At 48.0% G+C, this 71,500-nt stretch overlaps 1 protein-coding gene across 2 annotated transcripts; it reads right to left on the bottom strand.

The window, feature by feature from the left end:
• Positions 1-1,893: 1,893 nt before the first annotated feature.
• RTN1 (reticulon 1) lies at positions 1,894-49,075 on the bottom strand. Of its 2 annotated transcripts, XM_088539310.1 has the most exons (8): positions 48,336-49,075; positions 43,931-44,716; positions 6,144-6,351; positions 4,894-5,032; positions 3,796-3,865; positions 3,371-3,417; positions 3,210-3,268; positions 1,894-2,712 (listed from the first exon to the last, which is right to left on the bottom strand). In XM_088539310.1, the coding sequence occupies exons 1-8, from the start codon at positions 49,072-49,074 to the stop codon at positions 2,670-2,672; spliced, it is 2,091 nt and encodes a 696-aa protein (XP_088395436.1). In that variant the 5' UTR covers position 49,075; the 3' UTR covers positions 1,894-2,669. The 2 variants fall into 2 exon arrangements, with proteins under 2 accessions (XP_088395436.1, XP_088395443.1); XM_088539317.1 differs by lacking the exons at positions 43,931-44,716; positions 48,336-49,075 and adding an exon at positions 17,810-17,963.
• Between the last annotated feature and the right edge of the window lie 22,425 nt (positions 49,076-71,500).

The raw sequence follows: 71,500 nt of genomic DNA on the forward strand, positions 1-71,500 counted from the left end.
CTCGTTTGGGGAGAGGGGTCCTCAAAAGATCCATTTCTTGGGAAAGCAGCCTTTGAACTCAGGGGACAAGCTGATTTCCTGGTGTGATACCCAGGGTCCCCCAGCAAGGCACATTGTGAGGATTGCAAACAGTTTGCAGTGTTTTAGCACCCCCAAGGCACACTCGTTTTGCCCGGGCAGTCTGAGCTGCTTCTCGGGCGCTCTGGGCTAGGAAGCCCTGGCACGTGAGCAGCATTTCCCAGCCAAGCTCGTGCGGGGCTGCTCCCCCTCTGAATGCAAATAAAGATGAGAAACGAGAGCCTTGCAGCCCGCGCAGCGCCCAGCTCAGCGCCAGGTGTGCGCCCCTGTGCTAAGTATCCTCAGCTGTATAGGGGTGTGCACACAGAATAAACAAATACATAAATAAATGTAGGCCTGTGTTGTTGTTTGTCCTGCCAGACTATTTTTTACCTGAGAAACAAATAAAAAAAGGCGTAAGCATAGCCCTGTCCTGCAGCACTGCCCTGTTTCTGCGTGCACAAGCGATGGTTTGGGAGCTGTGGGGCAGCCCCGCGCCACATTATGTAGCCCCGCTACATATTTAGGAGATGTAGCATTTAAATCCTGCTGAAGGTTCAGCATTATTGGAGGCTTCTGTAACTGCATCAAGGGAGCTGGGGCGGGGGAAATATATTTATGAGATCAGTGGGACAATGAATGTATTTGTTTTACAAATTAAGCTGTTGGGCCCACCAGCTAATCTTGCAAGTTATGAGTTTTGAAGGCCAATCTTTATTCTCCAGGACACTTATATGGTCTATACTGTCCTCCCAGGAGAGAGACTGGTAGGTGATATTTAAAAGACATTTAGTATTTTTAGGAGAGAGCAAACACAATGTTAAGAATATTTAAAAACAAATTCTAAATGAAAATAAGGACAACTGAGACTCATTGCAAGGATTAACTAGCCCAAAGGCTCTAACAACTCCTTGTTCCACTTGTGTTGTACATTTGTGCACAGCTACACAAACCTGTGGCTTGACTTATGATGGAAGGTCAGTATGTCCATGTATAACCGAGGTGAAGGTGAATTAAATGAATAAATAAAAGGAAAAAAATCAATTCAAAATTTCTAGATAGATGTTTAAGGATCTAGTTCTTTGTGGAAAAAATATTCTGCATGAAAACATCACTTTTGTGTTCGAAAAAGAGAAAACCTAAAAGCAGTTTGGCTGAAAATGTTTCAGTGTTCACATTTTTATATATATAAAAAAAAAACCCAAGATTTTTCCACAGCAAATTGATATATTCCACAAATAGACAAATCATTCACCAAACAACTAACTAGTTCATTTTGAAGCAATGTAGATAGTTGTTTGACATTTCTCTCAGTCTGAACATTCTCAAACCCCAAATGTTGACATTAAAACGCCTTTGTGAATCACTTTTGAATGAAAGCAAACATTTATTTTAGTTCCCAGACTCTGGATTCAGAGCATGGAGCCCACAGCGTAGAAAACATTTCAAAGAGTGATTTGGATAAGAGTAATGTGAACACAAGAAAACTGAAATGTTCTTTGCGTTGCGCTGACCCCTCTCATACTGGTTACTTATAATTTACACACCACGGAAACAGGGGGAGAGACAAATATTTCATGTTCCTAACACGCTAAGAACCAACACACTAGACAAACTACAGCACTAAGAACTTTCTTTTATTTCCATCTTTCGTCATCAGGATGTGCAAGTGGAGACAGGCTGGGCACTATGGAAAATCACCCTTTCGGAGCGGCAAGGCGTGCGTGGATCCCGACAGGAGACAGGGGGAGAAACCGACCTTCCACGTTTCCTTTTTCACCTTGTGCATCCAGTTTGCAATACCAAGATAATCCCAGTGGCAACAAGAGGGAGAACTTTTTACATTTAGTAACATTTATTTCTGCATTCGGTATCAAGTACATAAGTGCAAATATTCAGAGTCCATAATTAAGTCCATTAGGAACTACAGAGAATGTAATACAAATTGTAATAAATTTAACAAGCTGGAACTTTCCAGTTACCATACATGTAAATTAGCCTGTCAATCCCTTTACGACAAAAGTACTGGGTTTTGTTTTCTTTTTTTTTTTTCTTTTTCGAGTTATACAAAACTGATTACTTTAAGTACCGATTACTGTTTATTTTATCTGTGCTGGAAAACACTAAAACATCAGTCTACAATTCTATATAGTTAATAAAGATGAATCCAACCAGCAACCCAGTGACGTAGAAGCAATTTTAACTATTGCATCAGTGCGCTAAGCAGGAAAGCCCCTAGCCACATGTAACATTAAAAGTTATAGAAGCGATGCCAATAGAAGAAGGAAAAACACTAAAAAAATAAAATAAAAAAGGTCAATATTATTTAGGCTCTCACCATCATGCACTTTATAAGCAACACAAAAAAAAAACCACATCTAGTACACTTTTCTCTTTACTATACTTTAGTGCTTGACACAAGTGATTGCAAATATTCTAAGTGCAGAAGCAGCAGAGGAAAAGCACTGCTTCCGAGTTTTATGTTTCTAAGATTATGGTGTTGAGAAAAAAAAAGAACAATAAATTTGCAGTAAGGTGTAAGAACAGAGATGTTTCACTCCAGATTCCCCTATTATTCACTACGGTAGTTGATGATGTTCTTGATGTCTGCTTTACTCTGCCTTTCTCTTAGCACCTGGGATTTTAGCCTGAATCCTAGAAGAGAAAAAAGAAGAATTACAGAGTCAGGCAGCTATTCCATTTCAGTGCATCCCCACTGCAGTCTCAGCTGGGCTAGTCTTTGCTTTAGCTGCTTCCAGCGTCCAAAGGGAACCTCCGAAGTGGTTGCTCCTTGCTATAACATCTGCTGCTGCTCAGAAAAGTTTGGTTCCATCTTTGAAACCTCCCGGTGACGCAGGGAGCTGAGACCTTCTCTTTGGTCTGTGTGGTCAGGTGAAGCTATGGACATCAGTCCCTCGTAGGGCTGCTCTGTCCGTAGCTCCCCCAAAGGAGCGGAAAGGGAAGGATGCAGGGCCACAGCTCAGCCCCAGTCTATACTCGTGTGAGGAGGACTGCGTCCATCCAGAGACCTGCCCTCAGCAGGGGACACGTCATGCACGGGGCAGATCATTCCAGGACCACCAGCTTGTAGCCACCCGCAGTGCCCAGGACCCTCCCAGCAAGATTTGCGCTCAAGTCGCTGCTGAACTCACTTTGCCACAACAGTGTTTATGTGGGTCCGCACAAGTCCCAAGTATTGATCAATCTGTGCCTGCAAAGAGCACAAGGAGACAAGGTCAGCTGGGAGCCCACAGGGCAGAACCACCCCAGCAGCCAAGTGACGGGGCTCTCGTGACGCTGCTGCTGGACTTACCTGGTACTTGTCATATACAACGGGTAGAGTAAACATAGACACCACAGCTGCAGAGAAAAGAGCACACTGTTACACTCCTGCTCATCAGGTCCCTCCAGAGAGGAGACCTACTTTGAGCAGTGACAAACACGTATCATGCCACTTGGTCAGCTGATCCACCAGGGATCTTTGTATTAAAAATGAACATTGCTCAGGCCTCCCAAACACATCATTTCCCATTTCGTTGGACCCAGTACCTACAACCCCAATAAAAAAATTTGGTTATAGCAGGAGGGACAATGGAATGGGAGTAACAACTACTAGCTGGAAAGGGAAATAAAAGTTAATGTCTTATCTGTGAGGCAGACACACTATGTATTGTCTAAGTAGAAATTGCCAGGGAGTTAAACTTAAAAATAGATTTTAAAAGAAATGATCATTTTTACCCATTATCAGAAGAGTCAGGCCATTGAAGAGGGCTCCCACGTAAGTCAGCAGCCACATTAGTACTGCAAACTAAATTAAAGATGGATCGTTACATTACTTCCACTGTCAGCATAAGAAGAAAGGAGTTCACTTAACTAGCTAAGGTAATGGCACATTAGCCTTTTTAGTGTGTATGAGACTGTTAAATAAGGTACATTAGAACTAAGGACTTCTATCTGCAGGCCACTGTAATGCTTTAAAAATCAATGCAGGAAATCAAAGTTAAATATTCTGCAAGCTTTTCAGGGATATGAAAAGCCAAAAAAAGTAAACATAGGTACTTTTTTCTGTGTGTTTAACTCCATTTACCCTTCTGCAGTTCATTGCTTCACATCCTCCTTGCTCAGCTTTAATGTATATCTATGTCCTAACTGCGTATGTTCAGGAATCTGCATTGGGCATGGAATAGGCAGATTTCAACACCAATTTGGAAGAGGATGGGGGCCACCGGATCACTCCACACTGATTAATCACAGCCACTGTGATAATCCCACAGAGACTGATAATTCCTTAGGGTGGAGAGATGGCTGCATTTTCAAAACACTGTTAGTAACTCAGGAACCTGAGCCAGTGAGCTCTTACTGATCCAAAGATCTGAAGAACACCTACACAGCTATGCTAGAGAGAGCATAACTCAGAAGTGCTCCAAGGACTTCCGTAGAGCTAAGCTGGTCCTAAGAGTTTTTAAACTCATGCATTACAAAGTATTGGTGGAGTCACCGTCCCCGGCAGTGTTCCAGAAACGTGTAGTTGAGACACTTAGGGACATGGTTTAACAGCTATGGTGGTGCTGGGCTTATGGTTGGCCTTGATGATTTAAAGGTCTTTTCCAATCATAATGATTCTATGATTACAGATCACTACATTCAAGTGCAGATTGCCAAACCTCCAATCTGTGGAAAACAAATATTTTAAAATACAAAAAAGAGGGCATCCTTTATACTCTGTAGCTGCACATAGCTAGATTTTAAAAGGATATGGTCAACAAGAGAACCAATACTTTGAAATCTAAATTAGTTCCTCCAGAGAGGAGTTAAGAATGTCTAAAGCAATCCTACTTTTAAGGAATCCACGAGGTCCTGAACGAGGAAGAGTCTCCTCAGCTCTTTGACTGTGCTGTTGACGTATAGCTGGAGGCAGTCCGTGTATTTCTGAATCTGGTCCTGTGAAAGATTCATTTCCATCTCCAAGTAGGCTCTGCCAAAAACACAGCTTCAGTTACAGACCCAGGCAGGTTCACCGGCTGTTCACGCCTGGGCCTTCCTCCCCGTCGCTCCCTCCTCCCCAGATCCCGTTTTTTTGCAGTGGGAGCAGTACGTTCCTCCAAGGACAGGCAAAGCTCCCTGCACAAGCTGTCTGCACCTTGCACTGACCCATCTCCTTGGGTGACCATGGGCCAAGCTGGTCCAGTTTGCCAAGTCTCGTCGGCCTCTCTCTCTCTACATAAAAAGGGGGTGAAATCCTAACCTGGATATTTTCCCCATTGACTTCTGCTGCCACAGAAGGGGATGTCCCCTCCAGTTGGCAACCTCTGGAGGAACGAACGTCGCTCCGTGGCCACGTGCCACCTCCAGCGGCGATGCTGGCCTAGGGCCTTCTCACCCCACTTCTCACTTCTCCTGGGCACCGTGCCCGTGCCGTGAGTTAAATCACAGAGCAGACCCATGTTGAGAAGACAAGAGCCATCCAACAGCACCGCTTTCCAGGACTGTGTTTGCAAACCAGAGCAGATCCCTGACCTGCCTCATGGACTCGTTGGCACAACAAGGGAGCCGGGATCGCTGCTCTCCTGGAGCAGAGAGCCAGGACCCTGCAGGCCAAGGGGAGGGCAACCATCACCTGAGAAGATGCATCACCACAGCACGGCCTAGCAGGGCTGGGCAGAGAGAGAAGCAAGTTCCCTCTGCGCCCAACGATGTGTGCCCAGAACCAACACCCCTCCAGCTTGCAGAGGGGCTGTATTCCCGTTAGCTCTAGCCAAACTCTTTCCCTCCGTCTGCTCTTAATTTTCTAGATCTTTCCCTCTGTCTACTCTTAATTTTCTGGATCTTTTGATTTGCACAGTTGCGATTTTCCAGCTGCCTAGGCATTAAAGGATGATTGCTTTTGTGTGTTCTTCCCTAGAATCTGAGCCAATGAGATATGAGGGCTCTCAAGACACTAAGGGATAGAAAAAAAAATATTTCACTTGTTTGAAGCAAAAAAACCCAAATGTATCTGATATAACAGCAGCAGCTAGAGAAACCTGAATTGCCACCAAGAATTAATCCAGGAGCAACAGTGCCCGGCCACGTCTGCAAACACTCACTTGAAAGGATGGCCCTCATCTGTCTTCTGCACGGCCTGTAGGACCGATTTGTAGATTCTGAAGCTGATGGTGGCCGAGAGCCCGGCGAGGGCCAGGTAGGCCACGACGCTGACGACGCTGAACTGCGTCAGCGAGAAGAGCAGCAGCAGGAGGCTCCCGAACACGATCCCCGTCTGCTTGATGTCACGCCAGTACAACAGGTCGATAGCTGGGGAGAGAAGAGCGAGGTGTCAAACACGGAGCGGGGCTGCGGCTGCTCGCAGACGGAGGGATGCTCCCTCTCACGTCAACTTAAATGGGATTTTAAGCTGCCAAGACCAAAGGGGTTTCAGTGATACACCAAGACAAGATGGACAACCCATGTGAAATCCTTTCCTGCTTCTTATGTCTCACCAGCTCCCTCTCCACTCCTGCAGAAGATGGTTGAACATCCCGGGGGCAGCACGGTGGGTCTCCTGCAGCTGCAAGGCAGCCACGCTCTGGGCTTTGGTCTGTTCCAGGCTTTCATGGAAGTTTTCACCCTAACTTGCATTTATTCACTCTCCGATCAGAAAAGGTTTCTGCTTTACATTAAAATTTTGCATTTATTTTTGTCACAAATGCAAATCTCCAAGCATTTTCCACTTCTGGATCAAAACATTTTCAATGCTTGGTTGTAGATAACTGAGAAAGTCCGGGGTTAGCCACAATAAGCTGGTAACCCACTGAAAGTTTTGACAATAAAATTTAGTTATTTTTGAAGTTCTTAGGAAAAAAATGCTTGCTTTTTGTTTTTTATTTTTACTCCATAATGGTTATGTAGGTAGGAAATCATTTTACAGGTGGGATGTGCAAAAGAACATCTCTTTTGCTAATTCTCACCTTGAAATTCGATCATTTCAGACATATTTAAAAGATCTTTCTGCATCTTAGATAAATTTTGCTGCGTAGATACACGAGAGATGCTAATTAAAACAATACAAATTCTGAAAAGCATTTTCAGTAAATAGGTTTTACATTTGTAAACAAGTGCATTTTGACAGCCGATAGACTCTGTCCAGATAAAAGCAAAATTTCAAGAAATGATTGCTGAATATCCAGTCCGCAAAAGGGAATTTATTTTATTTATCTACAACCGATTTCTGAGAGGACTCAGCAGCATAGGCTTATGCTGATGCAAACACAACAGCTCTAATTTCACCCTGCTCACTGCACAAGGCTCCGTGAACAGCTTGAACACACCAGCAGCCAAACATTTTTCATAGATGCCGCTTGTCAAATCCTTCCGAACAAAGAGCAATTCAGGAAAACTGCAATCTGTCCAAAGAAAATTCACAAATACAAAAACAAGCACAATTAATACGCCGTAGTGGCTCTTATCATCCAGTCTCCCAAGAAGTGTGAGTCACCACTGCGTGTTTATCTGGAGTCAATGAGCTATTACTCATTACTCTTACACATATTGGCATCGCGCTGCAAAGCAGTGCAGTCGAGTGCAAGAAAATGCTCCTGCATTACTAAGGTCTAGTCCCTTTGTGCAACACTCGCCTACTGTATTCTCCATCAATATACAAAATATAATCACCCCTGCATGTTTCTCAGCAGCCTTTGGCACGAGCTCATGAGCAGAGGCATGGATTAGATCCAAGCCACGGGACCAGGGAGTCAGCAGCACGTGCTGGGGTCCTGGTGGTGACTGGGCAGACCAGAAACCAGGACAGTGTTTCTAGCTACGCATCCAGGTTTCCTTCCTGCAGGAAGCAAAGGGCATGGATGGAGGAATGCTCCAAAACACCATTAGGACACAGCCAGACTGCTTGCAGCTTTGCAGGGATGTGTGGGATTCATAAAAGATTTCTGCAAAGTACCCTCCAGAGCACAAGAGAATGGTTCTTCACCACTTTCCAAACTCTTTTTTTTTCATTAAATGCACTGAAAAATCTGAAAGCTACTTCTTTCACCGGGATGCATTCAAAGCCTGACCATTTTTTATACTTAAAAATCCCTTTATCTGAGGACACTGCTGGAAATGTAAGGAAATCTCACATGTTGGAGATACTCTACGTTTCATGTCCCACAATACACTCACAATAAATGAAACGAGCCCAGACGAGTTAGCTCAGGATGCTCCACAGGGAACGTAGCTGCCGATGAAACAGAAAGGCCAGGCAGCAAGGAAGAACATGGGGAAACAGGTAGTAGAGCCAGATCTGAGCCAAAAATAAGAAAACCCTTTTCAGGGGAGTTCACTGAGTTTATAGTAACCGAAGAGAAGACCCAACGGGAGCAAACAAGGCCCCTCTCTTCCTTTCTAGGATGGGAGTGGGCTGTAAACACATGGATTACAGTGGGCTGTAAATCACATGGATTTACCACGGTGCGTTTTCTCTTTCTCCTCAGTGAGAAGGATGCTGAGAGACTCAACCCACACCTGCTTGGGTACAGGTATATTCTGCAAGCTGCACCTTTCTGCCATGAAATCCCTGGAATATTTACCAAGCCGGATCAGCCAAAGAAACTCAAAGCAAGATGGAGAGGGGCCAGATGACACAGTTCTGGGGAGATACGTCTGCATGACAGAGGAGATGTAGACACAGTTGGCTCCTCTGCCAGCCAAGCAGGACCCAGCAGAGAGGTGTCCTGTGGCTTTGAGACCTGCCACATTCCCATGTCCATGGAAAAAGAGACATGCCGACTACTACTCGGAAAATCTCACCACAGACAGCACAGAGGAGGCAGATATGGGTTTAAATATGCTTATGAATATGTTCTGGTGCCCAGGGCCAACCTGGGGCCACTGCCCACCCATCAAGCACCCCCACTGAAATCAAGTTTTTGGGCCATGAGGCTGCAGAGATTTGAGTTGCATCATTTTCCCTGGAACTTAAACACTGCTTAAAACACCTGCCTGTCACACTATGCTTGCCCCTTCAGCTACATTCCCAGTCACTTCAAAGGCTTTTTGCTCTATGTTTGTACTCTGTTTCCTTAAATAAACAACATTGCTCTTTAAGGTACAGTGATCTCCCAGCCAGTGCCACCCACCGGGCACCAGAGCTCGGTGGAAAGAGCACAAAGAGCAGGGGCCGGAGCAGGGACTGCGCCGCCTCATCCTGGCTGTCCCATCCGAGAGCACAGACCCGGCTCTAACCACGGGAAAAGCCTTTCCCTGGGCTACGACTCCAGCGTGGAAGGGCAAGGAAAAGTGGGAAGGAGTCGGATGCGCCAGCCGGCTCCAGCGCTGCCTGCATCAAGCCACGCTGCAGCAGACACCTCAAATAACCTCATTAACACGGCCGAGAATTTCGGAGGTCCCATGGGCAGCAACCTGGCCACAGATGCAGCCGGTGTCTAGGATCCTTTGCCTCCTTCCTCGGGCTACCACCTCCTCTGACTGCTAGTGCCAGAGCAAAGCACCTGCCACAGCAGCCCTTGGCATCATACACAGATACTGTGGGGAGCAATGCAGAATTTCATTCCTCTTTAGATGAACCAAGGATCAACGCCCCCCTTGTAATCCTGAACAGAAGCCAAAAGGAACGATGAGGTTATCAGCCATGCATGCACGGCTGTTTTGAGGTCAATTTCATTCCGTACTCCTATAAAACCCATTTAGTCGGTCACAAAGGCTCTAACTGGCATCTCAGCACATGGGGACACCCTAATTACAAGCACGGCAGGGCCTGGCGCTGTGCTGGAGCTGCACAACCTTGCACGTCCTGCAGAGTGCCCTGTCCACGCGCACCGAGACAGGCTCCGAGGTGGGCTCTGGCATGGGCACCAAGTCCCCGATAAACCAGATGGAAGGAGAGGGGACCTTCCCAGCAAGGATGAACAGCAGAGTAATTCAATTCTCTGGCCAGGCCTCAGGAAAAAAAAAAAAAAAAAGATAAAAAAAAACATAGGGAAAGAATAAAAGGTCCCTGCGTAGGTAGGTGAGAGTCCTGCAAGGCCTAGGCGAGTTGCTGGCAGGATGTGTGCTGTTTGCACACATGTGCTTGCATGCATGTGCTGTTTGCACGTGTGTGTTGTTTGCACAGGTGTGCATGCATGCTGTTTGCACGTGTGTTGTTTGCACACGTGTGCTAGCATGCATGTGCTGTTTGCACGTGTGTGTTTGCAGATGTGTGTTTGCACGCGTGTGCTGTTTGCACGTGTGTTGTTTGCACAGGTGTGCTTGCATGCATGTGCTGTTTGCACACACGTGTGTCCGTGCCCAGCCCCAACTCCCGGGATTCTGCAGTGCTCCCACGGAACACGCGTGCAGCAAGAGGCCACGCGAGGCTCTCGATGTGTGACACGTGCGCGCAGGGCCGCGGCAGGTCAAGGCGCCCGGCTAAGCAGGACGTGTTTCAAACGGACAAACCGCCAGGCTTTAGAGCACCTCTGGGCTGCAGCGTGGATTTGCAGGCAGCCTTTAGCACGAGAGGCCCTGAAAGCAGCCCCAGTCCCACTGGGATTTGGGTACCTTCCTTCTCTTTTGAAAATCCCAGCTCTGGAATCCTGACCATGTCCATTAACATGCACGAGCTGTTCAGCCATAGCTTTCCATGATCTCCTTTTAACCTCCCGCGAGAAGGGTGTCACAGCCTTTCCTTTGGTCGCTTTGCACTCACCCCAGCACAATGCACCAGAGCCCTGGTTTGTTTGTGAACATACAAAAGGACTCCAGTTTTGGCCAGAACAACCTCAGACTCAAAGCTGCTTGTACTTATTAAGGGGGACCTGCCAACAATTGCTCAGACAGCAGTGCTGCAGACTGTAACAATTTTTTTTGAAGATTTCTTTCTGAAGAGACACTTCTTATGAGCTATTTACTTGAAAGCATCACCTGTCTATATATATATAGACAGACACCTATATATATATATATATATATATATTTTAACTAGACTGCAAAACTAGTAAAATGTTGCTCAAATAGCCTATAATTTGAAAGAAAAGGCTTTGAAGGGTGCCAGTTACTGTCTCAGCTGAGGTTTATAATGTCATCCCATCTCATGAGACTAATTTGCACTCTTCTACTCTGCTCGAGCTCTGCTCCTTGCTGGCGATTTGCACAGTGCCTGACAGACCTCCTGGCTCATGTCATGGCTCTCGGACAAAAACATTTCCACTCCCGGACATCTGGCATCACAGAAGTCAGGAGACGGACCTGGGACCTGGGAAGGGCAGGGCTGGAAGCAAGTGCTGCTTTCAGCTGGAGGCAGCCGCGGTGGATTAAGGAGCGCTGCTCCGGAATCAGAGGTTCTCAGGGCTCCAGTGGTCCCCAGATAGCGAGGGGCAGCTGCAGCCCAAGTCTTGTGGGCTCCCCCAGGAGGAAATTCCAGGGGGAGAATAGGAGACCTGAACTGACTTGTGGCCAATGTCCCAACTTCAGATTCCCGCATGATTAGTCTTCGAAAAATACTATTTTAAGAGAAGATCCTTCCATTTCCCTCTCTGAAAGTGAGCATTTTAGGATGAAAATGAATGAAGACTGACAACTTTACATCTTCCATAGCTTCTCTCATCCTTCCCCTCAAAATCTCTGCTCTTCTTCTGTCTTTGCAAGTTTTTCTCTACCGCACAAAACTGAGAAATAAACATGCAGGAGGGCAGCAATTAAAATGGGATTTGGTACAAAAAATGTGCACAAAAACCTTGCAAGCAACTTTCAAACATGGCCTGTGCTCCTTGAAGATGGAATAAAAGGTTACACTCTCTTCAATATATAACTAGGGCTTAGACATGATCAAACTGCCCTCCCTACAGTGGAGGCCCCTTTGGGACTCTGTAGGAAATAAAATCAATAGAGCTGTACAGTATTGTAGTGTTGTTAATGAGAAATGAGAAAAGGCTGCCTTTAATACGAGATACAAACTCTATGATTCATTTCTCAGGCCTCCTGGCAGCGAAAAGCTTAGGAATCTAATTGAACAAGGACAGTCTTGTTAGTTTATAGCATTTGTCACAACAAATATTTGACAACGAATGTTACTACTAAAGATGAGTCTTTGAATAGCAGCAAACACTATGCACACTCAAAGAAATTCCAATTTAGGATTTCATGAAGCTCCTGAAAGCCTCAAACTCTTCTTCTTACCAAAGCTGGACCTCTCAGTGCTAAAGCAAAGTGCATGATGAGACAGACCTCGATGCACCTCTTGGCTTTCTCACCACACATTAATAAAAAGGTGGAAGCATGCAATGAAAGCAACACATCTGCACACATGTATGTCTTTGTGAGGGTGGGGATATATTGCACATATGCACGTGTGTCAACAGGATCAGACAAGAGAGATGAAAGCATGTTCCCCCAGGAAGTCAACGGTATCTCCCCCACCAATTCCAATAAATCCACCATTTTACCTGTTGCATTATGAGGGGCAGATCCTCCACATCTACCTGGGCACAAGCACCAGGTGATGGGCTTGCCACGTCACGCAGGGGGAGCAAAATGCAGTTTTAGTGATGCCCTGGCACTGTATCAGGCTGCAGGACCAGGTTCTCTTCTCTGCAGCAGAGGATCCAATGTGGTGGCTGCCCCCTTGCCCTCAAGGGATCCGACTCAAACGTAACACAGACGGATACAACCTCTAATGAGGAGCCTGGTGCTTTCAGGAGACTGCTGTGATAAACAGCAGATATATCATCTGTTCTGCTTTATGAGAAAGCCCTCCTTATCCTTCAACTCCAGCCATGTGGGAGCTCTCCATCTTTCGTCCTGTTACACATTAAACAATGTCCACGAGCAACCTGTCCTCGGTCCAGCTTTATAACTTTACCTTCCACCTTCCCCAAGACTCAACCCTTTGCTCCTCGCACCTTGGTGCAAGGTGACCCAGAGCAGGGATAGGACCAGGGAATTGGGCAACTCAGAGGGCTTAAAGTCTCTTTCAGAACAACAGTTTTTGGTGCCTGGCTTGGCGTGTGATCTCAGTAACAGGTCTACCAAGACAAGAGGCAAACCCTCCCACATCAGCGAGTGCCACTGCTCAAGCAGGTGTTTCAGAGAGAGATGGTTCCACACAGGCTAAGGCCGTAGCTGCAGACACTACACACAGCGTGTTGACACAAAGCACCTGCAGAAGGTCTGATCTGGGAGGCCTTCCAGATCACACCTTCTCCTGCCTCCAAGACCCCCAAGATCCTTATCCTATCAGCGGTGCCCATATTGATCATTAAAAAATAAAAACAGAACACAAAAAGGTTTGCCTTAGGGACTAGAGAGGACTTGGGTAGACCAAGGAAAGCTCAGCAAACGTATCCCTGCCTGCCTTTGCCAAGAGGACGTTCTTGCTGTCCCCTGAACTCAGCAAACGGCGCCCCCGAGTGCAGCCCCTGAATACCTGCGATGCTATGGAAATGTGAATGGTCCTGAGCTGCTCCTGATCAGAAAACCAGGCCCACACCCTTCCTAACTCCATCCGACGTTTTTTAAAACACTGGAAATTTTCCGCATTAATGGCTCAGACCCTGTAGGTGTCAGAATTCAATACGACATGGGAAGAGCATCCCCTCTCCATGTCAAAGCAAACTCAAGAGTTAAATTCTCCAGAAATCCGATGAAAGCAAAAGGACCCCTGCAATGCTGTCTGCAGTTGTTAGTGCATCACCCTCATCATCCTCTTGCAGGACTTCAAATTACTTATCAAGTAACATCTTAAAACAATCTAATTTTTGAGAAATGTTCTCCTTTTTCTGTCAATGAAAAAATACATCTTTTTTTAAAGCAACAAAAGATTTACTTTCGGATATAACAGAGCAGGTGTACCAAGCACACTTTGGCAGAGCTATTAAAATCCCACTGATTTTTGATACCAGGCCAGGGTGTTTTGGGGGTGGTGGCAGCCCAACAACATGAGGGAGCTTGCCCCTGAATTTGAGCTCTTGGTCTGGCATCCTATGGCCATTCACGGCAATGTCCTTGATTGAATCTCTTGGCATTTTGAGAAACATCTCAGTGATAACAAGGAAGCATGATTTAGAGCCCTGCAGATACTAAAGAACACCTAGAAACGTGTGCTCTGAAGAATGAGCGTCCTCACTTCCACTGCCTGTCATCAGCGGCATGAGTATTAGCTCAGTTCTTGGCTCTAGTATTAATTTATTTATTAAATAAAAATTGATCATTCTAGAACAAAGAAGGGACATTCATCTTACAGATCTTCTTCTCTTTTTTTTAAAAAAATCATGTGGCTACAAATTATTAGGGTAAAAAAAGCAAATTTGAGATCTGAGCCCTGAATCTGCCTTCATTTTCCTCACTGAGGGAGGGAGTCATCTGAAGAGAAGTTTAACTAGAGTGCTTTGGAAGGCATCCTCCTTCCTCCACCTCCTCCTCCTTTTGGGATTCTGCCTATGCAAATGGAGGGGTATCAGCTCAGACATATTCATGTCTTCAATGTATCCATATTCATAACTGCCCAACTCCAGCCCCTTTGGGCCCCTTTTGCTAAAACCCACTCCCTGCAAAGCACCTGGCTGAGGGATTTGTTTCTGATGCGAGTGGCCCGATTTGTCCAGGCTCGGGAGCATCAGGGCCATCCCTCCTCTTCTGGTAACACCATGATAGCATCAAGCTGAGACAGAAGAACAAAAGTGTTGACATCAAAGTGCCATTCTAGCCAAAGTACTAATCCTCCATAACTTGAAGTGTAGCTTTGTGGAAATATTTGCTAACAAGTTGCTTGCGATGATGACTTTGTCCCAAGATTTTAGGTCTACTGAAGTCCAGCACAAGACCCAACTGCTGGGACAGATCCTTAGCTACTGCAGAGAGGGAGAGCTCATTTGAAGCAAGACAGTTTGATCCTAGCTCAATCCACAATATTTTCAGTACTGAAGGTACGGAGTGGCTGAAATTATGCTATCATGGTAACTGCCATCATTAGACAGATGTGTGAATTGCCAGGAAACCTATACGTTCACAGCACACGTCTGCATTTTTGCCATTGAACACCTCCATCAGTCAAAGTGGCCAAGAGCAAATCATTGCAATGGTTTCTCAGCACCCTTGAGAAAGCAGTTGCTACAATACTCAAGCTAGGAAGCCAGATTTCTGGATACAGCTGCCACCAGAAACACTTCTCCAGGGGAGTTATGTAAGCTGAGTGCATTCGATGACTTCCACAGCCCTTTCCCACACTAAATTGTAATTACAACATGGATAAGGGTGCCAAGACCTCCTTAACTAGTTCCTGTCCCCCAAGTCGCCCAAGCCCTGCGAGCTGGGTCCCCGTTGGGCAGGTGCCTCCGCACCCGCTCGTCGGCTCCGGCTACGTCGACGCATCACGTCCCCACGAGGGAAGACGTGAGCATGGAGCGTGGCTGCGATTCCCCAAGGCCCCTGTGAGAACGTTTTGAATGGAGCTTATGTCCAGCAAAGGAGAATCACCCTCCTGGTCTCCCTAAGGGGCGATATCAAAATCTACCATCAACCTAATCAGGCTATAGTTGCAGGACACGTCGGTAAAACGCACCCAGCAGTGTTTTTAAGTGAGATATAGCAGCAGAAATTGCTTCCTTGCAAAGGATTAGTTGGCAAAGCCAAAGCCCCACCCAAAGTCTCTGCAGTTTCTCAGCATCCTCACCCAGTTCTACCCCAACCATAAATACTGCAAGGGAAAAACAGCGATTTAATTCACTGCAACCTTTAGCGTTTCTTCATTGGAAGCTGTGCTAACATCAACCTTGTATTTCCACCTTTCCTGTTATTTTCAATATTTACTGAGATCAATATCCACATTTGTTAGACTCACAGCCTGACTGCAAGTTTCTAGAAGGGAATCAAGAATTCCACTGATAATTAACGAAGCTGACAAAATTATAAAGCTTCAGGTTCTCACAAAGCTGATATTCTGGGATGCCACAGAGACTGCATGAATAATAGATATTAAAAGAATCAATGAAAAAGTCTTTATTCTTCTGACTTTTAAATCCCTTTGCATTTTATCTGGGATTGATCAAAGAATTTTCCAGGCAGAAACAATATCCTGTGACGAGTCTGTGTTTTCTGCAGGACCATTTTGAAAGCAGAAAGCACCACCCAAGGAAAAGAGATATGCAAAGGAGTGGCAGCGAGGCAAGGGCTTTATTCCAGATGATTTTTTTTTCTGTTTTTTTTTTTGTTGTTGTTTCAGATCATCATTGGGTATCTTGTATCGTTCAATTTTCAGCAGATCTACTTCTTAGTATCCAAAAGGGGCACACAAAAGGAAAGAAAGCTCACTCTTGGTATTAATTATTAATTAAGAGCATCATGCCCTTTGTTGTCCTCTTGGTTTTATATTTATTAACAAATACAGCGTTTTCTGATAAAAATGGCAAAGACGCAGCCAGGAATAGGGGCAGGTTCAATCACTGACTCAGCACATTCATGATTTTACCAGAATCAGCCTTTTCCATCACCAGAAAAACAGACAAAAGGAGCAAAGCAGCAAACAAAACCCCACCTAACACGGGAGCTGATGTGCAAAGCTGCATGAAAAGACGCCCCTAACTTTGCTCGTGGCTCCTCCATGCCCAGGATGAATCGCGGGACCCTACGGAGATCCCTGGCCCCTGGTTTCGGCACGTGGAGCTGCTGGAGCCCAGCATTTAACAGGTGCCTCTGTTGGCTTCCCAGGGACTCGTCCTCATGAGAAGACCCTCTGCAACTCAGCCTGCAGAAACTGCAAGGTCAGCGGGGACCCCCGCGTCTGCCCGAAGGGTCCCCCTGAATCTCTCCCCAAAGCTGAGCAGGTCTCCGGCTGCTGCCGCGTCCGGCGGCGGTTACAGAGCTCCCGCCCAGGGAGCATCCGGAGCGGCAGCGAGATGCTGCCTCTCCCAGGGATGCTGCCCTGAGCAGCGCATCACGCACGGCCTCTCCGGAGTAAACAAGCACTTTAAAATTAAGCCGTGCCATCATGCTCAGCCTGAGGCAGACAGCAGGCTGTGCCACTATTTTCCCCCCACTATTTTTTTTTCCCTTCTCTTTCCCTGCAATCTGCCTCCCAGAGCAACATCGCAAGCACTGCCTTTCTCCCACCCCAGCTCCAAAAAAAAAAAAAAAGAAAAAAGAAAACCAACCCCACAAAGGCTGCCGCTCGCTGGGAAGCCTGAAACCGCCTTAAAAAAATGGCTGCAGAGCGGAGCGAGGCGCCGGGGAAGCGACACGGAGCCGCGCAAGGAGCGCGCAAAATGCGCACCAACCCCCCGCCCCGTATTTCCACGCGGAGCAGCTCGAAAGAGCAGCAGAGCGTTTTATTATTATCACTATTATCATTATTATTTAAAGGGCGCTGTCCTGCACAGCGCGGAGCGGGCGGCGATGCTGCGGCGGCTCCGCTTTCTTTGTGCGGGCCCTGGGTGTGTCCGGGGGGGGGGATGCGCCCCTCACCGCCGCCTCGGACCCTCGGCAGCCGCCGCCCCCTTCGCTAAGGGCCCCCGAAAGGCAGAAATGCGGGAAGGCGCCGCTGGCCGCAAGGGCGGATGCTCTTTGCGGCGCGGTGAGGGGCAGGGACCTGCAAGGCGGGATGCTCGGGGGGGGGATTTGGGGCTGAAACAGGTGCAGAAATCTGCTAAAAAAATAACAATTAAAGGGGTTCTCGTCTCCAACCCTCCCTCAAAAAAAAATAAAATGTGGCCGCGGCGGGCAGGGGAAGCAGCGCCCGCAGGTGAAGCGAGGCTGCAGCCCTCGCCCGTTCCCAGGGCAGGACACCTACCCTGGCCTTTCCAGCTGCTCCAGAGGCAATCCATGCTGGAGGAGTCGGCGCTCGCCTGCATGGCGGGGGGGCGCGGAGCGCTGCGGGCCGAGCGGGCACCCCCCGAGCAGGGCCGGGCGGGCAGCGCTGCCGCTCCGCGCTGCGGCTGCGGGAGGGAGGGAAAGGAGGGAAAGGAGGGAAGGGGGGGCCGGGCTGGAGGTGGAGAAGGGATGAGGGGGGAGAGGGAGGCAGGGCCCGTCCCCCCCGCGCGCTCTGCGGTCGCCACTGCAGCAAATGAGCGCGGCGGTTGCGCGCGCGCCCGCCCGGCCCTCCCGGGGCGACAGGAGACCTGGCCGGGAGGGGGGGACATGGGACAAACTGGGGGGGTGCTGGGGGAGGGGGCGTTTCTCCATGGTTGTGACTATTCCCGTTATCCCCCTTCCAGAAATTTCTTGGGAGGGTGATGAAATCTGGTGTTTTCTCTATTTTTTTTTTCTATTATTATTTTCACAAGGGGTTCGTCTCCTCCCTCACCCCCCCCCCCCCCGCTTTGATGCCCCCTAGAAAAGCCAGGGCACGACCTGGCTTTGGAGCTACACCTGCCTTGCTGGTTTTTCCCCCAAAACTACCCCGGAGACACAAGGAGAGGGCAGAGCAGGTGTCTGTGCAAGGCAGGACGAGTCCTGACGGCGGCTGCGCGCTCGGAGAGGCCACCGAAGGTTGGGTTCCTGCACCAGCAATCGGCCCTCGCGTTACGCGTGGCCCCTGCCTCAGTTTCCCCATCAAGAACCCACTAAAAGCCTCCTCCTCTGGTATCAGTATTAAGCACCGTCTACGTGGTACTTACTTGACAAATACTGGAGAAGAAGGTGCCCCAGATTCATGCAATCCTGTTGCCTTTTCTGGGTTTTTTTTCTGCCCATCACAAAAAGTCTCCCATAGAAGTCACCCCATTTCACAAAAAGTGACCGAAAATTCAGCATCTCAGCCCCAGCCAAGTCACCATCTGCCCCGTGACCACAACTGGGAGCTGTATTTAATCCTTTAGGTCATGTTATCACATTAAATATTTTCCCTTTAGCTACATTATATTGAGCCTAGTTGTATTTTATGAAAACGGACACAGGCAGCCACATACACATCAGCACGAGGAACTGAGTTTAAACCTCTTCTGCTCTTTTTGACCCCCAAATCAGAGGCATCTGATGCCTCCGTTAACAGAGATCTCCTCCACCTGGCAGCAGCAGGTCACTCATCCTTCCCTCAGGTAACTCATCTCATGGAACAAAGACAGAATTTAAGTTAGATCTTAACCTTTACCTAGGAAGCTTGGCTGGCAATGCTAAGACCAAAAGCCACTGTTGATGTTTCAAAACCATTTTGTGAAATTCCTCCGAAGACTCGCTCCATCTAGGCTCAGATCCACCATCTGCAGCCCTAACAGGGAAATAATTAACTAATTGGTGCATAAGTGGCTTCAACTGGCATTGCGTAGAGGAAGATTGAACAAGCTGCAAACAGTGTTATGAGTGTTGATGATTTGGGCAGCTTGCTGGCTTGATGAGAAAGGGAAGAGTGACCCGGCACGGGTTGGTTTCTCACTGAGGACTGACTGGTTTAGATGCTTTGCGAGAGCAGAAGGTGCCTTGATGCTTTGGGAAGGGAAACATTGATGCTTTTTGCCCTGCGTGCTGACTCCAGCTCCGATCCATCGAACAAGGAATTTCACAGGCAGTGCATATAAAGCAGCACGTTCCCACGAGGGAGCTGCTAAATCCTGGAGTCCCTGGAAAGAACCAAAGATGCCTCCAAATTGGCCCATCGGTGAGGCCCGCAGTGATGGCACATTGACCATTTTCCAGAAGTATCTCTTCAGGTCTGGCCCATGTATTTGGGTCCTCTCACACCACTTCAGAGCTATTTTAATGCAGAACTAAAACCCGTGGTTTTGTTGGTCCTAACAAGAACAGTACATTCACGCCAGAGCTGGAACAGAAGTGGAGCTAAGAGATGAACCTATTTATAAGGGGAGAATGGGGTAAGAACCTCTTCCAGCCTACAATAACTTATCTAGTGGAGCTTCCCAGAGCTGGGCCAGGCAATGGACACAGGCAGAGCCCAGCTTTAAGCTGCACAAAAACTTGAACAAAATCCCTGCCAGTAACACATGGATCCAGAGCTAGTATGATCATTGATAAGAAATGTTTTTCTACAAGCAAAATTAGCAATTAGTCAGAGGTAGCAGCATTTAAGGGTCTTTAGGTAAATGTACTTGAAACCACCTGACAGTCCGGAGGGGCTTCGAAGCATCCAGTACATCCCAGCACAAGAGGATCCCACACTGCCCTTAACTGCAGGGCTGTCATTGAACAGCCCTGCTGAAGGGCACGGGGAGAAACCATCATTCAAAGAATATTTAATGTCAAGAAGTTCAGAGATGGAGCTAAAATCATCGCCAGTTCTGCTCTGAGTGCAGAAGACCCTTCCAAATGATTATTTTCTTCAGAACGGAGCTCTACATCACTCCATGCCAACGCTGTGTGGGGCACACTGAGGACAGTGGAGTACTGTGTCCAGTTCTGGGCTCCACAGTACAAGAGGGATGTGGAGCTGCTGGAGAGAGTCCAGCGCAGGGCTACAAGGATGATCAGGGGCCTGGAACATCTGCCCTATGAGGAGAGGCTGAGGGAGCTGGGCCTGTTCAGCCTGGAGAAGAGAAGGCTGAGAGGGGATCTAATCAGTGTATATAAATACCTCAAGGGAGGGAGTGCAGAGGACGGGGATGGTCTCTTTTCAGTGCTGGCCACTGATAGGACTAGAGGAAATGGCCGGAAACTGAAACATCAAAAATTCCATAGGAACTTAAGGAAAAATTTCTTAACAGTGAGGGTGACAGAGCCCTGGAACAGGCTGCCCAGAGAGGTTGTGGAGTCTCCTTCTCTGGAGATCTTCAAAACCCGCTTGGATGCAGTCCTGTGCCACGTGCTCTAGGTGTCCCTGCGTGTGCAGGGGGATTGGACTACATGATCTCTAGAGGTCCCTTCCAACCCTAAGCATTCTATGATTCTGTGATTCTATGACAGCACCAGGTCTGCAGCTCAGGGCTGCAGGATCCCGACACTTGGCACTTTATGCAAACAACCACCCTAAGGATGGTCATCGGGTATTGTTCCTAGCTAATACATTCTCAGTAATAGCAGCAAAAATAGAGGGGATGCTATTTTAGATGTTGCATTAATATGTTTCAAAGCTTTGAAAAGCAGTGGACATTTCTTGCCGGAGTCCTGCAACCCAAGGGCAGCCAGCAATTACATTTCAGTGCTGAGGCTGTCAATAACCCAGCGATGGGCAGATGGGGCCCATCTAGTCCCTTCGTGCTCTCCTGCGCTGACTCTTGCACAACATGTTTTCCAGGGCTGGAGATCAGCTCTGCATGAGCTAGACCAGCCTGAGAGACACCAAAGGCCATTGCAGGTCCATCACTGTCCACAGTCTAGGTGACACAGACAGCTCTGTCCTCGCTGCCTCTTGCCTTGCACCTTTGAGGCCTTAGGGATGTAAGACAACAGTGAATTACTTTATTTCTCATGTCCTTAGGCCATAGAAAGAATCAATAAACTGGTAAAAAGACAACAGTGTCCTAGCCTGATGCAATTTAAGTCTGGATCTAGTACTCCTAAGAAAAGAAATCCTATGTCCCAGCATATAACATCACATAGTGTTCTAGCTTCCTTGCAATTCCTTTTAAAAGTCTTGAAATGCCTGGGTTTATAAGATTTTTTAAAAATTATCAGTCAAAATATTTGGGTTGTTCACAGGGACGAGAACTATGTTTTGAGATGTGTTGCTAAGCTTCTGCTCAGCTGCCTCTGTTTCACTTTCTGCTCAGCAGAAGTGTTTTTCATGAGCACTTTTGCTCAAAAGCTTCAGCTTATCATGAGTCTTAGGTGACAACCATGTGATATGAGTCAAATGAGTGGGGGAAGGAATCGAATCAGGTGAAATTAGCACTTGCTTCCCTTCCTGGGAACGAGGAGGCCTTTGAGTCCTAGTAAATGAGCCATTTTGTGTGAAATCCTAAAGCTGGGCCTACTATTAGAAAGCAATTTTCCATTCCAGTGCTTCAGGATGAAGGACATCAGCTTTCAGTTACGCTGCGTGTCCTGCAGAAGCCAGAACTACCTATTTCTTCTTGCCAATGAAAACTGGTGGGATCTAGACGCCGTGTAGCCACTTCACCTTCACGTGGCATGAGGTAGATAGGACCTGGAGCAAAGATGCTGTAAGCAGGGAGTCCTCACCTCAGGAACCCGAGCTTGACAAAGATCCTCTTCTCTGGCCATTCTAGAGATATCAGGCACTTTCACAATCCCATTTGAGCTCATTAACCAAAGCAGCTGACAGCAGGTGAGATCCGATCTGGATTTGCTCCTGGCTCTTCAGTGGTGGATAATTTCTTCTGGTTCTTTAATGTTATTTTTGAACTGTAAGAATAATAAAAATGAAGGCTCTGTTCCTGCCATTGACCTAGAAAAGTCTTTTGATTCCTTCCAGTGGGACTGCATTCAAACAGTGGAAACCTTAAAATTGGGTGTTTCTCTCCTTTGGGGGTTGTAGCTGGTACATTTTCACTCCTTCTTTAAGATAGGGCTGGTGAGGCTCCCAAGACCCCACAAGTCTGTCTGACATTTCCGTGCTGGAGCACTTCTTAAAGTACTTGCATTGCAGCACTCCCAACCTATCCCCAGTTTCAGGACTGCCACTTTTCAGCCTATGCTGCCAAATTTGTCACCCTTACAGCGGTGCTGATATTGCAGCTGGCATCAGTAATCCCATTTCATTAACTGATCTTCATAATGGTCTGGAAGACAAGAGGAAAAGCAGTCCCAAGACCACAGTGTGGCTGGGCCTCAGGAGAGCCGTTTTCAGTTCTACCCGCCACAGGCTTCCTGTGTGACTTTGGGAATCATATTTCTTGGGGCTCTGGGTCTGCTTGGTCTACTTAAATTTGGGGCACCATCTGCTTTTTGGCTTTACTTCTGCAGCACCCAGCATAACATCCCACCACGCCAGTGAGGGAGCCTCCTGCATCCTCACAGCACGTCTGGCATGTGAGCGTTGAAGGCTCTTGTTCCTACAGCACTGGAGATCAAGGAAGACTCTAAAGAACCGGGACTGCTTTCCCTTTGGAAATGGCTATCCGGCCCAAATTTGGGAGCTCCGAGTGCTGATTCAGGGGCTGGGGCACTTGGGCTCAGGGTTAAACCAACAGCCTGTGGGCAGAGGCTCAAGGGACTGAGGCTGCTTCTGCAGTGGAGCCACCGGCCTCGTGGGCAGCCGGGGTGACTCAGGGGGGTCACAGGGCTCCTGTTTGCCCTGTTTCCACCATCTCCTTGCTTCCTGCACCCTTCCGCTGGACCAAACCAGGCTGTGTAGAGCAACCCGGGGGAGACCAGGCCCCATCCCTGCTCCCCTACAAGTTGTTGTCTCGCAGCCCCTCCAAGAAAAGCTCAGAGACCCTCAGCCTCGACACCCCGGTGTCTCCCTGTGCCTGTCCCACCACAGGGCCGGGAGGGCGGATTCCCCCATGGCGCAGGGCACAGGCAAGGCCCACGATCGCCATGGCAACCACCGCTTTTCCCGGCACATAACAACATGGCAGAGGTGCCTGTGAGCGAAAGGGAGGGCTCGTCCGGAGAAACGCGTGGCCGGAGAAGGAGGAGATGGGCTGGGTGGTGGCGTGACGGCCTCCCCGCACCGGGGAGCGCGGCTCGGGGGCTGCAGTGCCGCAGCGCGCGGTTCTTACAGAGAACCGCCTTAGTGTGGGCTAAGGGGGGACAAAACGCAGTAGTGAAGGATTTAAAATACTGTAAATACTTTAAAATACATGTAAAGCATGACTGTCAGTACGAGGCTGACGGCAAAGACAGAGCGTGATCCAGGCTCTGGTGAAAGCCAAGCCAAGAACCGTGTCCAGGAAACCCCTCTGGATGGTGAAGATAGTGCTCTGGCTTCTCCATGTTGTTATGGGCCCCTAGGGGAAAAGGAAGGAGATCAGGAAATGATGCATCAAAAGTGTTGCCAGGAAAGCGGTCGGAATTGCATTTGCTGGGGAAATGCACAGGTAAATAAATACGGGGGGTATTTCAGGACACGACCGGGAAGAACAGCCCATCAGGGACCTCCACCAGTCGCCTTTACAACCCGGTATTCGATACGCGCATATGTGAAAATGGTGACAAGGAGGAAAGCAGAAAAAACAGATTCCTGGATCTGAGTATCTGGAAAAAAATAGATAAAAAAGGAATTTCGCTTCTCCTTCCGAAGGCCACAGGATTAAACATACATGAGCAAGATGACCCTGAGTTTAGAAGACCAAACTAGAAGGCCTACTGAATTCAGAGCTGCATGATATCACCATGAAACCCCCAAAAGTTTTGACTGAAATATCCATTTACCTGATTGCTCCCCCCCAAAAAGGGCAGGCCCTGAGCCCTGGGATGGCTGTGGATGTGAGGAAAGCCTCTTGTCTCCAGTTCCCCACTGCAAAACGGGGACGGCTCCTCTCCTCTCAGCCCTGTCGCAACGAATTCATTAAAAAATATGAGTTGCAGAGAGGGATGCAGTAATATCTTAGGCAGTGCTGTAATATGATGGAAAAAAATGAATAGAGTAAGATATTAAGAGTACAGAGAGCAGAATTTGTTATTGAAACTCAGTATCAGCCAAGCAGGGCTCACCCTTTGGGGCACCTCAACATTTTCCCCTTCAAGGGCCATAAGTGACTTTATGGCAGAGGTCACCATCACCGTGGCAGCTGCCACCAGAGATGGACCCAGGTCCATCTCAGAAGAATAAAACTCTAAAATAAAAGGAGTGATTTCCCAGAAAAGGCAAAAGGTGAAGGAGCAGGACCAGGCAGAGCACCTGCCTCCTGTAGGGAAGCAAAGTGAATGTCCCCAAATGTGTCTCTAAATGTAAAAGAGCAGGAAGAAAGTATCTGTTACTCCATGGAAGCCTCAGCTCCCAGATATGTCCAAATATTTAACCCTGATGCTCTCCAAGGCTTCCACGAGGAGGGTTGCACTCAGTGGAACAGGAGGCAGAGCAAACTGAAGTACATGTTTAAAACGAGATTTAAACGGGATTATTTTGACATCTTTATCAATTAAGAAGCAGCAGGAAAGTTCATTGGGCAAAACTGAATTAGGGGAAATGTTTTCCTCGTACTGCAGGACATTCCACCACTCTGCTTTGGTAATGGATGGGGCAGGGATCCAGCAGCAGGAATGGTAATTTCAGAGCTATGCTATAGGTATGGAGGGATGCAGAAATAAGCCTCAGCCTAGAGCACTGCCTAGGTAACTGGAGGTAACTAGGACTGGGCAAGCATTGCAAAAGGTCTGCCGGGAGGTTTGAACTGCTTTCCCTATGAGTTTCAGTCCTTGCAAACGTTCAAGAATTTGAAGTGTTCCTGAAAATCTCTGGCCAAGTGCCACCAAACATCCCTGTGTACTGGTAGCTGTGTCAGATACCTGATTCTAAGTAAAAATATCCAGGCAGGTAGGAAACAAAAGCACAATATCCCTATGTCTCATCTAAGGCTCTTGCATATCATGTGCCGGGTACTTAAAATTAATATCTTGCAAAAGAATCAGAGAGAAAACGTCAGACATTGGTAATGTCTTACAGTGGCAAGACATTACTTTTAGATTACATTTAAACCCAAGAAAATCACAACTTCTTTAAATACCATCTGATTAAAAAATAATAACAAAAGCAAAATACAGCACACTGTTTTGGAGGAACCTCATTTTTCACAGGATATCCAAGCTGCTGCTGAACCCCTGGCAGGGTTTTGAGCCCTGATGGGCTCCCAACACCTGTGGGTTTGGGCTCTGGAAACCTCAATCCGAGAGCCCCCAGTTCCGCAGCGGGAAAACTCGAGGCCGGGAGACCGTGGCCCTCTCTAGATGAGCTTGTCCGGTGCTGGAGCCACGAGAGATGAGGGTGACCTTCGTTTTGGAAACAATACTCACTTCCAAAACCCTTGTTTTCTAACTGTTTGTTTTCTTTTCTTGCTCTTTCTTTCCAGGTTGCCAGACGTCTGAAGTGATCAAAGTTTCCCACGAACCGCAGCTGCTGAGATGCGGATAAATATAGCCGGGGTGCTCGGCAGGCACTTGTTTGCTGCAGGTTGCAACCCTGCAGGCGAGACCTACTTATCTGGGGAAGGGGGGAACTGCTGCCCGTTCCCACATGCTCCAGTGAGGGGGGCACAACGAGAAGCAGAGCCTGGGGCTGCGGGATCCGGCCCCGCTCCGGAGCCGCGGCGAGACCCCCATGCAGTGCTGGGAGGCAGAGCAGCCCCGTCCCCCTCTCCTCGCCCGTCTGCTCAGCCCAGCACCGTGGGTTTTGGCCTCCCAATTAGCCAGCACGTATCCGTGCCCATCGCTTTGCACATCTGCAGTGTCTGAAGCCCTTCAGCACCTTTCCCCAAAGCAAAATGATAAACAACGAGCTCCCATCGTTACTCGGATCTCGCAGGGCTGCCCAACACCACAGAACGATGTTTGTTTGTACCTCTGCGTGCCTCAGCTTGGGCTTTGCTGCGAGGCCAAGGCTTCCTGGCCTTGGAAACGTGACAGACGGTTTTCTTTGCTTTGAGAGAGGTTTCTGCTCCTTTTACCCTCACGTTGCTGCTTCACGTTACCCTCAGAAGCAGCCTTCAAAATCTGAACGCTTTGCAAGTGATGGAGGATGAGAAAACGCTGCTGCTCATGGGTCCCTTCCCATCTTTCCAAGGCAGCTCTGAAATACTCAGTGAGCCTCAAAACACGCACATGATCAAGAGGGGAAAGGAGAAGGCAGCAGGGATTGGTCCAAGTGGCTTCAGGAGACAAGAAAAGACTCAAAATAGCCATCAGGGAAGATGACTTCAAGCCAGGAATTAAAGGGGTGACATTCTGGTGCATCCATCACTTTGAAGACCCAAAGGGTCCTAGTGATCTAAAAGAGGAGAAGTACCAGCCAAGCACCTCTAGAAATTGCCCCCCAAAGAGGTTTCCCCCTCATCCCGTGTTTTGTGCAAGCAGGAGGCAATTGGAGGAGCAGCATGTATTTTGGGAATCATCTCTTTAAGTCTCTGCTTGGTTTCCCCTTATCCAACACGTGTTTCCATGGAAGCAGAGGAGGGGACGGGCAGCCCGCGGCTGCGAATCAGAGCCGACTGCGCTGCCTGCTCCCGAGTCTGAAGAGACAAATGGATCATTAAAAATAAAAGAAAATTGAAATGAAAAAAAAAAAAAGCCTTTTGATGGTAGATATCTGATACTCAGGGTTGTGCTGGGGATTTTAGGGCCCGGGGACCAAACACATCACAGCTGAAGGCAGTTTTGCTCGGGCTCATTCCCGGAGCAGATGGGTGTTGCGCCCAATAAGATGATTCCTGCGCTTTTGTTGATCACATCAGCGTAGTGACTGTGTGAGCAGAGAGAATGGCAGCACAGCACAAAGGGAGTTACATAAATGGATTATTTTTTTTTTCAGCATGCTTTGGAGGAGAGTGTTGCAGAGACAGACTGAAATAATGACTTGCCTTGCTGAAAAATGAAGAGTTTATCGGTCGATGCAAACCTGGTGCTGCTCTCAGGGCTCAGCTGCCTGAAGTCAGTCTTTTTAACAAGTCCCTGGAGCAGAAACTCTCTGTGCAGGACTATAAGCTTAAACACAAAGTTACCCTATTAGCCAGCATCTTTAGACAGAACTATGTTCAAACACTATATCCAGTTCCTAGCAGTTTGCAAGCCTATTGCCAATTGTCTTTGTGCCACGGAGTCAGAGACAGAACCCCAGAATGGTTGAGGTCGGAAGGGACCTCTAGGGATCACCTAGTCCAGCCCCCTGCTCCAGCAGGGACACCCAGAGCACAGGGTGGCATCCAGGCAGGTTGGAAGATCTCCAGAGAAGGAGCCTCCACAGCCTCTCTGAGCAGCCTGTGCCAGGACTGGCACCCTCACAGGAAAGAAGCTCTTCCTCACATGGAGATGGAACTTCCTGGGTTTCAACTTGTACTCATTACCCCTTGTCCTGTCACTGGCCACCATGGAGAAGAGTTTGGCCCCATCTCCCTACCTTCTCCTTAGGTAAGAGCTGCTTTTCACACCCAAAACGTTGCAGACAACAACTCAAAGGCAGCTGTTCTGGAGCTGAGCCTACCCAAGCGCCTGGTGCTCGCACCCACCAAGGTAGCAGGGCCATCCTGTGCGTGGCAGTGACACGAGCAAACAAAATCCGTCCTGCGTTTGCCCCCGCTGCAGAGGACAACGTGCCCATTTTGTAGCAGTCTGGTGTCTCCCAAGGGCAGCAGGACTTCTCTCCAGTTTTGTTTTTCCTTTCTAGGGTATTAGGGGGAAAAATAGGTCTACTAATAAAAACTAGCAATTACAAAGGATATTTGCAGACCCAGTTGAGAGGGAAAAGAAACTTGAACTTTCACTGCTGGTGAGATTTCCTTTGTGCAGCTCTGTGAAATGGATTGGGAGCTGTTGATTATAGCTGCCTGAATGCTGAATTTCTGACTACTGTGATCAATACAGCATTGACTACTGATACCCATGGTCTAATGATACTCCGTGTGAATCTATTACTTAAGTTTAGCAGAGGACTTTTAGGAGCGAAGCAGCAAAGACAGAGAAGATGGGTCAGATCAACTGGAGTTGGTCAACTACAACATGCAAACATGGAAAGATAGGAGATGAGAATAAATCTACTGGGGAGCACAAAGGGCTTCAGCTTTGATTTCCTGCTGGTTCCGGGGAAGAGGTGATTGCAAAGGGGAACAAACTCCAGCAACAGCTGCAATGTTTATGGTTACTACTAGGCAAAAGCAAGATTGTGGTAGGACAGCTGTGGAGAGGTGTGATGAGCATGCAGATAACTCCAGGCCAAAAATCCCAGCAAACAAATGGCCAATATCAGCAAGAGTAGAATTCTTGCCCTTTCTATCCTGAAATTCACTGCTAAAAAAAGGCTTTAAGGCAGCAGACCCCTGCAGAAATGCCTCTCTACCCAAACTGGAGGCACAGGCTCCAGTGCAGCCATAGCACAGAGGGAACCACAGGGAGCAGGGAAGTCTTGGGCTGGTTTTCACCTCATTCTTCCTTTTCACTTTGCTTTCTTCCTTCACCAGAGCAGTTTATGGCTTAGTTCTATGCATGCCATTGGGGAGGAAGCCACTTACTATGTGCAGCTCAGCAAAGCGAGGACAGTGTTCCTAAACCCTTGGATGAATGAACCATGATGAGCAGAAAACAAGTGCAGGTGAGTTTGGGGGGATAGCAGGGAAACATTTGCTGCCAGCTGGTGCAAGAGATTGATTTGCAGAGTCACATAGTGGAGGACACTGGGCAGGAAGCAGCAGAACTGCATTAGAAATTAGCTCAGGGAGGGGGAGAAAACTGTCAATAAAATCAGACTGAGTAGCCAAGAGAGGAGGAAGGAGGAGGCTATGAGGGTAGTTAGCACCAGAGCCAGCGGTGTTTACCTCATGCTGCGTATCAGTGACCTTGAGAACGATGCCATTATCTAACGATGCCAAACTGTAGGAGGCACAGAACAAATTAATTACAAATGGTAGATGAGGCTTACGGTCTGATAAGCAGCTCACGGAGTTCAATGGAGAGAAGTTTTAATGAGATTAAATGACAAAGCCATCACTTAGACGAAAGCATTAAACAGGCTACGGACTTGGAGGAAGAACTGGGGGCGAACGCAGAGAACTATTAAAACCATCTGTGTTATTAAAGAGAAGGGTAAACAAGGCAAAACTGGGACGATCCTCAGACCTGCTGGCCCTGCTGGTGGGAGCTCTTGCCTTGGACACATGTGCAGAGCGTTGAGTCCATTTCATGGGGAGGTCTATGGTGCATGGCAAGGAAAAACCCAGCACACGTCCAGGAGGAACATGGGGAGCAACGGGCTCCGAGCAGACCCTGTGGCCCTCCCATACTCGCCCCAGAGAAGGTGTCACCTGGCACAGTCCGATGGGGCCCTGGAGCCGTGGGGGCAGATGTGTCCCTAGAGCTGCTCCACACATTGCCCAACACTGGCTATGGGGGGACCCATGGGAGCCTTGCAGTGAGCACCCACCTGGGGGACGTGTTTCATACAGACGTCTAGGAGAGAGAAATCCAGCGGGTTTTATTTTTGAGACAAGAGCAGAGGTTCTCAACCAAGGGGGTGGAGGCACTGAAAGAAAAGGGTGCACAACAGGTAAACCAAACTTCACCCTCAGCCAGCACAAAATGGTGGGAGCTGTTGATCTCATGCATGAAACTATCCTGCTTAGGTCAAAATTCATGCAAACTCTCCGAGGAGAGGAACACGACTGCGTGCTTGTAACGTCCTGATCTTGACGGGGCCTCCAGACACTGCAACTGAAATAATATCTAACACAATAATCAGCGTAGAGCTTGTTTTCTTTTTCTTGTGAAATCAGGGGGCAATTTGTGCATGTTAAGAAACATGTTTAGCAGTTCAGTCTTTCAATGTCGTTTGCTATTCCCCTGATTTCTCTTGTAATTTAGATTATCCAAATGATCCCTTGGTACCCTCCCAGAATACAGAATTTCAGCAAATATTTACATCCTCTTCCTTCTTATTGTGGTTTGAAATATGCTGAGAGAATGCATGGGGGTACCTCAGATTTTTGCAGATTTGTCACTTTGTCACAGCAAAACTGAAATCCTGCAGGTGCAGAAGGTAAGAGTACTGCATTCTCACCTTTCCAAAAAGACTGACCCTTCCCTAGCTGCATTTGTTAAAATAATAATCATCATAATAAAAAATAAAATTCCATGGAAGAATCTTTTTCAGTGATCTGAGTTTTTCAAATATCTTTCCAGTTCTGTTGGGATTAACTGCAGTGAACTAAAGGCACTGACTCCATCCCTTTGTTAGGATTTCTCACCGATGAAGGGAGACTGATGATGGAAAAATGAGACTGAATATTCATAACTTTGCACCTACTGACAAGATACAGCACCCGTCAGATATTCTGGAGTTCTCACAAAGGTGCAAGTCCCAAATTTGGGGTGGAAGGAACGTAAATCGATCCTGAGAAAATGCAGGCTTCTGAGGTCTGGGGTTCATTTGTGCCGCTTCCTTCCAGCTCACAGCCGTGCCGGGAGCGGTTGTGGCTGCCCAGGCCCTGGCAGGGCTCCGAGCGTGCGGACACGCTCATCCTCGGGGCTTGCCCCATGCAGCACCAAGCGCCCGCTGCGCTTGCCCCAATGCAGCGCAGTGAAGGATGCACGAGCAAACACCGGTGCTCGCACTGCCCCAGGAAGGGGTTCAGACCTTAACCCCGCTGAACGTGAGGCTTTGGTTGCCTCCCCCAAAGGGCACATATAACATGGACAGGCCTGATGACACTTTCTGTAGTCCCTGAAATGTCCCTTTGCTTCTGGGGTTTTTGAAGTGGTTCATTCTCATCTTCGGTATGGAGAGAGGTTGGGAGAAGACCTGCAAACCACTACCCAGACTGGCATGGGAAAGGGGCCTGGAGAAAGAACTGAAAACAGTTCATTGCAAAACAGCAACGTTCAGGAATAGAAAAAAACAAGACACTTAAAAGGGATGAGAGGACATTAGGTGCTTTCTAGAGAGATGGGACTGACAAGAGCTAATCCTTGAGACTTCATGACTTCTCCTCGCTATATCTCAGTTGCCTCTGGCCTCAAACAGCTCCTGCTTGCCCTGCTGTTGGCTGGGAGACTGTTCCCCAAAGGGAAGGGCTCCCCTGGCCCTGTGAGCTAATAGAGGTCTGCAGGCACCACCAGAGACCAAGTGTCTCCAAAGGAATCAGCTTTGGGAAGGGCTGTGGTCCTGCCCTTAGGAAGGGCTCACACCAGCAAGACGCAGGGGCCTCATAACAAATGGGACCCTGGATCGGATTCTTCAATCTGTGACACTTGGGCATTTGGCCGTTGTTTGAAATTCACCTTCCTGTGCCCTCCTTTATTTCCTTCTGCAAAGTCAGTTTGCCCAGCCAGCTCAATGAATAATTCAGCACCATTAAGCATCTTTCAAAGCAGCTTTGGCACTTAGCAGGATCGGTTCTTTGGCTCTTTTCTCCATTTAAGCTTCGTTGCAACATAATCTCCCCTTCGCCGCTGCTCGCGGAGGAGCAGCTATAAATGGAAAGCCCATCACTGCAGCTACAGGGAAGCACCGTGGAAATGGCCAATACCCAGCCCCTCGCTCGCCCTCGCTTCGAGCAACAGGGAAACCCATCTTCTTGGTACAGAGATCTACAAGATGTAAAGGGTCAATTAATAGGCACTAAGGATCATTTCACAGGCCGAGCATTCCAAGATGTGCCCATCATTTCCCAGCTCCGTTGGGCACTCCTGGCGTTGTCTGATGGAAGTCAATTCCTCTCACTCAATTAAGTGATTGTATAATAAATTAGGGAGTCTCGCTTAGCCCGTTGCTCACCAGCTTTCCAAGGCAAAGGGGCCATAAGTCTTAAGACGAGGGTGCCTCTGTTTCACCAACCTAACACAAAGATAACATCAGCTCCTTTCTCCCTGCATGCAGAGGGTTGGACTGCTACACTCTGCCAGCCTGCAGTGCTGCAAAGACTGAGGCTCCAAGCACGGAAAAAACACGTAGCCTTAACTGTTGTTACTGAGACTGAGCCATCTTTACTTCATCCCCCCGATATCACGCTTCCCAGGCCCTTCTCCTGCAAGGAATGGGGGCTGCTTCTCTGGGATGCCCAGCATTACTGCACGTGCATCTTCTGACCTAATTTGTACGTGCAATTAGCACGTCTGAGAGCACCACGCAGCAGTCAGCACATCACATCCAGCTGCAACATCCAGCTGCAGGGACCGTCTGTGAAAAGAACACCTGTAGGTGAGTGCTCATTTCAGAAGGCAGAATTGCCACCGTGGTTTTTATTAAATCCCTCTCTTTACAACTCCCTGCTTGGAGCTGTAAACCTTTAGCTCTTGGCTAAAGCTGTACCTAGTCTGAGTGTTTCAGCAGCTGCAAAGCTCCAGCAGCTTCAGTGCAGATGTACAAGATGAGCAACCAACACAGCCCATTCCCTTCCTTCCAGGACTGACCTCCATGCTTTGGAAAAGCTCCTGCACCCGACCCGAGCAAGGAAGCACAGCTGCTTTTGTTTCAATGGTGCCTTAGCCTGCAAAGCAACCTTCACAAATCTCGACTATTAATCTCCAGTGGCTTTTCTATAAGCTCACGTATCCTGTTCCTTGCTGGTTGCCCAGATACAGACTTTGTTTTGTGGATGTTATCAGCTTTTCATTAGGATGTATGCAGTAATGTCCCCCTGCCTCTCTAAGGAACAGGCAGTATTTCTAAAAGCGATGGCTCAGAAAACCCTGATTAAATGATGTCTGCCTCTGCTGACAGCACTCTGTGAGCCAGGATTGATCAGACCTTGGGAATCTACATATTTTCTTCCCTTAAATTCTGCAATCTCATCGCACCTTGTATTCAAAGGCAAGAAAAAAAAATGTTCTGCTCATTTGTACGAAGTTGGCAGCTCCAGCATGTTCACAGCTCTCTAAACAAAGGATGTAGCAACATCAAAAGCTGTTTCACTGATAAATTAGTCTTCAGGATCCGGTTTGAAAGGGGACAACCTTTACCAAGGTCCCTACTTTAGCTGGCAATCCTTATGGTCCAACTCTTAAGTCAAACCCTTAAGGCAAGCAGCCAGCAGGATGGCAATTTTGGTGCCTCAAGAGCCTTCCCTCTCCCTAACACATGTTTTTTTGAAAGGTAACACTGGTTATTTGTATTCTTGTTCCTCTTCTTGATCACCTGTAACTTGCTCCTCTCAAGTTACCCCAGCTCTAGGGGACTTCTGAGGTCACGTCTCACTGTAATGAACTCCCATGAACCGCGTGGTGGATTATATGGATTATTTCCACATGAACCGTGAATAAACTTGCAACAGAAGATCCGTGTTACAAAAGAGGGAGCCGAGGAGCACAAAAGCTCCAGCATGAGCTGAAGCCTCTGGAAGAGACTGACTCCAAATAAAATGGTTTGTGTGTGGTACCAAAGCACCTTCAGTGCACAGATGTAGACCAAGCTGGAGCTGCAAACAAGATGGATCCTAAATGATGCTTCTCAGAAAGCAAAAGGCCTTTGACCTAGGCCAGCTCAACTGGCAGTTTTTTTTCTCTTTGAAATAGTCACTGTGGCATAAAACAGTTTTCAAAGCACTAATCCTTCATGTCCTGCATGCGGGAGGTGAATTCTCAGCCCTCCTGAATGGAGAAATGCCTGTTTCAGAAGCAGGAAGGTCTTTGCATGCCTATTTTTTTGTTTTTGTTTTTAAGTGATGCTCAGATGGAGCCTCTCAAACTTGCAACGCTTCAGAAACTTATCATCATGCCAAAATGACAAAAACTAAATTTTCATCACTCAAGCTGATCTAAACAACCTGGACACCACCAAATGTGCCCACCATGGCCAGACAAGCATCTGACAGACATGTCATGGAAGCTAAAGATTGTGGCCATGCAAACTATTACTCCATCTCTCACACTCAGCTCCAGATAAATCAGCTTGACTTCTTATTTTAACTTTTTTTTTCTCCTCGTACTTGTTTGTGTTCCTCACACAGAAATGAAATGCTGTGAAAGCAAAACATGGAATGACCTCATTCATTGCTAGGCTTTCTTATAGTTCCCAGATAGCCAGCGAGCTGCCATCAGAGCCAGAGGGAAAACGGAGGAAATTTCTCTGCAGAAAACAGTGGGGAAAACTGGGTAGAAGGTAGAGTTAGAAAAAACTGCAGAACAAAAATTTTTTAAAAATCGTAATCAAGATAAAGTTGAGACTTAAAATAACAAAAATATCAGATATTGTTTTTTCTTTAGCTGAAAAAAGCCATTTGAATAGTAGAATCATTCTGCACCTCTTGTTTTCTGTGTTTCTCTGGATTCACATAAGCATAGCAGCTCCTAAAGAAAACATTAAAAATACCTTTTGTTTTCAACAAATATTGTATTGTCAAAGACAGCTTCAAGGGAAAACATTGGTAAAATCAATACCCACCTCCAGGTTTTATTCCCAGTGGTAGGGAGCTCCCATCACACATCCCAGATCCAAGACTGCAAATCAGGCAAATGCTTTAACCTCATGTAGGCTACCAGATGAACAACATATTTCAAGGAAATCCACATTCTGCCTAGTATCCAAAGGCGTTGAGGGCAAAGCTACCCTGATTTAGGCTCAAGTCCTTCTATTCAGTCAAAAACCCAGGCTGAGACGTTCAAAAGTTTATCTTTCACCTCTTATTGAGAGCTGGTGGCTCATTCTATAGCATCAGACCTTACTCATAAAATTTAATCTATCCTGAAACGAGCTCAAACTCTAGGTTTGAATTGACTGATAAAACCGGTCAAAATCTGTGATTCCCAACTCAGAGAGCATTCCAGTGGCTCAGAAGCACTATTTCTGGCAAGTAGGCAAACACGATAGTCTCCAAGTTCCCTGAAAAACACTAGATTTGCTACAATTTTGCATTAGTTGTCAACTCTTTCTTTCAATAAAACCAAAAAGGTTCACTTTGATTTTTCCTCCTTCTCCAAATTCATATTATAAACTTCACAAAACACCTTCAGAGCTAAAAGCATGCATTATTATGGAGAAAACTTTGGCACCATTTGGAAAATAGTCTTGTTGATGGCATAACTTTGCCCCTTCCTAATACACAAAGGTCTTTTTTTTCTTTTTTCTTTTTTTTCTCCTGTATGCCCAGAATAAACATCTCTTCTTACTGCCCATTGTGTCAGCCACCAAAGAGCGATCAATAAATATTAGATTTCTGTGTCAATAAGAAATCTCTGGGGTCTTCCTTGATTACCCAGGCAAAGCATCACTATGTCAAGGCATATGAAAAAAACAACAACAACAACATTTTTTTCCAGACCAGATTGTCATTGTCACAGCCATGATAAGCAAGTTGGCCTTAAAAAAAAAAAACTGCTTGCACAAAAGCTGAGTCATCGATCACTGAGACATTGAATGAGGCGCAGCCTCAAGATTTTAGCTTCCAAAATATGCCTGAGCTGTCAGCAATTCTTTGCTTGTTTTTTTCCCCCCTACTCACCCTTTTTCTTCTTTCTTTCTAAATGAACAGGAAAATAAATCAAGTGACAGGTTTGCAAGCAGGGCGGCTCTCTGCTCGCAGTGAGCGGCACTGTGCACAAAACCTTACTCTTCCTTAGACCCGGTTTCAGTAGGTTTCTGTTTGCATGCAGATATCCACTCACTTGCTGCACTTGGCCTAGACCTTGTCCTTCATGGCTTAACAGGCTTGGATATTTAAAACATTTTACATAACAGTCTGACTCCCGTGTATAACCAAACAAGAACCTCTGTGCTATTTTTCACCAGTCAGGATATAATCTTGACAGAAACATTTAGACTGTGCCACATCTAGCAGAAATGTCTATATATCTGTTTCTGAGTGCTCTGCCTTGACATGAGACTTCAAGGCCAGTCCTTTGCTCTTAAGGGGAAGATACATTACATCGGAAGGATAAGGCCTATACATTTTTATAGCTGCTGTAGGTAGCTCACACAGAGGCGCTGGGATTGGTGACAGTCCTGAAAGATGCACAATCATCCTACATTAACGTACACAAAATTTTGAAGCCCTTCTGAAGCATCAGGCACTGCAAGCACTGCAGGCAATCTCACATCTCTGCTTTGTAAGTTTGGACTTGCCCAACAAGTAGAGAGAAGTTTTCCTGAGCACAACCCAAAATCAAGGGAGGGGACAGACGCTGAAACGGGTCAAAACGTTCAGACTATGGAAACAAGCTGGGATTCGAATGGCTTGGGACTTACTGAGACAGCTCTGAAGGTCACTTCAAGGAGACGCGTTGGTGTAGATGGATTGCACCGATCAGGAGACTGCATCACTGCTCCTGGCAGATACTGATCCCAGCGAGTGGCAGAGAAGAAAAGCTGCCAGAAAATCTGGTTTGCACACAGCATGGGTATGTGCACAAGAGTCATTAAATGGGGGAAAAGGTGGACAAGGAGCCTGAGGACCCCTTCCTCTCACATGGAAGGAAGCTCATGCAAACCATCATTCATAACTTAAATTACAGCAGCCGCAGTGAGCATCTAGGACCACGCTGTCCTGGCCATTCAAAGTCTCCAGCTCAAGAGCCTAGGAAGAGGTGAATGTGTCGCCTGCAGGATCCCTGTCATCACAGCTTGATGTTTCTGTCCTATAACATGTTCAGAGGCACTTTTTTGACTCTTTGAATGGGAGCAAAAGCAAAATCGCAAGGTAGATGGAACTCAAGAAGCCTTTGATGAGAAAAAACCTCCCACACGATCAAGAAATTACAAAAGAAACACAAATTCCTGATATAAAACTATAAAGTGAGGAAATTACCACTCACTTCTAGCTGCCTGCCACTGACACTTTCATTAAATCTGCCTCTTTTTTTTCCTTCACTTTTTGAGGGGCCCTAGAGGGTCAGAAAAGGTGACCAGGAGTCATTCAAATTGAAGCACGGCAGGTTGAGGAGAGAGTGACAACCATTTTGTGATTAGGGTGCCAGAGCCCTGGCACAGGCTGCCCAGAGAGGCTGTGGAGTCTCCTTCTCTGGAGATCTTCCAACCTGCCTGGATGCCGCCCTGTGCCCTGTGCTCTGGGTGTCCCTGCTGGAGCAGGGGTTGGACTAGATGATCCCTAGAGGTCCCTGCCAACCTCAACCATTGTGTGAATCTGTGATTTTGATAGACATCCGAGAGCTGGAGGAGATGTGGACAGAGGCCTTCCCAAACAAGCAACAAGCATCTGTCAAGAACAATTTACAGCTGATCCTGGCTGTGGGCCAGCAGATGAGATCTCTGGATCTTGCGAAGTCCCTGGCAGCCCTGCTCTCCATGGGGCTCTCTTGCATTGCATCTTTTCTGTACCTGACTCTGCTTGTTCGTCTGAAGCTCCTGGCACTGAGGTGGCTCTGGGAACCCAATTGGATTCAGAGGATTTGCTACCAGCTGCACACGAACCTCTGCCATTGCCCAGAAGATGGACAATTTGATGAAGCCCTGATCAACCTGATGCAACTTTTTTGAACAAGGGGTAGAACCAGAGGCTTCCAGAAGTCCCTTCTAACCTAAATTTTTTCCACATGGGAAGCAGCACACAGAGATTCACTCTCTAGTTCATACCAAAGACAGGCTCAAATTCAAGTTTTTACCTCTCTAGGCCAGCTGTCCAGGTGCAAACTGGGGCACAGCCTGCTCCGATCTGGGGCAGGAAGCCCCTTTCCATCACTCCTTTTCCAAGCAGGGACTTCCCAAAGGACGTGGAGCTACCGGAGCCCTATAAAAAGCAAACTGAGACGAGCAAGACAGATGGGCTGAAGTATGGAGGCACTTACAGCAGATGGCACTCAAATATTAAACTAACATTACCTTATGCTTACAGCTCAGCCTGGCTTGCTGCTGGTTGCAGAGCCAGCCTGTCGGAAGCTTGCAGACGAGCAGTGAGCCTCGTATTGCTAAATCCTGCCACCAAGCACCCACCTCCCTCGGAAAGACACCTCACCAGTGACTCCTCCAAAGCAGGAACACGCCAGGGCCACGGCAGACAACGCGACGCCCATCAAAAAACATTCAGCATCACCGAGGCCCCTCCCAGACCTCTGTGGAAAACACAATTCCCTTTGGAAATTGCGTTCAAGCAGCTTCTCCATGGCAACGAGCAGAGGTAGACACAGAGGTTGCAGTGAAAAGGCCCCGGCTGCTCGTGCGAGGCCACGTCAAGCCTCGCTGCGAGATCACGGCGCGGCGCAGGAGGTGCCGGGCAGGCAGGGAAGGCGCTCGTGAGCGCGGGGCTCCTTCTGGTGCCACCCCAGAGCTAGACGTGGTCCTCACTGTGGCTTGTGACACAGCCTAGGGGACATTAGGCTGCCATGTAGGTGTACCAGGCCGCATGCCTTGATGCCCCCTCTGCGTGTTTAGGGGCGGAGTGGTCATGAATGTGCAGCAAGGACACACTCCTCTGAAATATTGAGGAGACTAAGGGTTTAAAACAACCTGTCAGAGGGTAGGTGAGCCAGAACACCTCACAGCAGAGAGATGCAGGACTGCATGGCAGGAGGATGTGTTTTATATGATGAATTTTATAGGAGCTTGGAACCTGCTCGGAGCCAGGCACTGCTGGTTGTGCCATCTAGTGTGCAGCTGACAGCACAGCCGCATGGCACCAGGGCTGGGGTTGCCTTTCCCTACCCTGCATTTCACCAGAAAATAAAGAAGAAAAAAGTAAATGTAGAGAACAATGCACCCCTTAGGGCAGAAGTCAGTTGATGTAATGCCAGAGGCAACATTTACGGCTGAAGTGATAACAGCAGCGACACTCTACCTATTTTTCGTTATTATTTTGCAGTTAAAAACGTCATGGTGAAACCACAGACAGAACCGTGTGGATACAGGAACTCACCACCAAGAACCATTGCTGGGACAGCGCAGAACAGGAGCCTGGGGAAGGTTTTGAGACCAGAGGGTGCTTCCACACCTATCTGTATTACACCTATCTCTATAACTCTGCTTGCTCCTCGAGGTTCAGAACCAGCCATCTGCGCTAGTCTAACAAGTCTCAGGGCTGCAGTATTTCCAGCAGAGACCCTCGCTGTCCTCCCCTTCCTTCCCATGGCAGGTGCCACTGCAGACAGTGGATGGGAGGATGGCCAAGAGCCTGCAAGAGGCACTCACAGCAAACTTCATGCACGAAGGCCTGGCCAGCCACCCAAACAGGTCTGCCAGAACCGAAATGAAAACAAGCAAACAAAAGTCTCAGTGCAAAGCTGGTTGAAAAACAAAAATCCTACAAAAAGTCCTATAAATGGGCAGCGCTTGCACATTTGTACACTGCAGCATTTCTGGGAACTGAACTGTGAGTTCCTCCTGGCTTCTTGCAAACTACCTGGGGCAAAATGAGGCACTTGCTCAGGACAGCAGGTCTGTTCTGACCTTTCTGACAGGTCTAACCCATGTGCAAGCCCAGCTGGTTGCCTAGATATCACCAGAGCTGTGCAAGGTAAAGGATGGCAGAGGTTGTATTATTATTATCCACACTTTGTGAAAATGGGAGCTATTGCAAGACAGGCACTTTTTTAGAACACACCTAAAAATACACATTCCTTTTTACAGCTACTGGAAGAAATGAATCATTAATCAACTCCATGTGGTTTTATATGTATATACATATATAATATATATAAAGAAAGAAAAATAATAAAGACTTTTCAACGTCCTTCCTGCAGAGCCACAGCCCAAGGGGCTGTGTAGGGGTTGTTTCCCCTTCTGGGAGGAGGTGGCAGGAGAGATATAGGGGCGATGGCAGCTGAGCAGCAAGTGTCTCCCTGCAGCCCTGCTCTCCCTTTCTCCCTGCCAGGACACAAGGGAATTGGCAGGTCACGGAGGCAGCGGCAACGCTGCTGTGGCCAATGCGTCACACGTGTCACCACGAGGAAGCCAGTGGCTCTGGTCTTGCAGAAGAGTGAGGCTGCTTCGTGCCAAGGGCAGGGAACAGCTCCGCTCCTCCAAAACACGGTGGTTCCCAAGCAAAATGGAAGCAGGACGCGACTGCCCGTTTCTATCATTGCCACTGGATGGCAACAGACATTAAGCGGAGACGCGGAGTTATCACTGCGCCAACCAGGCGCCACTTGCTGTGCTCCACGTCGCTTTGGTGGGGGGCAACGACAGATTAGAGGAAAGGATCTCCGAGGGAGTTATCCGTGTCCACCCGAAGGATCTCCGAGGGAGTTATCCATTTCCGACACGGCCGCAGGCTGCAAGGGGATCGGATCGAGCTGCGATGTCACAGGGTGCAGCTTCTCCATCGAATCCACGGGCTGGGAGCTCAAAATCGATTCTGCCTCAGCAGCCCAGGGCAAAGCCTCCAAACAAGCACCCAACGGGTGTTCAGCAGCATGAACTGGGGTAAAAAATCTTTCCAAGTGAATTCCACGACCACCGTGTGAAACAGTGAACACCTGCATGTGAAGCTGATGGCTGAGCACTTTTAAATGACATATGCCCGGCTACTAACCCAGGGAACGATGTGACACTGGCTGTCAAAAGCACCACCATCCTGTTAGTATTACCTTCATGATAGAAGGTTATAATGATGATAATTCCTCGTCCTTGTCCTAGCCGGTGGTGAGCTGGTTATTTCCCTGACCACTGGTGAAGCTCCAGCCTGATGGAGCTTGGTGGGTCCCAAAGGGCAGCTCTGGTCTCGTCAGGCTGCTTAATGCATCTCCCCACCCCAGTTCATCCCCGATGACTTGGAAACGCAGCTGATGAGCTTCACACAGTCAATCCAGGCCCTTGGGAATTCTCCAAGCGAGGAACAACTCTCCATTCCCATGTCAGGAGAGCCCCAGCCTTCAGTGCCAAACCCCCAATACTCAACCTTCAATACAAAACTTAACCGGCACCCAGACCCGGTGTGTCCCACACAGCAAACACCAGTGACTAGAAGGTGATATAAACTGGACCCTGTTATCATTAAAATTTTCATCCTTTGGGCTCCTGCACTTAGGAATGGTTTCTAAAAATATATATTTTTTTGTACTGATCTTTTAGAGAGGCTTTGCATTTTTGCCTTTGTTTCCATACTTCACTCAGGAAGTCTGAAATTCTGAAGGCAAATGATATCTTTCAAAAACCTGGTAAAGTTAAGAGTCTTGCCTAATCACATGCCTCCAAGAGCTGAGGATGTAAGTAAACCACAACGTCCCACAAAAGTTCTGGGCAAATTTACCTCAAATTCAAATACCTTTACCAAAAAAATCAATATAACAACACTGATTTCTACCTTCTTGCTAAAAAAGCAAAGCAGATTTCATAGGGGTTGGCTGATCTCAGCAGATAGTTGCTTGACACCTAATTTAGGGACACACTTTTACACATTTCAGTCCCGGACAGAGGCATTTTGGTTGGGTACTGGGGCATCCTGAGAGAAAAAAGCATGTGCTGAAACAGTTCTCTGCATCAATCAGGTAACTAGAGCTGGTGCCCATCCATCCACACCAGGACACAGTGCAGGAGCTGCTCGTGCACATGGGGGTTTTCTGACAACCACACAAGAACAACCCTCTGCTAGCATCAGTCTCAGTAACAACCGAAATTAGGAGAAAGGCAAAAGGCAGCCTGAAAAGTCTGAGTGTGCCCAAGGGGGCTGGATGCACCCTGTGCACAGCTGTGCCAGGCTCAGCGAGTGGGCACAAGGCATTTGGATCCTCCGATTAGGTTCTTTAAGGTGCCCACATGGGCTGGAAGGAGTATCTCCCTCCAAGGGCAGCAGATCCCTCCAAAAGGGGAGCTTTCAAGGCACAGTTAGGGATTTGCCACCAAAGACAGTTGATAAGAATATGTCTCTGCCTGAAAAATTGCACTAGGAGCTAAAATCTCCAAGCTGCAGTGTAGAGATTTAGCTGCCCTGGCGATATTCTCCCCAAATCCAAGACCAAATCATCAGTCTTTGGCCCAGCAGAGTGCAGAGGATGCAGAGGACAGCTGGGACATGTCAGACAGCAGGAAAGATGCCTTGGGAATGGGAATTGTAGCTTCCGAAAATTTAAACAGTTCTTTATCTTTCAGAATCTGGGCAGAGCCTAGACCAGTTCTGCAAAAGGGGAGTTTAGAAAGGAGGAGAAAAATGGTTGGGGTCCATCCTGCCCACAAGAGAGCAGAGACGTGTGCCAGGCAAGGCCGTGAGCTTGGAGAACCAGCAGGAAAACACACAGAGGAGCAATAACCATGTGCTGCTTATTCACCCTATAAACACACTAATTCATCACCCCCAAAATAGCATTACCATTCACCTGCCTTACTGCGCTGCAGATCTCGCAGCCTGCTCCTCAGCACATTGCGCTAGTTGAAGGTCCGGCTGTTTTCCTTACTCGCTTTGCACGCCTGGGTTCACAGCGCCGGGTAAATCCGTTTGGAAAATGTGCCACGGAGCCCTGCCACCGCTCCAGGCCATCGGGCGGGCACACGTGGGCGGAGGAGAAAGATGCTCTCTAAGAATCAGGCCTGGGGTTACCTCCCCCTCCATCTCTATCCACTCACCCTGCGGTTTGCAGGGCAGCAGCCGGTAGCTAAATTGCAAATGCCCAAACTGTTCTTAAAATAATTAAATACACGCATATATTACTTGTAAAACTGTGCACAGTGCCCTCCCCAAACTGCAAGAGAAGCCTCAGCATCCCGCATCTCTGCCTGCCTCAGCGTGGACTCTCTGGTGGAGCAATAGCCTGGAATCCATCCTCCAAAATGTGATGTATTAATGGCTGAAACGGTCACATTTGATGATTGTAGCCCAAAGCCCAACACTCTCCCCTAGGTGGGAGCCACTTGGCCCTCCTGGAGGCAAACTGGGCGAGGGGTTTTTGGAAGGACGTGGCCCATTGCGGGCTCCCTGTGAGGGCAGCCCGTGGCCGGGCACCGCAGAGCCCCGGAGCGCACACAAAACCCTCGTTATTATGGAGAGGGGGTTCAGCCGGCTCCACAGTGACTCATTCAAGCTGCGCCAGCCGGCAGAAGCAGCCAGAGCAACCAGCCCAGCCCCGCTCTGCCTCTGAATGAGTCTTTTTTTTTTCCTACAAGCTCCTCAAAACGGCGAGCCCCGCTGCAGAGCCAGCTCGCCCGTTGCACCGTGTCGCTGCGCAAGGCGAGTGCCATTTCACGAGAGGAACCGCCAATTACTGCTGCTTGTCCCTGAGGTCCAAGTGAGCCACATGTTGGGGGGATCCCTGCTTGGTCCTGGAAAAAGGTTGCACCTGGCTAGCAGGGTCTGCATATTTAAGCCTTCACAAGACCAAACACGACCTGGACCCCGGACAGGGCCATCAAGTCTGAGCATCTACATTACCGTGGGCCAATCCCCCTCCTGCGGTAGCTTCAGGTCCACTTAGCGATGTGCCCCATGGGATCTCACACACCAGCACTGGTGGCACCTGGTATCACAGCTCCCACCTGTGCCACCCAAACCTCCCCCGCTCCTGGCAGGAAAACATGGCCATTAGGAACAGAAATCGCTACATTTACCTTTCTGCTTGTTTAAAAACGGCAGCAGGGGTGAAGCCAAGGGACTTCTTTTGCCCGAGTCCTTGGAAGCCGCTTTGCTTTGGTTAACGACCGTTTCTTCGATGGGTTTCTTCAGGGTGACCCTCTCCTTCAGCTCCTCGGTGCTGACAGCCGAGGTGGGGGGCTCGGCGCCTGCTTTTGGTGCGGCAAAAGAGCTTTTCAGGTAGGACGCGGAGTCCGCCAGGTTCTCCCTGTTCATCCTGCTCTCCGCCGCTTTACTTATGTCGTAGTCCGAGGGGTCGGCCCGCGAGCCGCTCTCCTCCTTGATGATGTCCATGACGCGGGGCTTCATGAGGGGCGAGTCGTGCTCCCTCTTGGGGCTCTCTTCGGAGGCCGAGGAGGCGTCGCACGACTCGATGATGAGCTCGCTGTCGAGCTCGGCCTCGCGCTCCTCCCGCAGGATGCTGTACTGGATGGAGGGGGAGGCGGGCGACGGCGGCGGGCCCCCCATGTGCCCGAAGGTCATGTAGTTGGAGTGCAGCGCCTCCTCGGCCGCCAGCGGGTCCTCCGACACCAGCTCGATCTCCGAGTCGCCCGACTCGGCGCTGCTGCCGTCGTGGTCGAGGGCCGCGGGCCCGGCGGGGCGCCCGGCCTTCGCCCGCCCCTGCTCCGGCTTCGTGAGGGCCGGCGCTGCCGAGCGCGGCGCCTCCGGGCCCTCCAAGGAAAAGCTCTTGGCTTCCTTGATGGCGCTCATGAGCTCGTCCTCCGACAGGCTGCCCTTGCCGTGCGACTCCGAGCCTGACGGTTCTGCCACCAGGAAGAGAGGAAAAGAGGAGAAAAAACAAGCGTTATTAAAAACGATAACTTTGGGGTGTTCAGGCAACAGACGCAACGGGTTTCGAGCCAGCACAGGTGCCCCCAGCAGAGCTGATACAGACAGAAAAGTCTCCTTCCGTCCAATGAAGGACCATAACGGCCTGTCCATACTCCTTAAAACTTTATAAAAAAGCAGCAGGTATCACTAAAAGAGGTAAATAGCACCACTTACTAAGGGGGAAGCAGAGCCACAAGGTGACACTGGCCACTACCACAGCAATGGGACTTTTTTAACTAGGAAAATGGTCAAGCAGGAGGAAAGGGGCCTTGGGCTAGACATAACAGCCTCTACTTCTCCTCATCCAGTTAGTGCCTCTTCTGGGGGTAAACTTGGGGCTCCTAGGAGCCAGCAGGTTTCTGGCACTTCTAATTTTAACAGCCCACATTTAGTTTCTAATAATTTTGTCGTAACTTTTGGGGTGAGAAGTTACAGTTCATACATTTTTCTTTGGCTTTCCCCCACCTCCCCCTTTAGGCAGGAGAGGGTAAATTCTGTGTTTGCTCTTATCTCAGCTGCGCCTTGTGAACAAAGCTAGAAAAGCAAGCCATTTTTCCCATTATAAAACCACTGAGTGCCATTTACTCTGGGAATATCTGAAAGTGCCACGATTTGGAAGACAGGCTGGAAATTTAGCAAAGACGTAGCTGCCGAGCCAGGAGCATGTGCCTTGTGCTGGCCTGGTGAAAACATGCCAATCTAACAATCAAAACCTTGGAAAATTCCCCGTTTGTGCCTGCTCGTGGGGTTTAGCAGCTAAAAGTCTCCAGAGATATTGGCTGGCTGCTCAGAGATTGCTGCCCATTTCTGAGCAAGGTTCAGCAGGCAGCAGAACAAGAGGAGAAAAGGGAGGATAAAGAGAAAAGAGGAGGCTGAGACAACCTGTCTGGTTCAACTAGGATCAGGGGATTGGGGGGAGAAAATCTGGGGGCTCATTGTCTGTGTTTGCAAGTCTCTGAATAATGGACTAAGCCACCCTCCAAGTTGGATCAACCTTCAGGTACTGTGACCCTTGCATTAAGAATAAAACACTACCAAACCATTTTGCCTCTTTGATCCAAACCATTTCCATCCTGGAGCTTCCCTTCCTGCCCCCCCCCCGCCCTTTTTTTTTTTCCTTTCACTACATCCCATCTCCTCATGCAAAAACACAAGACAGCCAAAACCTTTAGCACCAGTGATGCAGCCACGTGTTTTTAAATGAGCAGAGGTGCGGTTTAATTTCCTCACTGTCCTAAAGCCATGTGCAATTGGCCAGTATCATTCCCAAAGCTGGGACATCCACCACATCTCCCTGGGAGCAGGATGAGAAATGCAAGTCCCCCAGGCGGTCTCAGCACGAGTGCCTGGCCCTAGCTGCCATTCCGGGTCCCATTGCCACAGCCCTGCACATCTCATTGACGCCTACATTTGCCTGCAGAAAGATGCTCTGCACAGAGACCAGCAGCAGCTGGGCTGGAAACTTTCAGGACGCGCTGCTGTCGGGATGCCAGGACGTTGCTGTTGAGTCAAACATGCTCAACAAGGGCCTTTGCCTCCTTTTCCTGGGCTGCAGCAAGCTCCGCGTGTCACAGCACAGCGTTATTTCCTCTCCGAGTTGACCTACGCCGAGTTAACCCGGCGCTCTGCCAGCCGTACGCGTGACCGCCAGCCCTTGGCATGGCACAACCCACTGCCCCAATTCACCCAACTTCTGTCCACACTGGGAGATTAGAGCATTTGGCTACAACATTTACCCTGGGAACAGAAGTGTCCCATTTTCTGCCACCTGGGGGGAAACATATGGACACCCATGAGCCTTCCCATGCCAGCGAGCCCATGGATGCCTCCCGGCAAGGCAGCAGCCTTGAACCTCAGCCACACAATATTCTCCCGTTCTTATGAGGAACAGCTACCCTCAATCACGAAACTGGCCTTCTGGAGCCATTAAGGACTGAATAAACAACAATTGGTGCCTGAAGTTCCTAATTACCTTCCAGTGTAAAAAAGGTGCAAATCAATATTAAAAAAATGGAATAACTTGAAAGTAGTGTGTGATATCATCCAGTCAAATTAAAGAAGAAAAATGGGGGATGCCTAAAAGTCTATATATGATGGAAAAATTCTGGCTAATGCAGGCAGTGTGAACTCACAGCTGCCAGGGACTCCTTCAATGTCCTTTTTTTTTGGAGAAGTGTGTAAATGCCTACTCAGTTTTGGATAGAAATTGGGTGGTTGTTCAAGAGTGAGAACTGGTGAAGTTTGAAATTCCAAATTGCCTTTGCATGGAAGCCCCATTTGATTTTTAAATGTTTCTGGATACCAAAAAAAAATGAAAATTTCAGCTTGCAAATGTTCATTTTGAAGCTTGAAGATTTTGATCTAGAAACTGAATTTTCTGAAATTCTCTCACGTCTCAAAATTCAGTTTTCTTTAGCACAATTTTATTTCTTGTAGAAATGTCCCATTACTTCCATATTTTAGCAGCGGAAAGTGGTACATAATATGGGCAACTAAGAATAGGTACCATGCACCACTGCAGTAAACACATAGCAAGAAAATGCAAAAATGAGAGATTGTGACATGTGCCACAATCCTGCTGCTCTGCCAGCAGTAGGATCAGGAGCCTTTGAAGAAAACTGCTCCCCTGCCCCTCCAGCCCCATCTGTACGTGAGCTGAAAGCATTTCCCTGGTCAGCATTTTTCAAAAGTAGTAATTTTTTTTTAAATAATTCCCCTTGATTTTCTGCAAACCATAAAACAAAAAGAAAAATAAAAGCCATCTCCTTTGGGGGTGGCATGGGCATCCAAGAGACCTCAAATGAGAGGGTGCAACCAGAGAGCTGACAGTGACAGGGCAATAGGCTCTGCCAGCCTGGACCTGCTGCTGACCCCATGAGTGGCTCTAGGCAACTTGCTTCATCTCCTGTTTCTTTTCCCAAAGTTAATTGATAATCCAGAAGGGATATCTACAGGCCCGTGCCACGCCTGAAGGAGTGAGCTAGATCTGAGCTGCTTTTTTGCCACAAGGAGACAAAACCAGGTTGTTCTTAGTGATGAATATCCTGGCTGCAAAGCTCCACGTCTGCCTGCAGGCTTAACCAAGTCCTCCCAGTGCTCATGGTGTTTCTGCCTGCAGGACTGCTGACAGATAAGCTTTGGTCAAGACTAAAGGGACATGCCTGGGGGCTAATGATGGCTCGTGCCGTGGTCCAAGCATGCTTCTGCCATGGCTTCTCAGCTCCACCATGCACACTATGAACACTGAAATACGGGTGGGCGACACGTGCTCGCTTGGGGAGCTGCATCATGAAGTTTAACAGTTTGGCAGAGGAGAGAAGCCCTACTGGGCCCGTTGCAGAAGCAACCTGAGCCCTTCCTGGACACCACATCCACATGGTGGAGACATCAAATACCTCAGACATGGAGGCCCATGACCTGAAGCTCACACTCCTACAGACTCAGTCCACACTGTACGACACAAACCCACAACCATCTCCCAGAATGTGAGGTTACAGTCACATTCATTCACTCAGTATTGAAGAAAGCTACCGAGCATTACAGTTAACTTACCTGTGCCAGATGACGGTGGTGTGACAGATCCCGGGCTGTCATCCTCTGGCTCCGACACAGTCACCGTTGGAACCACCTCGGGGCTTGGTTTCAGGCCGGTTTCTGGTTTGGTTGGACTCGTCTCTTTGCTGGCAGGCTCCCCTGTACTTTCTATCTCAGTGAGCGTGATCTTCACGGGGGCTGTCACTGCCGAGGCACTGTGCTGATCACCAAATCTTTCATCTTCAAGAGGATCTTGCTCTTTGGCTGTCTTTGCGCCCTCCAAAGCCATCCTTGGAGGTTCAGCAGCTTGGTCGGCCTTGGCTGATGCTCCACAATACTTATCAATAAGGCTTGGGCTCTCAGCTTCTGAGTCTGGGTTATGCTTTTCTTGGTATTTTATTTCTTCTGATCTACTAATGTCCATGTATTTATAAGCTTCTACTTTCATGGGGTCAGCTAAGGTTTTATCGACCTCGGTAGATTCTGCAGGTGTCATTTCTATTCCTGAATCTGAGCTAAACAAGCTGCGGGACTCAAATCCAGTCACATCTTGAACAGGATGCCCCAGTGCATTAAACCCTTCCGTGCTGCCCAAGCAGGGAATGGGGCTGTTCTCCTGCTGATAAACGCCCGTGAAGTAGGTGGAGTCCCGCGGAGTGGTGTAGTGGACATCCGAAATCAGAGACGTGTAGAAGGAGGCGTCGCCTCCGTTTGTGGCCATGGAGGAGCCGTAGTCGAAGAGGTGCGATGAGGCCATGTCACCTACAGCAAACGGACAAGAACATCACATGGTGGAGGGGCAAGTGACTGCACACAGGGGTCTTTCTGCAAAGCCAATCTCCCCTCCCATTTATTTTATAGTTATTATTTGTGATTTGATTCACACACCAGGTCTCTTTTTGCTTGCAGAGGCTTTGGGACTGCCTCCGCCATATGTTCCAGCAATGTAGTGGCACTTCCATCTGATGAAGCTCCCAGCTACTGATATATCTTAAAATAGCTATAAATAATCCATGTAGCTGCAAGGAGATGGAAACCCTCCATGAGCGATTCCTGCTGCTGTTCCTTGCAGGTCCCTCAGTGAACCAAGGAATCACAGTGCTGGGAAAGACCTCCATCTCGTCTCTTTTTGGGAGGCTCCACCACATCATTCCTGACAGAGGTTTGCCCTCTCTGCTCATAAGAATCTCCAAGACTGGCAACCCCACAATCTCCTTCTCAGTTTGGCCGAGCAGGGTCGCTGTCCAGCGTCTTTCCCTATTCTCCAAATTCTTCCTTGCATCTAATCTGAATCATCTATACCACTATTTCAGCTCATTATTGTTTGTCCTATCTGATCTGAGCAATAGATAAGCCCCCTTTCTCTTCACAGGATCCTTGCTATATATTTGAACATATATATTTCAAGAGAGTTATCAGAGCAACCCTCCTTGAGGCACCGATTTGCTCAGTCCTTCCCAATGGCCTTTTTTGTAGCTCCCCCAATTTGCCATTTCTTTTTTCTCCAGCCTGGCCAACAGGCTCATATATCTCCTAAGCTCAGCCCCAAACAAGGCTGAGCAGCCTAACCAAGGCTGCACCACCTTCCCCACCATAGAGACCCCTGCCTCCTCCTGATTTCTAATTAGGATTCATTTTGGTGGTGTCCCCAAAAGACTTTTATCTGCCAGTGCATTGAGAAGCCCTGGCTGCTGGCTGGGGGCTTCTGCAAGTCTCCAGCACTTCTGAATGCAATTTCTATAGCCCGGATTTTACGGGGAACACGGTTTCCAGCCAGACACCAACATCAACCTCCACAACTCCAAACTATCCCAGCAGGCTGCCTACCAAAAACAAACACGAGGCACCAGCATGAGATGCTGTTTTGAGACCTTAGTGCTTTGTTTTCCTTTGTATAAAACATGGATGGGAGAGAGAAAGGGAGGGAGAGAGAACAACACTTATGCTTTATTCATACTGCCTCAAAAACACAGCAGAGCCAAAGCAACCCACAACAGCACAAATCTACCGTGGTGTCAGACAAAGTTCAATAAACAATTGCTCACAAAGTGTTTGCTGAGGAAAAATAGAGATGCTTGGTATCCACTGAGCTCCTTTGCCAGCAAATAACATGAAAATATCTATTATACCTATGCTCAGGCACCAAGAAGTCTCTGCCTTGTTCCACAACACTGCTCCTACACTAGGAAACCAGCCGCTCCGTGGACAGGGGAAATAAGCAGCACGTCGAGAGCGGGACGTGGCCTCCGCAACTTTCTTTTCCAAAACAAAGGTCTACTGTGGGCTCAAAAACCCTAGCATGAAGTCATAGCATTTTGATAGTGTTTTGGACACAAAGAGCCATTTTAAATCATCTTCTCTGATTTCCTGGGTACAAATGCTATAAAACTTGCCCTTGCCTAAGTTTTCCAGAACAGGGACCAACCATAGCTAGGCTGGACCCTACAGGGAAACCTGGGAGAGGGTCCCTGGTTCATCCATCCTCTTTGGACCCATATCCTTCCTCACCTCCTGGATCTGTGTTTCCCCCCAGCTCAATCCTTATACAGCCCATCTCCCCCTTCTCCTCTTCATCATGAGCCAGGGAGATCCAGCCATTTCCAGCAGCCCGGAAAGCTGCATCCTGTGCGTGCCACCTACAAAGCACGGCAGTGTGAACGCTGCTAAACCTTCACTCCTGCCCGTGCATCGCTTCCATCCGTTGCCACTAATTCCCTCCATCGCGCGTTAAGTTCCTGGGGATGTCGCTAATCGGATTACAACCCACGGGCATTGGGCTCTCTCCAATTGAGAGAGCCCAGCTTCAACAACGGGAACAAAAGGTCTCCCTGAGGAAGCAGGAGCTGGAGATCAGCGTAGGTAGAGGGACGTGGAGCAGCAAGGATGAGTTAAGAGAAGCCAGTGCGCACAGAGGTGGGGTAGCCCCCGTGCAAGCTGCCCAGAGCTCCTCGCCAGCCGTGTCCTTGGCCATCGAGCACCAGATCAAGGCCACAGCAAGGCTGAGGGGACTCTGCTGCAGCCACAGAGCCAGAAGCTGGGAAACGGCATCAAGAAGGTCCTTGCGCTTCTGGCAATTGCTTATTTTCTTTCTTCTTGCCTATGCACGACGACACCATCTTTACACACACACACAGAGCTATTTTTTCTGCAGCTCTCTGTGCACTAGGTGCCTGCAGCACATTTAGCAAGCCCTCTAGCAATTTCTCCCCTCCCCTGACACCGATCAGTGGGTAACCCCGAGCTTTATTTTACTGCCAAACCTTGCTGCAAAAATCCAATCCCTGTGCAAAGGCAGAAGCACCAGGTCCCTCACTGCTCTTATTGCCTTGCTCAGCTGCGGTCAGGAGAGCAGATTAGCAGAGAGTTTCCATAGCAATATTTATTATCAGGCCCGAATCTTTTTTCAGAGCAGCAGAGCTCATTGCAGAGACTACTCTTACATATACGAGCTCGGACTGCTGCCCCTGTCCCCCATCCAGCCCCCCATCTACATAACTCAATTGCCTGCTCTGACCTTCACCTCCTTGTTGCAGGCAGCTCTCGCCCTCACTGCTCCGCATACCTTTTGGCGGTGAGACTGGGTTATCTGAGAGCAGAAAACCACCACCTGAGAGCAAAACCAACACAAAAGAAACAAGGGCTAAGCCAGGCTGACAGATGCACCTCCAGTCCCAAAAGCCATTTTAAAATTATCGGTATACCAAAAAAGAACAGGTTATTTTTCTTGCAAATGCTTTTCTCGCTGAATTTGCCTTTTTATTTTGAAAATTACCCATAAACAGACTTGGATTTTCACAAATGTGTTGGTTAGCTGAAATCATCTGATGCATTGTTCACGCCAACATATTCCAGGCTGTGAATTGCTGACTACGAACTATTCATGCCTGTTGCTGCCAGGATCTGCTGCTTGTAATTTACTATTTGTGCTGGGTGAGTGGCTGCCTAAATCATGGGGTTTCATTAGATGATCCCTCGGTGCTCCCTGGGCCGGATCCAAAGCCCACTGAGTTCACTGGGAAAAAAATCCCATTGATTTGAGTGGTTTCTGATCAGATTGCCATGCAATACTTTCTGCTCTAAGTATTTATGGAAAAAAAAAAAGAAAAAAGTAAAGAGTACTATCACACCACTTTCAGCAAGCAAAATATTTGTATATAAAAATATATATACAAATATCAGTTTTTGCAAATATTCAAAGCCTATCAGTAAAGGGTTGAGCATCAATGTAGTGAGAGAGAATTGAAACACATTCAAACCAGCATTCACAGGTGCTGCCTGCAGTTTGCATTTCTGCTTTAGCCCACATTTTATGTCAGATGCAAATGCATTTGAAGCACTTAGCAATGCTGATCGATAAATGCATTATAAACCCTCTCACTGCTCTGAGTCAGATGCTTCATAATAGAAATTATAGCAGGCCAAGAGAGCTCATAGAATGGCTACTGCTGTTCGGAGAGCCAAGGAAAACATTGCCCTGTTCTGATTTTCTCAGCAGAAAGTGAAAATAACCCTGAAATAGTAAGTGACAAACATATTACCTCATATTTTAAAATAATACACAAACCCAATATTGTAGTGGATGTTGGCAAATGCTGAGTTTCAAATGGACTCTATGCTGCTCCCACTCTTTTCCAGTGGTTTTGCAAAAACTGGCAGGATCAGAAACTACGTTTCTTACTGCAGCTCGGCAAGGGCCAGAATTAGAGGTGCTCGAGAGTGCTCCCATGCTCACGATAGGAAAGATCCTGCCTCTTAAGGCAACTGCAGATCTGAAACACTGGAGACAGCACAAAACGGCCAATTACTAGGATTTAGTGCAGCTCCGTGTTTCCATAGGGGATGATTTAAAACTATCGGTAAAAGTGCTTCTTATTTAGCAAGTGTGAATATACGAGCTATTAGCTCAGCTATTAAATAGAGACAAACCTGTATTAGCCAAGCAGTTTTCTGCAGAAGAATAGTGTATTGAGAGTGCAGTGATTAAGCCGTATGCTCTGTGACTTTAAGTTTATTTAGTTCAATATCCGTGGGAAGAAGCAGCTTTGAATAGCAGCAGTAATTGATGGCAGAATCAGGTCTGAATTTCGCCTCATTTCAAAGGGTTTTATCTGGATTTTCCCCAAACTCACCCAAAAACTCGCCTGCCAATTCAGGTAAAGCAAAGCTATTCACTGCCCGAGAGCAGCCCTCGTGCTTTCAGGTAACACGAGCCTCGGGAAATAATTCCTGCAAACAGCTAAGGAGTGATGGGTCTGACTGAATCATTTACAGCACAGCTGAGATTCTCAGTACGTTAGAGGCGTTTTCATAAACCATAAAAAAAAAAAGTCTTTTTGAAAATGATCATTTTGTCTCCTCAGAATAAGTGCTCCAAAATCCTGCCTATTAGGCAAGATTTAGAGCAGTTTGACAATTGACACATGATGCAATTCAGAAATTATCAACTGCACATCGAATATCTCTTAATTTAAGAAAGGCAACTGATGACCAACTGGTATCAATGAAAGATGATGTGTTCCAATATCCTGGATGAGGAAACTAAAAATTAGCTGAACAGATAAGAATAGTTAAACAAAACTGTCTTTTTCCCCCAAACTAAAAGATGTCCGTTCTTCTTCATCGATTACTTCAAAATAGTCCACGTGTTCAACATATTAGTCAAATGAATAAAACAACTGATATCCCTGTTAACAGGTCTAGCTGTCAGAGGTCTTCACATACAGCTACTGTGACCTTCAATGACAGACACAGAAGGACACGAAATTTTGGTCCTGTACAACAGCTGTCAACCAGCAACGTGAGGCTCAGCACTCACCGTGCGCCAGTGACTCAGAATTATTCACTTTTCCAAAGAGGAGAGGGGGCACTAGTCTTTAATTAGATAATGCTATTTTTATAGTCTGGAGCTGCATTTGGAAGCAGACTGATCTCTGGCGCAACTTGAGGAACCAAGGTTTCGACGACCTTTTCGGGGAAAAGGCAGAATAGTGTAAGCCTCTTCCAGCAAATTCCTGTAGGTCTGTAAAATGACCGGTTCTGCTTTTGTGCCCAGGACACTTAGTCCCAGGAGCAGGAGGCTCCCGATACCCTTCCCCTCTCAGCCTTGTCCCCACTGACCATGGACTCCCTGTACAAGGTCCCCCTCGTCCTCATGGAACAGCCTTCAGGAATTTGTGGTTCACGAGCCAAAACTTAGTGAAGAGCATTTTTCAACACAGCACCTTTGGACTTCAGAAGGCCTCGAGAAGCTCAGGATTACACAGCAACTTCCCTACAGATGCTCAGGCTTATCTTCTGAAAAACATACCACAATATTGCCCTAAAGGTTCAAGGAGATGGCTGAGTGGCATGCCAAGCTTTAGTGTTCAATTACCCTTTCATCCTGCAGGTTATTTCAAAGTTGACAGTGTCCAGCTCCTAGTTGCAGGTTCTCCTGTGTCCCTCAGCACGCAGAAGAGTCCCCTTTGCCCACAGGCCTTGTCCCCACCTCCATATCTGCACAAGGACAGCAAGCTGAACCTCAGTTCCTCTTCAACAACCAGCACAGACTGAGTTTTCCAGCCCCACCAGCAAACTTATCCACCAGCCACTCCATCATTTTATGGCTCATCCACAACCGCCTGTCAGGCGGATGCATCTTCCTGCTTTCTTGCAAATACACAACGTAAGTAGCTATAAGACAGTTCTGCCTTTTCTGCACCGACCTAACAGTTTTAGCACTTGCCGCTAGCAAGAAGCCTACACTTGACCTTGGTTTCTTTCTATTCCTAACATATCCTTAAGCAGGGAAAAAAATAAAAGAAAAAAGAGGACTATCAATACTTATTTTTTAAGTTTACTATGCCACTTATCTTCATTTTTCACTTCACACTATTGCTCCTCACCATCTTCTCAGCTGTAGTGTTTTCATACAGCACCTTTCCACCGTTTATCACCTTTCCACCACCCTCTGCCACAGTGGAGTTGTACCAGCAGTCCCAAGGCTGCCTCCAAACTCAAAACACGGCTGATCTTTCTGGATCCAGACCAGGCTGTTTCTCCCCATCCTGCAGGTTTCAGTCCCACCTGACTCTACAGGAAAGCCTGGAGATTCCCATTCTTCCTTTGCCGGAAGGCAGCGAGCGCAGGCCGAATCCCACCCTGCTTTGGAGCAGGCTGGGTACCACGAGGGATGTGCGTGTGCAGCACACGGGAATCACACTCTTGCTTTTGAAAAATCTCTTCTCCACAAGCCTCCTAGCCCCAGGTATCTTCAGTGCCTGGGCAGACTCAGAGGTACCTGCGCGACTCAAAGGGTGCCTGAAACCCAAGCTCCCAAAAGCCCGTGTGTCTCCAGGCCAAACGCAGCCCGACGGCGCTGCTGGAGGACACCGTTAAATCAGCTCTTGGCATCTCCCTTCCATTAGGGATCAGTAGCCAGATGTCAGCCCGGGGTTCCCTACTTCCAGATGCTCTAGGTCACTGCCTCCCTCCAGGTGCCTCCGCGGACGCACGCGGTACCAAACTGCTCACAGGAGATGTGTTTTACTGAGCGGGCATCCCTGGCAGGGCCAGCTCTGCCGAGCTGCCAGGAGATGGTGCTCTTTGTTTTAGCTCCCGATTTGCAAACCCGCTTCACAGGTTAGTAACTTCCCCCTCCAAAAAAAAACAAACCTCTCCCGATCCCAGCTGCGTAACTCTGCAGGGCACAGCATGCACAAGCACTACAGCCCAGACTCTGAAAGTCATTTTGTGATTCATTGGCACAATAGATGCTGCAATAAAAATGGATGTACTGGAAGGATCCCTGCTCCTGTCTATTATTATTTCCCCTGGCTCTCTGTGTGGGTCCCAGATGCTTTGGGGGACCTAGGAGCAGCAAGGAGGCTGCGTCCTGCAGCCTCAAAGCCACTGCCAGCACTTTGCTCTGCTCTTGGGGACAGGAGAGAGTCAGGGCACCAGCTACACAAATCACCCGTCCTTCCCTTGAGGCCACGCAGCGGCACTGAGGAAACGCTGCTGTGCAGAGAGGTGCCATCTCCTGCAACCCCAAAAGGATGGGGAGGGAGCTGGACTCTCTCTATATTCCAATTACTCCATTGGCTTTAGCAGAGCGACTCCCCAGGGCTCCCTGTTTTGGTTCTCTGTGTGCCAAACACACAAGGGTCTGCTGGGATCTCAGCCCTGGAAACGCTCAGCCTGGGAGGATGAGCATCCTATAAGCAAAGGGAGTCACCTCCCCCTAATAAGCACGGGGGCTTGGGGACAGAGAAGAAATTCCCTTCAGGACAAAACCCAAGGGCCGTAGCACTGCCAGGGGATCTGTTTTGGGGGCCAATCTCCCCCCTCTCCAGCCAGCCTCCGATTTTTGCCAAGCAGGCACGAATCAGCCCCGGTTCAGCTGCCGAGCGCCACAGCCCCGTCCGCAGGAGAGACACGTAGGAAACGCTGATGAGCTTTTAATGGGATTAGAGCAATCCACTTTGGGGAGCGCAGGGTCACGCTGCGCTGCGGGCAGCACCATCTCAGCGCCTGTTAACAACATCCTCCTCCTCCGCCACGGCCTCACACGAGAGCAGCCACCAGCTCCTTGCAAGCAGCTCTCAGCAGAGAGCCCTGGGACCACCTTCACTTTGCAGAGCAGAAGAATGTCTATGTCTACATGTCTAAAATGTCTATGAGGTCTACGGCACCTCACCCCAGCACCCCAGAACACATTAAAATAAAAATAAAAATAAAAAAACAAGAAGCACCAAAAAGAAGACTCCCCACCATGAACAGAAGCTTTAGAGGAGCCCAAGAATGATTTAAAATACAGAGTGTACTAATGTTCACGCTAGAAGGGCAGGTGTATTATACAAATATCATTTAATTAAAAAAAAATCACTTTCGTCATGGTTGCAATAATATCATCAGGTACAGCAGCACTGGTCACCAGGGTTTGATGGCAATAAGGTACCGCCCAAAATGTTGTCAAATGCACTTTTAAATTCCAGATATGCAGAGAATAATGCAGTATTCTCAAATACTTGACCACACTCATATTTCTCACAGAAAGATCAAACTTTATGAGGTCCCTAGACAAAACTATACCAAGCAGTAAGTGACTAAGCACATAAGACCCTTTTCAGGTGACTTGGAGAAGGGCCCACCTCCTCCTAGAGCATTAGCCATGAATGAGTCTCAAATCTGGATGTTTGTGACCAAGTCTCATTGCCTTTCATGGCCCAAAATTTTAAACCCCATAGTGAGCACGATTTGAGAACCTCCCTTATTCACCATTTCACCCCCACATTGCTGCAAACATGACCCAAGCCCCAGCCTCCCTCTGTCACAAGCACCTTTCCAGGTCCAGCCCCACCACTGCTGGCTCCCGAATACGGAGAGCATCAGCCTCACATAAGTGATGCAAGACAACCCTGACCCAAACTCAGCTGGAAGAGGAGAGGTGCCCAAGAGTGAGGATTTCTGACACCGTGAGAACTCGTGTCCAGCTCTCCATCCTGCTGGGAGAGGGATCACAGCCCCACGATTTTGGGGCCTCCATGACTGAGCAGAAAGGGCTCAACAACAGGAAGATACAGCAGCCACTGGAGAGAGGCTTTTGCTGAAACGTGAGCTTTGGAATAACATCCACCACACTGGAGAGACCTCTCTTTCCCATCTGTCACCCAAATAATGTTTCATGGAAAAGCATTATTTTAAAGGAAGGAAAAAGATGAAAGTACCATCGCCCACCCCAGGCTCAGTTCCCTTCCTCAGGGTCCAAGCTACCTCGGCACCATAAATCTTCCAAGGATGCAGAGCCACAACAGCAACAAAGTTCAGCTGAAATCACTGAGGGCTCTTGAGAGGAAAATTAATTTTGTGACGATGCGTAACAGTCACCGTGATGTGTCAGGTGCAGTAATTCAGGGGAAAAACCAGCTGTCAGGAGCTGAGGGCCAGGGTGTATCAGGAGTGATGCCAGCAAAGACCCTGGATTTACATCTGCATAAAACTGTCACAAGGGAGAGAAGTACGAGGCCCTGGGAGCCACCAAATAGTCTGAAGACAAGACATTACCAGCCACAAATCAGGATCAAATCTAATGCCCAAGGGAAAACTGGGGAAACTAGGTCAGAGAGGACACGGCTGTGCGAAGCTGACACTCATGAACGCAAATGTCACCATCTAGCTCCTTTTTCCCGCAGCGTTTTCCCATTGCAACACGGCCAGCATGAGGAGGAACCGCATACGCCGGCTCCTGGGGATCACCTTTATTGGCAGCAGTGGTCAGAAACATTTGGAAAATAAGGCTTAAAATACGATCCAGAACGTATAAAAGCAAGCAGGAATGAGGATATAGGATGGAAATATATATATACATATATATGCACACATATATATATAAATCCCCCCAAAACTTCAAAGACAAGAGAACTGGGGAGCTCTGCCGGTGCAGGTGAGGCAGCAGGACACCTCTCCAAGGTGCTGGTGCTGTTGGCTCGCACGTTAAGTGGTTTCCTTCTATTTCAGGATGATGGGGGCACCAATGGGGTATCTGAAAGTCAATCACAGAGTTCCCAGAGGATGTTAAACCTCTCAAAGTAGTGCAGAATATGGGACAGATCCACTGCAGTCATAAATCAGCATCAACCTGCTGGCTCCAGTTTATGCTTAAGGAGGATTGGGCCATATGTGATATAACTACACGAATGTCCTTGCTTTCAAGGTCCCTTCTTTATTCACCTGCCACCATACCTCTTCCTCCTACAAAGAGAGAGGTTACGGCAAGCAGAGATGGAGGTGTATTTAGGATCTCAAAAGTCCGTGCAGATGGACCTTCCCCTTCTTTGAAGGGCTTTTACTACTTCCCAAACACCCTTTCTAAGCCCAAGGAGTGTTTGCCCAGGCCGGGGCATCTTGAAGCTGGGATGCTCCAGCACTTGGAGCTGGAGCTGCCAATGCTGCCGTTCAGCTGCACGGTGGAGGCTCCTGGACTATTGCACAACCTCACAGTGACTCCAATGGACAAACCCCAGAAATAAGGACACTTGGGACCCTACCTGGCTCTCCTGCACTCCAGGCAGAAATAGCAGCCCTAGCTTTGCATGGGGCAAGCGTGTCTGATCCCCACTTCCAGAAGGGCCAGAGGAAGCTGAGGTAAAGCCCAGGCGCTGCTGCCTGCAGAGCGATGCAGCTCCCTGCAATCAGGGTTGGAGGCTAAATCACAGGATTCGGGGCACTTCACAAACAGCGCAGGCTGCACCGAGGAAAGTGTTTCAGGTTGCCACAGAGCAAAGCTAAATCCAAGCCAGCCTTTTACTGGAACGGGGGTTATTAAGGCAGGCGGGGGGTAGCAGTGTGACAGCATTGTCAGGCACGAGCCAGAATCAACATCACCGACGGGTTCCCCTCTCTGCATTCAGCAGCACAGACTGGCATTTTGCTTTGTGCAAAGGAAACACAGGGAATAGTTCTCCAGATCACGATGGCTCGTGCATCTCCCCCAGATGCTTCCCTGCTGCTGGCGAAAAGCTGCAAATGCAGGAGCAAGAGGGAGGAAGGGAGAGCTCGCCCTGTGCTCTCCTCCTCTACCCAAGCCGCGTGGGAACAGAGCTGCAGCCCTTCAGGGCAGCAACCTGCTGCATGGGCTCATGGCCAGTTATTCCCAAGAAGAGCAAGTAACAGCTTTGTCCCTGTCTCATCCTAGAGATCTCACCCCTACTTCCATTACCAGCATCTTCCACTTTGACACCACCTAGACACTCAAAAGAGATCAGCAAGGCTAGGAAAGCACTCAGAGTTTCTGATTCAGCCTGGGGAAATTTCAGATCTTCTTCTACTGGTGTTTTCTTGTTCCAATTTTAACCAAAGTTCTCTTGAACCCATAATAAGTAGAGGTCATTCTGTTGGGGACACAGAAGGAATATTTTTCCTGCTTCAGGCACAAACTACTTTTCGAAGAAAGCTATGTGACAAGGTGCAATCTGAAAATATCATCACAAAAAAGATCCTTTATTCCATCCCACCAGCTCTACCACGCAGAATGCTGGGTCTGAAGTCTACTACTACTTTAGATGTAGTTCTGAACAGGGTAAGTCTGTAGATAGTGCTGATTCACCCCAAACAACAATAAAGAAAAAGCAAGTGTAGCCAGTAAGTTTTGGGGTTTTTTGTTTTGTTTCCTAAACGGCCAGAAGGGGAGATCCAGAAAACACCAGGGTGAAATAAGTCCTATGTCCTCTGGAAAAAGTCCATTTTGAGTCCACCATAGCGAGCAAGTCAGAGGGTATTTGGAAGAAAGGCACAAAACGACTGACAATGATTGAGCACAAAGGGAGATGAGACTCCTATTTGGATAAAGTTTTTCCTCTAGCACAAACGAACTAGGAATGTTTTTTTGGGTGTGTGTGGGGTTTGGTTTCCTCATTTATGAAAGGCACAGAAAGATGCAGAGAAACTACAGATAAAGTTCTTGGTGACACAAGCATTGGAGAGCAGGATGCCTGGGACCCATCTGGAGGAGGGAAGCACAGAGGAGACAAATTTATATTGTATGGGAAGAGGGAGAGCAGGATCAGTCTATAAATACTCTCAAGGTACCAGTAGAAACGCAGAGAGAGAATTAGTCACAGTCTTAGAAGATGGAAGGAGATAAAGTAATGGCTTGGAGTTAAAAGACAAAATGAGGCTAGACGTTAGAGCATATTTCTTCACAAACAAAGTACAGGTAAATGAAGCAGAGAGCAAAGGATGCTATGTGGGTACTTTTCCCACTTTACAATGCATCTACACAGGCCTTCAAAGGGAATGAGATGCACCTCTGCCCTGGGAGGAGTTTCCAAAAATCTTTTTGCTGGCATCACTGTTGATGGCTGAATGTTGCCTCTTGTAGAGCAACACTCCCAATGAAGGCTAAGCAAATGAGACACTCTTCAGTTCATCAAGAGGAAGTTAAAGAGAAGGAATTCTGCTCAGAATTGAGCAGAAGGAATTTAAACTTTTCCCCCCTTTCAGTGAAAAATAAATAAGTAAAAATGATTCTAGGTCAAATCAATTTAATTTGACCTGAAGCTGTGCCACAGATCTGGTTTACAGCAAACCCACTTTGAATATCAAAGGGAGTCACTGTGTGTCAGGGACTCTAACGGGAGCACCCGCGCCGCGGTGTTTGCGGAGGGCTCTGCTGCAGAGTTGCCCTAGTTTGCCCCATCGCAGGCAACTGCACTCGATGGGTTGCAGCTCCCTGCAACGTCAGTGGAGGAACATGAACGCTCAGCGGGAGGATTTGCCCTGTGGAGGGGAGAATCGATGCTGTTCCTTCCCACTGTCTCTGAAAAGACTCTGGAAGATGTGCTCCTGCTACCTAATTCCTTCCACAAACCACTGGGGCACCATCCTTTGCACATACATTGAGCCACCACCAAGCTTCCAGCACATGCTTCCAAGCTATGGACCTCATGGAAGAGCAGGAGCAGAAGAGCCTGCTCAAGACGGGCCCTTGGTTCCTGATCCATGCAAAGCTCTGGTTGCCCCTGCAGCAGATCACAGGGTTGTGCAGAGGCAAGGCAGGACACTTGAGGCTTTCCAACCACTTTTGTGCAGCACAGCCATGACCAAAGTTTGCAGGCAGCTCTAAATCATGCTGGGAGCCATTTTAGTTCCCAGCATTTTGGAGTTGAGCCATGACATTATTCACCACATTGTATAGTTGCTATAGTAACATCATATTGAGTATTATTAGAAATCACAGTCCCCAAAGCCCATCTACTGGAAGGAATCGTGCAATGGGGGTAAGAACCATCTTTTTCTCCAGGGCTTTGTTTCACTCTTCCCCAGTGACATCGTGGGGAATTAACCAGGCTGCACAAACCTCTCCCCAGCTCTACCATGGCATGGAGGTCTGGACTGCAAAAAGCAACGTGCACCCAACTTTCAACAGCCCTATTTGTCCAAAGCAACTGCTCCTCAAAGCTGCTTTTCTGCAGCAATTCGTTAATGCATTTTCCAGAGAGAATGAAAAAAATATGCCCTAAATATAGGCAATGAGTGCTTTTATTATCCCAAGCAAAAAGCAACACAAATTGGAGCCCCTTCCCCTCCATTGTTCAGTAATCCAGAGTGTGATCCTGCAGAGGTGACTTTTGTAGTAGACTTTTCTGAACACTTCCCATTTCATGCAAAAGTAACAAGAACTGTCATCATCTTTTCTGCAAATGATGTGAAGCTAAATGTTAGGACAGTGCCTATTCCATAGGAAAAAATTAAATTATGGCAGTCAGGGACTGAGACTGGACCTAGATCTATACAGCACCTTGCTCTACACCAGTCGTACCATGTTGCTCCACTGCAACTCTTTCCAACAGGAAAATTGGGTTTCAGCATTTAAACACTGCTATTAGGTAACAGCTTTCCATAGTAAATTAGGAGTGTTCACTGGAAGAGTGCCAGGCCCCAGAATTAAATACTAGATATGCGGCAGCAGCCTGCATGGACTGTGAACACTGACCCTCTCTACAGGGCACTGCCCCTTGATGCCACTGCTCCTCTTGCCATGATGGAAGTCAAACTGAATGAGAGGTATTGGGGTGATGGATGGGGAAAAGGGGAGCACTAGACACTCACAGCCTGACAAAACTTCTAAAAACAATATTTTTGATTTCAGTGTTAAGCTCTACTTCAGTTTTCAACCCACCTTTCACTAAACCCCAGATGGGAACCTTTAGAGTGTTTGATCTCTTCTAATCCAAGTCCCCCATGGTTCAAGTGAGACTTTACCTCCCCACACCTTGACAGATGAGGCTGACAGACATCCACATCCCATCCCATGGAGCAAAAATATCTGTAATCCCTGGCTGGAAAAGCTAACTGATGAATTCTCCTTTAAATATTGAGAGCAGGGAAGATGAGGGGAGTTGAGGATGAAAGGCTGCATGAAAGAGAAGTTCACAGGGGTTATTTGTACTGCTACTGGCTTCATTTTCACCTACCCTGAAGCCATTTAACACTGTTTTGCAGTGTGAAAGGGCCTCCACATGAATAAACATTCAGGTCTGTCACCGTAAGACACCTACAACATATGGACAGACTCTCCAATTTTAGTGTTTTCATTCCCTGAAATGCACACAGGCTCGAGGACATGATGCCCATTTTGACCGAGAAGAGAAGCACAAATAGCCATTCCAGGGGCTATCCCTGTGTGTCTTCCCAGGACTCAAACACCTCCCCAGGAGGTCACTATGCAACGTGCCACCTAGATGAGATGTGCTCAGGTGGCCAGAGCACATCCCAGTCTCAGCTGGGCATAGCTCAGCCCCAAGACCTCCCCAGGTGCTAGAAGGGGATTAGCAGTGCACACACCTTCCTACCAGCCCTCGAGGCAGCTTTTAGCTTCATGAAAAGGCACTAAGCCATCCCCTATGGCAGACCCAGCAGCACCTATGCCATTTTTGCTCTACCTCAGGAACCAGGACCTTAGATGGAGCAGACACGTGCCAGGTAACCTCCCTGCAATAAGAGAAAGTGCTGATGAACCTTGCCCAACATCATATCCATGCCCAAACTGTCCAGCCAAGCTGTTTTATCCAAAGCCCTGCTCTCTACAGCCCCTTGCACCTCACCATAAGCTGCTGGACCACGTGTGAATTGCCCCTGTCCTACAGGATGGTCATCCTGGTTGGAGAACTTTCCTCTTGGAGGCAACTGGTGGAAGCCACAACCTGAGATGCAGGACCTGAAACCAGGTTTGGCTACACACACAAACACCATTTCAGTACCTATTTACCCACACCTCAGCTGCTGTATTTTACTGATAGAATCTAAGTTATGCAGCTGTATTCACCAGAAATGCATAAAGTATGCAAAAAATGCAAAATGCATACATTTTATAAGGTAGCACTGGAAGCTGCACTTTTGCTTTTAAAATTTTACCTCTTATTTTGAACTACATCTAGTCATCTAACTTTACTCAACTGAGTCTTATAGCAACCGCGTCGACAAAAATGTGTTCTCCTGAGAATTCCTACATTAAAATATCTGTAATGTGCATTGGAACCTGACAGCCTGCACAGTTTACACCAATTAACATGATGCAAAACTCCCAAATCCCTTCACTGCTCTTTTTAAAAGAAAAAAATCCACAGATTTCTGCTAAGACAAGCAAACAAAAACAGTGCAGAAGGTTTTCCGATTCTGCTCCATCCTTGAGGCCTCTGGAACAAGACCCAGAAGCCCATGGAGGTTCTGAATTCAAGGAGTTACTCCTTTACAAGGAGTGTTAAATTCAGCAGTCTTCAGATGTATTAGGTTAGGTCCTCTGTCAGCTTCCCAAATTGGTGAGGGCTCCTTCTGCTCATTGATCTCTCAGCATTCAAAAATAAGCCTCTCATTTTCAGGAAAAAAAAAAAAAAAAAATGGTGAGAGGCCAGAGCTGTCCATGCCACAGGAAAGGAGCCCTGGTCTGTTTGGAAGGGTGGCAGGAACAGGGGGTTGGCCCGTTTGGGTCCTATAGGAAGTTGTGCCCTCCCTGCCATGGTGAACATTAGGTCCCCTTGGCCAGGTAACAACCACTGCCCTCAAAACAACCTGCTTTTTGACTCCATATACCCATTAGAGAATTGCCTGTGATGTGGCTGCTCTAGCGCTTCAGAGCCTCCTTCCAAACCTCCAGCCTAATTTTATTCATCACCAGCCTATATCCATTAGTTCTGGTTTCAGCATTGGCCTTTGGCCCATGGAAGTATTTATAGGAAGCAATCATTCCCTCGCAGCTCTCATTTCACTAGACTGCCCAAATTACCATCCCTGCTCTCCAAAGTAAAGCTCCCCATCCCCTGAAAAACCTTGTGGGGAACATAAAACACCTGGTGCCACACTCTGGGAAGTTTCCTTTTCTATTTTTCTGTCCTCAGTTCCTCTTTGAGGCACCTTCTGACAATATTTCTACACAGAAAAATGCATTTTAGCGATGGGCAGACAACTCAGACCTTTGGTTTTTGGGTAGAGTATCACACCTCCACACTTTTCAGCATTGCCACAGGGATTTCTGGAATCCGTTTTATGGATGATCAGCACACTCAGTGCCCTTGCCCAGCCCTGCTTTGCTGTACTTGAAATGGAAAGCTTGGAGCAAGTCAGCACAGGCGCGTTGAATTTTGGCCAAACCACCGTGGCCCATCTGTTTGGGATTAAGAGCACAACAGAACAGAGCACTAACAAGTGATCTGCAATTTGTATCCTTCTCCACTTTGGAGCATAGTGGGGAATAATATATATACATATATATTTTTCTCAATATCAAAATACACTTTCCAACAGAAGAGCAGTGATAATGGTTCAGTATCTTTTCTCCTCATATGCTTAAAAAGTTTAAATTCCAAATCTAAGCACGATGCTCTCATGGGGCTACTGTAACAGCATGAAAAATTACATAAAGCTTAGTCTTTTTGTTAGATGAATTCAATTCTTCAGCTGCTTAGGCTGCTCCTGTATATCCTTTCTAAATTAAATTAGGTTTTTTCTACCTGCAGCTATGGTTATCCCAAGCTTTTTCCTGTGTATTCCACTGTGAAAATCTTGATTAAGTTCATTTGTTATAAAACAAACATGATGCCACAAATGATGAATAAGCAGAGCAAACTGCAGGGCGGGCGATGCAGCTCGCTTTCCCTCGGTGCTTGGGGTCGGCAAGGAGGATTTCCAAATTGCTCATGTATGGGATTAAAAAGACTCCTAATGAAGAAATCTCCCTAAAAAATCAGGCCATTTTTGGCAAGGCCACCAGGCTGAGTCACAGGGAGAGACTCCAGTGACCTCGGCATCATGTCCCTGCGCAGATGGGGGATGCGCCGAGGGATGAGGCTCCTCGAGAGGTCCTCATGCAGCATCACCTCCACCATGAGCCCGGGGAGGTCTGTGGACGTCTCCAGTGCTTGTTACCAAAGCCAGGGAGCAGGGGGGCAAGTTTCTCCCCAGCTTTCTTGGGGAAGTTGTGTTGCTTTGTTCCAGACTTTGGGACATGCTAAGGCAGCCATGGGAAGCCACCTCCCAGAGTAACTCCACCATGCAGGAGAAAGCCAGGGCATGGAGGTTTGGAGAGACACTGCCTCGCTGTAACCTGCACACGAGTCCCACCGTGGTTGCTTTATTCTTCAGTCCTTTGCATTTTCTGTGTTCCTGTGTGCTCAAATCCAGCATTTCCCTTTACCAAAGCCTCCTGGGCCAACTCCGCTCCTACTCCTTTCGCCTGAAAGGTTTCAGGCTCCAGTCAGTAGCTGCTCAATACATTCCATTAACGCAATATTTTCTTGTTCCATCCATAGTCACAGCATGATGCAAACACATCCTGCTTCTCTCCCCAAAAGCATCATCTCCTCTCCCTAGAGGAGACCTGACAGATACTCCCTTGTCTTCCCAACAAACCCGTTGACAAGATTGCACTCTCCTTTAACATCAGAGCCAAGTTCCTCTCATTACGCAGCATCTGCTGCAGGTTGAGAAGCCACAAGAAAAGTGGAGTATTGTTTGTATTTTTACTGCCCTCCCCAGCCAGCCCTTCCTGTGCAGGCTGAGGATAGATTTTGTGCAGAGCTACCCAGCAGCACGTCCTCAACACACAACAGGGCAGATGCTGCTGTCTGGGGCATCTCTGCAGAGCCCTTCTTAGCCCCTCACCTGTCAAATTGCAGAGTATTTAGCTGATACTGGACCTGTGCAACATACCAGACCCTGTGGAGTCCGAGATGGTCATTTCCCATGTGTTGTAACTGCTCTGCACTCCCAGCTGCCTCATTGCAGCAAACAGGGAGAGTCGAGGTCCGCTCTGCAGCATCTCTCCACCTAGGCTGAGTTTTAGGAAGGAGATCCCAGTTTCCCAGCTATTTGCCTGCTTGAACACTGACAAATAATGTGGCAAAATCAGCCTTTTTTTTTTTTTTTTTTTCCTGCTTGGCCAAGCTAAGGCTTTGGGTCAGCTCACCTCCATCCCCTATAGGATTCCAGCTATTCCTATAGGATTTCCATTCAATTTATTATTTCCCTGCAGAAATTATCCCAGAAATGGCACAAAAATATTCTAGGTACATTAGCCCCTGGCATGACCTGGAAAGCATACAGGCAGGCAGAAGGTCTGTGCTCAGAATACGGGAATTTTCCCACAGGCGTTATTGAACAAGAAGAGGGGAATTGCCACTTGCAAGCAGCTCCACACTACTCATTTAACTGAGCCTCAGGTAGATCTGCACTGGATTCACACTACTCTCCCTGCTAAGGGCAGGTCAGGAGCTTCCCTGGCCAGCCCGGAACAGGGTTTGTCCGAACATTAAATCGGCAAATGCATTTGCAGGTGCCACCAAGTCACTGGCAACGCTAAGTTAGAAAGGCAGAGACAGCAGGAGAGAGCTGACGCAGCCTGTGCTTCCATCGGACAAACACAGCGATGCATTTTACAGAGCTGGACAGACACAGCTCAAAAGCTCCAAAATGTAAAACACTGGAATTGCATTTTTGGAAAGTAGCAACTCGGTTCCTGCAGAAGCACCCATGGTCTCTCTGGTGCCTTGAACCCCCTTTTCCCAAGGGACAGGGTACCCCAGAAAGGCAGAGCAGGGAGAGCCTTCCCCCCCATCCTGCAAAGCAAGCCTTGTCCCCAGCCTCTGGGCCACCACGCAGCACAGGCAAGCCGGGCAGCCAGCACAGCCCAAACAGGCTGAGGGGAAAATGCAAGCTTTAATGCCAAACACTACTCTAGTGCATTGCAACAAAGCAGCACCAAATAAGAAGGGTTTCTTGGGCTTGCCAAAGCAGAATTGTTTCCAAAGGGAATGCACCAGAGTCATAGCCTAGAAGTGGAGGTGAAGGGGCTTGTGCAGATATCGGAGGCAGCAAGCACCTGGCTACAGCAAAGGCTCCCTAACCTGCCAACCTGACACGCGGCAGCAGGATAATTCCTGACTCCTGCATGGTCCTTCTCAGCAGCAGGACCGAGGGAGCAGCCTCTGTGCACGGGCTGTGTCACAGCCCACGCGGCTGCAGAGCAGCTCCAGGTTTGATCAGCCCTGGCCTACAACTCCAAGCCTGATTTAAAGGCCATTAAAGGCAGTGGAGCCATCACCGACCTGCAAGGGCTTTGGAGCAGAACATCAAGAATCACTGAAACTTTTACTACAATTGCCTAGCGAAAATTAAAGCTACCTGATGTTAAATCTTACGCACTATTTGCCTTTCACATCCTCGCATACAAAAGACATTTAAAAGATCTCATGCTGGCTCTTCCCAGTGGCCCATTTGCAACGCTTCTTTAGACATCATACGTCCAATTATAAGCAGAGTTAGAATGAATCCCAGAGCAGACTGAAAATTGAGCAAGGCTTCCTTGCAAGAGGCCTTTTGGAGGTTCAGGGTTCATCAGTACCTTTAGGAGTGCATTGCTCAAGCCTTTAAAACTACCACTTCTGCCACGTGCTTTCTTCCTAAACTGGCAACAAGAAAGGAGAGATTAAAGAGCTCCATTAAAGAGCTCAGGCCAACTAGGATGTCGCATCTCAACATCCATGCAATAACTATGGCCTCAGCAAACAACTCTGTGTCATGATGCCCATAAAACATGTATAAAAGGCAGCCTTGCTAGAATACCACACATCTGTGTAATCTGCATCCCTCCCAGAGGGAAGCAAGCACTCTCTTCAGATGCAGCATGCCCTCCATTTACCTTTTCCTTTTAATTGCATCCGCAAAGTGGTGAAATAAAGACTAATTTTCAGGATGCCATAATCAGACAGGCTATGAGGAGCATAATGATTTTTACAGCACAGGAATATGCATCTATTGCCATTTCCCAGCAAGGCTGGTAGAAAAGCCTGAACCGTCTCCAGTTAGCATTAATATAACTATTAGCAATTCTTGTGGAAACTCTCAGGAAGAACAGCTTGCAAAAAACAGTGATGACTGAGCAGGCTGCATTTCCTTGCAGATAAGGAAAAGTAGGACAGAGAGCCCTAAATGTTTTCATGCTCGTCATATTAGGATGTGCCCTGCAAAGATGCAGCCCTGATGTCAATGGAACAACTGTAGTTTTCACCATCAGAGGATGCGACACAAGTATTTTTATGTTTTAAAATGAGCCCAAACAAGGAGGATTGTGTAACCAGCCAGTTAGGCCATTCATCAGGAAGCAGAGAGGCAAGGCTCTGCTGCCTGCATACATCTTTAATAGCACATAAATAAACCAGTATCTGAATAAGGACTGAAATTCAGGTCTTTCCCCTTGGGATCAGCCTGAAGCACCAGTGCTTTTCCCCTCTGGGCAGCAGCCAGGGGCTGCATGCACCCCCTGCTAAAAACCAGAATAAAATGCTGATGTCTTACATTCCCATCCCACACCATCCTCCCCAGGCTAAGCCAGCTACCTGCCTTAAGTGCCAAAAAAAAATAAATCTGGGTTTCCCAATATCTTCCCAGCCTCTAACCTGGTAGTCCTGGTCCTAATCCCAGACCTGTAGCTTCCAGGTGGCCAGAGACATAAGCAGCCCCAAACAAGGACAGGTCTGAGGAACATGAGAAGGGCCACAGCTGCTTTTGGGAACAGCTTCATTCTCCCCCACCACACTTTTATTGATTAAAGCATCTTGCTCATCCAACTTTAAGGCAAAGAATAAGAAGGGCAATAAGTTAAGTGCTTCTACTAGTTCAATGCCAGGAATAAATTGGCAAACATAGTACTGCAAATAAGTAATATACAGAACTCATTCTATACAAAAGGCCATTTTCTGATGAATAAAATAGTGAGCTAAAAATGGCTAATTTGAAAATCAATACAAAATTTGCTCCTGGGTACTACTGCATAAACTGTAACTCTTATGTGGGTTCTTTAATATTACATGAACGCAGATGAAAAATCCACGGACAAGGCTTTCCTCTTTTTCAAATTCCAAGATGAAGTTTAGATTTGCCAGTGCTGGGTTTGGGACCTCTCAAAGGGGAGAGCAGAAGGACAGAAGAATCACTGAACACAAGAAAAAGACAGTCCCAAGCACCAAGTGCAGCATTTCCTTGGCAGCCTTCAAGAAACGTGTAGATGAGGCACTAGGGACATGGTTTAGCAGCCTGGGTGGTGATGGGTTTATGGTTGGACTTGATGATCCTGAAGGTCTTTTCCAACCACAATGATTTTACAAGTGTCATGATGCTTAGTAATACAGAGTCAGGTGCATGTTGGATAGACTGATGCAAGGATGCTACTGCCCTTAACTACTTGTCCTCTGCTGCAACAGCCCTGGATAACACCCATATGAATATTGGCCAACACCTGTAAGGATATTGGCCACCTCCTCTCCCAGTTGCTGTTTTCCTGCTCCAAAGGAACTCCAAGCACTTCTCCCAACCTCCGTTTTCTGCAGTTACTCTCTAGGACAAGCTCACCGAAGCTCATGTGATCCCTCTCCACGATTCCCAGTGCATGGGCCAGCCTGTTGACATGGATGGAGGGATGGCCTGAGGCACTGGGCACCACACTAAGTGCCCTGGCACACCTTGGGGGATGCAATGATTGCACACCCAGGGAAGGCAGGGCCGCTCACTGCTTGCACCACCTCTGCCCCAACAGCTGAGACTTGCTGAGCTGCCCTTATATTCTCTTTTGCTTAAAGAGGACAAAACAAAAAGCAAACAAATATCTGGAAGCCATTCCTTTCCCACCGTAAAAGTTAACTTATCGACACACTGCTGCATTCAGCATCTTCCTTACTGAAGATGCTCAGCTTAATGCACCAAGCGCCATCTCCCAGCCACCTCCACTCTCAAGCTCAGCCCCTCAGTCCCTCTCAGGACACAGGGGAAGGGGAGGCTTTTCTTGGCAGTCAGACCTCAGCCTGGAGCAGAGTTCTCACCTTGCAACCGCTCACACTCTGCTCCAGCAGCAGAAGAGCACCCAGGGGTGCCCAGGTGCAACAAACCTTCTGGGATGGTGTTGGGAGCACACATAGGATGGAGCCAGACCTTTGGACCTCCATCTGGAACTGGGTCTGGGTCACATTCCCCCTTAAAATAGGGCAATACTAATTGCTTCATTATGGTCCCACACCTGTGGCTTTCCTGGAGGGAGAGGGAAGGCAATCAGGCAGGATAAGGATCCTGACTTGCCCCTGCTCTGTAAGCTAAGGGCAGATGCCAGCTACGAGCCCCTCGCAGGTATAAACAAGATGTAAAACATAAGACAGACATTT

Source organism: Tinamus guttatus, unplaced genomic scaffold (assembly GCF_059628265.1).
Source record: "Tinamus guttatus ecotype Peru unplaced genomic scaffold, ASM5962826v1 Tinamus_guttatus_pri_ptg000048l, whole genome shotgun sequence".
In the NCBI taxonomy this organism is placed as follows: Eukaryota; Metazoa; Chordata; class Aves; order Tinamiformes; family Tinamidae; genus Tinamus; species Tinamus guttatus.

Bases quoted from the DNA above. Each gene is read 5' to 3' on its own strand.
- RTN1 (XM_088539310.1), bottom strand. From the start codon at position 49,074: ATGGCCTCATCGCACCTCTTCGACTACGGCTCCTCCATGGCCACAAAC. The intron at 3,269-3,370 runs GTAAGTCCAGCA...TGCTCTTTGCAG, and splicing joins TTGTATATGACAAGTACCAG to GCACAGATTGATCAATACTT. The intron at 2,713-3,209 runs GTGAGTTCAGCA...TTTCTCTTCTAG, and splicing joins ATAAACACTGTTGTGGCAAA to GATTCAGGCTAAAATCCCAG.